At 41.7% G+C, this 52,866-nt stretch overlaps 4 protein-coding genes and 1 pseudogene across 4 annotated transcripts; 3 read left to right on the forward strand and 2 right to left on the reverse strand.

Moving 5' to 3' along the window:
- Nucleotides 1-782: 782 nt before the first annotated feature.
- On the forward strand, nucleotides 783-29,661 carry LOC134206301 (pre-mRNA-processing factor 39). Its single transcript, XM_062682004.1, is given in 9 exon segments — nucleotides 783-920; nucleotides 1,263-1,393; nucleotides 1,825-2,355; nucleotides 2,358-3,117; nucleotides 3,187-3,296; nucleotides 3,357-3,482; nucleotides 26,780-27,054; nucleotides 27,118-28,485; nucleotides 28,890-29,661. Coding segments are annotated over 9 exon segments (3,615 nt in total). The 5' UTR covers nucleotides 783-874; the 3' UTR covers nucleotides 29,158-29,661.
- On the reverse strand, nucleotides 29,633-30,587 carry LOC134206303 (26S proteasome non-ATPase regulatory subunit 9). Its single transcript, XM_062682005.1, has 2 exons — nucleotides 30,357-30,587; nucleotides 29,633-30,293 (listed from the first exon to the last, which is right to left on the reverse strand). The coding sequence occupies exons 1-2, from the start codon at nucleotides 30,459-30,461 to the stop codon at nucleotides 29,715-29,717; spliced, it is 684 nt and encodes a 227-aa protein (XP_062537989.1). The 5' UTR covers nucleotides 30,462-30,587; the 3' UTR covers nucleotides 29,633-29,714.
- Nucleotides 30,588-40,084: 9,497 nt separating this feature from the next.
- LOC134206308 (U3 small nucleolar RNA-associated protein 25 homolog) lies at nucleotides 40,085-42,569 on the forward strand. The gene has a single exon (XM_062682010.1). The coding sequence runs from the start codon at nucleotides 40,193-40,195 to the stop codon at nucleotides 42,503-42,505; it is 2,313 nt and encodes a 770-aa protein (XP_062537994.1). The 5' UTR covers nucleotides 40,085-40,192; the 3' UTR covers nucleotides 42,506-42,569.
- On the reverse strand, nucleotides 42,552-43,376 carry LOC134206309 (large ribosomal subunit protein mL40). The gene is made up of 2 exons (XM_062682011.1): nucleotides 43,224-43,376; nucleotides 42,552-43,162 (listed from the first exon to the last, which is right to left on the reverse strand). Exons 1-2 carry the CDS (start codon nucleotides 43,247-43,249, stop codon nucleotides 42,592-42,594), a joined length of 597 nt encoding a protein of 198 aa, XP_062537995.1. The 5' UTR covers nucleotides 43,250-43,376; the 3' UTR covers nucleotides 42,552-42,591.
- Nucleotides 43,377-46,507: 3,131 nt separating this feature from the next.
- LOC134218793 (uncharacterized) lies at nucleotides 46,508-49,458 on the forward strand (annotated as a pseudogene).
- Nucleotides 49,459-52,866: the final 3,408 nt, after the last annotated feature.

Consider the following 52,866-nt stretch of genomic DNA (forward strand, 5'->3'; position numbering starts at 1 on the left):
TTGCCATCAAAACAACAGAATTCGCTTTATTACCAAATCTAAAACGATTGAATCGAAAGTGTTTTACACTTCGAAGTCACTGTTTCTGACTAGTAGGGCGAATCTATGTGTATTCCACTTTAATGAAACAATCATCACACTTGATGTCGGTGAGTGACTGGTAATTGAGTTCTCAAGTGTTTTAACTCTTGAATTCAAAGGGTAGAACAGTTTAATCTGGAAAGATATTCCTTTTGAATCAAACAGTGGACCTACATTGACATCTATGTGTAAGAATTCTTTAATCGAACGTTTAGATTATTTTCAGTGTAGAACATGAACAGAGAGCGTAAATTTTCCGAGTCGACATAATATTGCGAGAAGATAGAAAAATTCGAACGAGGGTCCGACAGTCGACCGTCGGAAAGCTGTTCCGCAAACGTCAAATCACTTGATGCACGGAAAATAATGTTGGTTGATTTTTTCGGTGTGAATGATGATTATTGAAATCAAAGAAAATATGTAGCTTTAAACGAGTGTTACTTGCCGCTATATATTTTAAATAAGTTTTATGATACTTTCAACGCATTTCGGAACGTTCTTATGCGTTTTTGAAACATTTTAGACTTCTCGAATATTCTTTATATCAAGAAATATCAACACTTTTCGCACAGTGCATGTCATTTGAAGTTTCCGACACTCAGTCTTCTCCTTCTTCTTTGCTCCGCAAAATTAGAAGTTTTCTCTGTTCTCGCAATATTTGAATCGATATTTTTACCGTGTCATATTCAGCGATTCAGCGTACCCGTCAGCTGTCAAATAAAACAAAACGTCGCGTTTCTTCGATCAAGGGCGGCGAGCAACCGATTCAGCAGATCACAGACGAGAAAAAAAAATGGCTAGTGTGAGTGACGAAGAAGTCGCCGTTCCCGAGGAAACAGGTAATTTGGTTGTAAATTTGCTTTAAAACTCCCCAAAAATATCACCAATTTGTAAATTACTCTTCGGAGATTACGAATAGTGCAAAATTGACCCGTGAACGATGTTTTCTAATATGGAAAACATCCTTCGAAGTTCGCTTCCCAACATGGTGCGGATGGCGACGGCCCTTCCGCCATTAATTTTTGTCGCGTATGCTGTTTTTTTATCGCAACCCTCAGTTATGATTGTTGCTCTTGTTGCTGCGGTTACGGCAATCAGCTTTTGATCCAGTCGTTTCACAATGTTTGTCAACTGTTGTGCTGACTCGAATTAAAAATATTAATGCGTTGTGTTTGTTTCAGGCCGTAGAAGTACCCGTTCTAAGAGGGGAAAGACCCCTCAACCGGTCGCGCCGACGCCGACGCGATCATCCCGGCGAAATAAGAAACAGGTGGAACCTGAAGAAGTCGTGGAGAAGTCTGTTGCAGAAGAGGTAAGTTTCGTTTTCTCTAGTTCTGGAATTATGGTAATTACAAAATATGTTTTGGAAAAATATGCGTTAGGCTATTTGAAGGAAAATTGAGTATCAATTTCACTGGAGTTCATATCCAGCTAGATCCATTATGTTGATCGGGCATCTTGCCGTTGGATTTGCTTATGCAATACTCACGACATGATCATGCTCTCATTTGTAATGTGATGTGAAAAAATGCTTCGAATTATTATCTTAATGATGATAGAACATGCGTTTGATAGAGGGAGCGAGGCGTTGTTCCGCTTTCTCCCGAGAGATACTAATCGCCTTCTGGTGATTTGTGTTTTCAAGAAGACATCGCAGTGGCCAACTGACCTATATGTGGAACACTTTTTGACTATCATTTATTAATGGTTCAGTTCTAATGCAGTTTTTTTCTATCTTTGTAGGTTGCAGCTGATTCCGATGAACCGGACACCAAACAAGTCATGGAACAGCTGCAAGATTTGATTGTCCCGGTACTGGACGGTCAGAACAAGGCATCCGACGAAAATAGTTCGACCAATCTGTTTGAGGAGTTCCAAGTGGACACTAAATCGTCATCCGATAAAGATGACCCCGCTGTTCCGCCAGAAGAAAGTGTCTTCATTGCCAACTTGGCAGCCGAGGAAAACGCCAACAGTCTACCCTCGGTAGTTGATGAAAATTCCGCCTCCCGGCTCGCTGTCTCTTCGTCCGTGGATGATGATGTTGTACTGAATGCGCCGGAAGTTGTTCCGGCGGAACCTGAATCTGCTTTGGTAGATTTAAACGGTGACATCACAGACGAAGTGACCGGTAGTAGCGATAACGCACTGGCCGGGAATGTCGCCGAAGACTCCAAGAACATCGACTTGGACGCTGAAGCTATATTGGAAGACGAACTACCGCAACCGGTTAAAGAGCAGGTTCACGATGCAGTAGAAGTTTCCGATGATAAAATGGCATGGCGGGCCCAGACCGGGCCGAACTGCCACCCGAGCCGGAAGTCGTTTCCAAAGACGAGTTGCCCAAGCCCGTTCTGGAGCTGCCGACTGGTACGGATAACGTTTCGCCCGCGCCCGAAAAGGCAGAACTTCCGGAAGATGCTGACAATGTTTCGGACGACGAACTGCCAGCGGTCAAGAAAGCGGAACTCCCAGAGGACGCTGACAATGTTTCCGACGAGGAGCTACCAGCGCCAAAGAAAGCAGAAATTCCGGAAGACGCCGACAATGTGTCGGACGAAGAATTACCAGCGCCCAAGAAAGCAGAAATTCCGGAAGACGCTGACAATGTTTCGGACGAAGAGTTGCCAGCGCCCAAGAAAGCCGAACTCCCGGAAGATGCCGATAATGTATCGGACGAGGAATTGCCAGCGCCCAAGAAAGCAGAGCTCCCAGAGGATGCCGACAATGTTTCTGACGAAGAGTTACCGGTTCCAGCGAATGCAGAAGTGCCCGAGGAAGCGCAAAATGTGTCGGATTCGGAGCTATCGGCTGTGAAAAAAGCTGATGTTCCTGCCGAAACGGAGAAGAAACGAAAAGCTTCAGATGCTGGCGACGAGGGATCCAGTAAGAAAAAGTCATCTGGGGAGAAATCTTCTAAGGGTGACGGAAAGGAGAAGAAGGAATCGTCCAAACGGAAGTTGGAGAAGGACGAGGAAAAAACAGATAAAACCGGAGAAGCTCCGGAGAAAAAGACTAAGGTCGACGCTCCCGTCGGTAAGTTCAATGAACAGAGTCAGCCTTGTGGTAAAGAAATCCTAAAAAAACTTCAATTTTACCCCGCAGAGCCTGAAAAGAAAAAACTGCCTGATTTGGACAAATACTGGAAGGCGGTCAATGACGATTCTACAGATTTTACTGCCTGGACCTATCTTCTACAATACGTTGATCAAGAAGTAAGCAAAAAATCCAACCTTTCATGAATTCTCTCCCTGACACTGAATTGAACTTTACAGAACGACATAGAAGCGGCCCGCGAGGCGTACGACGCCTTCCTGGCCCACTATCCGTACTGCTATGGCTACTGGCGCAAGTACGCCGACTACGAGAAGCGCAAGGGCAGCAAGCGCAAATGCGAGGAGGTAAGTGGCGATCAATTCTTTCCGGTTTATTCATTTTTGTATTCTTTCCCCCCCTTGGTGATGAGGGCCCGAGCGCTATAAGAGAGAGGACACTGAGTTTTCCGTCATCAACAACACTTTTAAACATTAAGCTTCTCCAACTGCTTCCATCCAGTAAACACAGTTTCCATCGTCCTTTATTTATCATCTAATTACCTCATGATTGTGTTGGAAAATTTTCATTCGCACATTCACACACTTCCAAACCCATACATACACACAAGAGCGCCTGTGTCCACTCGTTTGCGCCACCGGAGTTGGCACCCGTACAAAAGCAACACTACTGGCCGCTTTGTGGTTCCGCACACGGGATGATATGCTGCACATCGAGTGCTGTCGAATATTGTGTTAATGTTTCTCTGTGATATCTTTTTATGTTGTTATTTTTATCAATGTGTTGTAAGAGTTGCCTCTCTATAGGTCGGGCGACTTATTTATTACAAAAGTATTGTGATTTATTGAACAAAAGGCGATTGCTGGTGAGAATATACACAAGTACCAAAAAGGAGAGTAGAGCATCATCCCGTAGATTCGAAAGAAACTTGTTTGTGCAAAGGGTGTCTTGGAGCAAGATGGGTCGCATAAATGAAATGCTTTTGATGTGCGTTTAACTGACTTTCTATTCCCATTTGGAATGTGCTTCCTGTAGTACTTTCCCTTCTTCAAATGCACTTCTTATTTTTTCTACTCTTCTCTGAATATTAGAATGGCGACAGATTCGATTCATGCTCTGCAGATAATGATTTCTTGATTCACGATTTAATTGATTGCGATTCATCTTGCTTTACCACCCTTTGACTAGTTGACGTTCGGTCGGCTAACAGAGTAGGGAATCATATTCATTTCCATTGTATGGGCGGAACATGCGTCGTTTATAAGTTTAAGTTCTTGACAGTTTTTAATTAGAAAATAAAATATCAATACACTGGGGCATTTTTTACGCGGGTTGTTTTTGGTCATTTTTGCCTTTTAAATTTAGCAAAACGTAGAATTATCGCTTAACTTTTCAAAAGGACCTAAGTAACATTTTTAACAGAACAACAAAAAAGCTTTTGGTTGCAGTACTCAAATTAATTCATGAAAAAAATGTTACTTAGGACCTTTTGAAAAGATAAGCGAGAATTATCCCCACTTAAAAATTCATAAAAAAAAACAAAGAAAATCAGGTAGTATTTAAAAAGATGTGGACCGAAACATTGATAAAATCTATTCGTGTATAAAGCGACCCCAGTGCCAGTGTAAGCATTCCATCTTTTTCATTTTTCTTAAACTTATGAACGACTAATGGTGTAACACTCACCTAGAATTAGACGGCGGTTGTCGATAAAATCAGATGAGGTAGGAACGCGGTCAAGATGTTAGGAAGTTATAACGCGTATTGTCAATTAGCTATTTTAGTCAGATAGGAAACCAATATATTTAAATTATCTTCCATATTGTTATTGGTGATTGTGGTGATTCGATTGTTATTAATTGTTGTACGGACAAAGTGACTTCCTTGCTTTGTCCATATTATGAAACAGTTTGTAAAACCAACTAAAAGATTCACGAAATAATTCTTATCTAATTACATAAAGTGTAAAATTGTTATTCGCTCACTGGTCCGGTTAAAAGTTGCTCTCGCATCGGTGGCAGTAAGTATGGAGAAATGATATGAATCTGATACTGTAATGAAATGTAAAATATGCACCCTAGTCGTAAGTCTAATGCTAATGCTAATGAACATTCTTCCCAAAATTCCCATAGGATTTAGGTCGCATCGACGGGGCCACTTTGGAATGATCGTCTTTGCTTTTGCTTCTGATTAGGGAGCATCCATAAATTACGTATCGCTTAGAGAGGGGAAAGGGGGCTGCCCAAAGTGACAATCCATACAAAAATGTCGGCTTCATACAGAAAGTGTGGCATAGGGGGGAGGTGAGGTTGAAAATGGCCAATTTTCGCGGTACGTTATTAATGGATCTTTTGCTGCATTGTAAAATCGGATCGCGCGTTGATCTCGCGTTGATTTTTTTTACCTTTATTTTATTGGGAAAGTAAAATCAACGGTTGGCTTTGTTTTGTTGTAGACTCATGGTGGACTTATTTTCTAACAGCATCGCAAAATCGGTGGTGCAGCCATATCTTACCTAAAAGCTCTACTACCTCTGTGTCATATGACTTTCTCATGGTCTTATTGAGGATAGAGGCAGACCATTTGTCTTTGATTATTCTAAAACAGGGTGTCTACTACCTGGAAAAACCTGGAAAACCTGGAATTATCAGGAATTTCTCCTCACCTGGAAAACCTGGAATTATCAGGGAATTCCTAACATAATCAAGGAAATTTCAATACCCGGTGATCATGAGTGAAATTCTCTCAAAAGATGAAAAAATCCTAACAAATATTTGAATTAATATGCCAATCAAATCTATTTAAAATGTAGTGAACATTAATGGATCGTTGTTCCGCAAAAAACGTTTTGCCGTCTTCAAAATTCTTTTGAGAATTTTCGAAGCTATTCTTGGTGAAATCTAAGATTTTTTTCGAGAAATCAATTAGGGATTGCTTTGTAAATCCTTTTGAGTATTCCCTCGGAAGTTCTTTAGGAATATATATAAAAAATACTAAATTAGTTGGGATTTTTCAAAGCAATTCCTGGAGGAACTTCGGAAGGAATCTCGGGATCAGTTTTTCAAGAAATATCCGGAGGAATTTTCAAAGAAATCACCTGAAAAGATTTTTGAAAAAAAAGTGTAAGTGATTTGTGAAGAATTTTTGCTAAAGGAATTCTTGAAATAATAGCCGAAGGAATCCCGAATGGATTTTTCAACGGAGTTTCTAAAGGTATTCTCGTCGAATTTCCAAAGAATTTGTAAAAAGCAAAATATCCGGAAAAACTCCTCCAGGTGTTTTCTAAAGTTTTCCTCAAGATACTTCTGCATGAGTTCCTAAAAAATCGCAAGGAATTTCAAAAGAATACCCGAAGCATTTTCCGAAGGTTTTTACAGTAAAGCCATAAGTAATAGAACGCTGGTGGCGCTTTGTAACCATTAAAATTTTTCTGCCAAAACCTACTTAATAACCTACTCAGATTACGATTAGATTATTTATCGTAACAAATATCGCGTTTAAGTGGAAAAACAGAATTGAATGTATGGGGATGGCATCAGGTTGTTGTTTATCATGATACTTATGATCATAAATGGCGTTATCTAAATAGGCTATAAATTGACCGGGACCGCTTGACACTTATAATACCGGTACCTTGGCTGCTAGGTCTAAATAAACTAGATGTTGGTCACAAACAAAAACAAACTAGATGTTGGTCACGCGAACAAGAGCCACAATAGTAATCTCGGGTATACCCCGTGTCAGGTATAAGGACGTTAGGCATAAAGGATGTTAAGCATAAATGCCCAAAAAACAGCCCACGACATAAAAAAGGTAGTATTACGCCTAACGTCCTTATGCCTAACGTCATGGACCCCACCCAATCTCATATTTTTGCATCAACACATTTACTGAAGGAGTTTTCGCAAGAAGTTCTGAAGGAATTCCTGAGGAAATTCCCAAACATATTTCCGGAACAATTCCTTAAGAGAATTTCTACCTAAGCATTTTCCGGAACCATTCCTTGAGATGTTTTCTAAAGTTTTTGCAAAGAAATATTCAAATGAAATCCTGTACGAAGTTCTAGGGGAAATTATGAAGCAATTCTTAATGTTCCCTCTTTGAAGAATTTCTGTAATCATTTCCGGAGGATTTTCCGATGGTATCTATGGAGAAATTTTCGAAGGAATCCTGGAGGAATTTCCTATGCGATTCCTGTAGGTATTTTTGATTGAATGGCTGAAGTAATTTCTGGGTGAATTTGCGAAGGAATTCCTGGAAGAATTTCTTAAATAATTTACAACATTGTTTTTGTAAGGCAACTAAATTTCGCAATATTCACTTGTTTAAATCGATTTTTTCGCTGCTAAAATCTATATATGGCAAGTTTGTTTTTACCTGGAAATTAATGTAAAACACCTGGAAAAAACCTGGAAAAATCAGGGAATTTTGTTTTTGCAGATGAGTAGACACCCTGTAAAAACAACAGCATGTTAATCATCCGCTCTGGTACACGAAGAATAGAAACGTGAAAGTCAATTAATTTAGTCGCTTTTCAACAATAACATACATATCTGATGATGGATTGATGTATTTTGCACGTGGCGTACAGCTGACCCTTGGTCTAGCGTTCGCTGATGAATGACTGGTACTTGTACTGTGTGATCGCAACAATCTAGCTTACTGCCCTTTTTGTAGATGGAATAAACGACTCCTTCTATCCACTCCCCCGGGCTTGATCCGAGCTGAACTCCTGGTAGACGACCGGGTGCGAGATGAGGTCGTTCATGTTGGTGATGAACAAGTCGATTGTCGAATGTATGCGGGCCCGACTCAGCCGAATGGGGGAATCCGGGCTCAGGATCGTGTAGTGGCCTTCCTCCATATCGTTGCCGTTTCGATTGCCGCGACTGTTGCCCCAGGCTTGCTGTTTGGCATTCGGGTCGCCGGCAATGATATACTGACCTTATCTTCGCGTTAGCTTGACGATGTCCCTCCGAAGGGCGGCCGATGATCCTTCGCCGGTTTTTGCTTGAGTTGGGCAATACGCCGCGATGAGCAGTATTGTGCCGACAGAGGTAATAATTTTGACACCGATGGCCTCGGTGATGCTCATCTGGAAGCTTGGCAGCAGGCGACAGTTGATGTTATATCGAAGTGCGATGGCCACTCCACCTCCCCATGGACGGCCGGTCGAGTCGCACGATGCAGAAGTCTGGGATGTGGATGCTCACACTCGGGTTTTAAGTGCGTTTCAGTGATGAACGCCACGTCGATCTCCTTCTCGGGGAAACCAGCCAAACCGATATCGCTCCCATTCAACGACGGTGTAATTGGTAATGTCCGTAATTGTAATTGACGGTGTGCTCCAGGTGGACCAGGTAAAGCTGGTCGCGATATCTCCTTGTCTTGTCGTGACGAGCGTTTTTGTGCACGGCCACTGGCTTCAGGCCGCAGCTCACGAGTTCTGCAGTTAGATCTTCTTCCTTCATGTCGTGGAACCCTCCTAGCAAAGCCTTGAGCGGCTTCGTGCCGGGGTGGTCATGAGTGTACTGCCGTGAATCGCATATTTTTCCCATATGAATAGGAAACCCAGCAAAGATGGGACAGATATGCGATTCACGGCAGTGTGGCCGACTCCTACTTGTGGCTCTCGAGAAACTCCACGACGAATTGATGATGGTCCTTGTTTGCCGACATCACTTTCAGGCCCTCGCTGCAGAGCCGAAAAGTACATGTTAGCCCCTTAGCGATCAGCTTCCGAATTTTCGGGTGCAAATCCAGCGAATCGCCTTTTACAAGCACTAGCGGGCATTTTTCCTTTCGCTCCTGTTGCACAACAATGCACAAACGTAAACAATGCCTTTTTTTTGCAAATTTCTATCAAATAGGACCGCTCCCAGCTAACAACCATTTGGAACTGGTGGCGTTCCGCGCCTTCTATCGAGCGGAAGTGGAATATACAATCAGAAGTCTCTAATCTTCCTGAAATCAGCAGAAGAAGTCAATGTTTACCTTTGCGACTTTCGCCCTTTTGAAACAACAATGTCGAATTGTCTAATGTTTTTCTAAGCTATTGTGCACACACATACACACACACAGCAGGGACTATGTCCAAGGGCTTGACGATCCCTCCCCAGGCCATCTGCGAGTTGTGGGGCTTGCCTAGGATGTGGTGGGGTTTGACAGTGGGCCCTGTTAAACCTCTATAAAAAGCTGCATGTATCCGCAAGTAGGCCCCGCCAAAGCGACCGTGTGCCGCTCAAAGCGCACAAGCCCAAGTCCTGGTGTCAGGTGGGACACAAAACAGACCTGACACGACGGCCCTCCGACGAGACAGGAGGTTTGCGCAGGCCCAATAAGCCGCCTTTAAAAACAACCATTACGAACGACATAGAAGATAATACGACTCGATACAATCGGCAACGACCTAGGCGACGAATAAAGGATCACGATTGAAAGCTTGGAACATGGAACTGCAAGTCGCTAGGCTTCGCAGGTTGCGACAGGATAATCTACGATGAATTACATCCCCGCAACTTCGACGTCGTAGCGCTGCAGGAAATCTGCTGGACAGGACAGAAAGTGTGGAAAAGCGGGCATCGAGCGGCTACCTTCTACCAAAGCTGTGGCACCACCAACAAGCTGGGAATCGGCTTCGTAGTGCTGGGTAAGATGCGCCAACGCGTGATTGGGTGGCAGCTAATCAACGCAAGAATGTGCAAGCTGAGGATTAAAGGCCGTTTCTTCAACTATAGCATCATCAACGTGCACTGCCCACACGAAGGGAGACCCGACGACGAGAAAGAAGCGTTCTATGCACAGCTGGAGCAGATATACGATGGATGCCCACTGCGGGACGTCAAAATCGTCATCGGTGACATGAACGCTCAGGTAGGAAGGGAGGAAATGTATAGACCGGTAATCGGACCGGATAGTCTGCATATCGTATCGAACGACAACGGCCAACGATGCATAAACTTTGCAGCCTCCTGCGGAATGGTAGTCCGAAACACTTTATTCCCCCGCAAGAATATCCACATGGAAATCACCTAATCGAGTAACGGAAAACCAAATCGACCACGTTCTAATCTCCGACATCACGAACGTACGCACTTACCGTAGTGCGAATATTGAATCCGTCCACTACCTCGTTGCAGTATGTCTGCGCTCAAAACTCTCGACGGTGTACAACACGCGTCGGAGTCGTCCGCCGCGGTTAAACATTGGGCGGCTTCAAGACGGTAGACTAGCCCAAGACTACACGCAGCAGCTGGAAGTGGCACTCCGAACGGAAGAGCAGCTAGGCGCAGCATCTCTCCATTGCAAGCACCGCAATCGCTGCACTAGGCACGGTGGTTCCGGATCAGAGAAACGGCTGGTATGACAGCGAATGTGAGCAGTTAGTTGAGGAGAAGAATGCAGCATGCGCGAGATTACTGCAACACCGCACGAGGGCGATCGAGGCACGATACAAACGGGCGCGGAACAGACAAAACTACATTTATCGGAGGAAAAAGCGCCAGCAGGAAGATCGAGATCGTAAAGAGACGGAGGAACTGTACCGCGCTAATAACGTACGAAAGTTCTATGAGAAGTTGAACCGTTCACGTAAGGGTCACGTGCCACAGCCCGGGACATAAACGGGAACAAATGAGTGTGAGGTGATCCAAAGGTGGCGGCAGCACTACGAAGAGCACCTGAATGGCGATATGGCAGACAACGGTGGCGGTATGGTAATTACCCTAGGAGCACAAGCGCAGGACATGCGACTTTCGGCTTCGAATCTCCAGGAAATCCAGGAGCAGATCGGTCGGCTGAAAACCACCAAAGCCCCTGGGGTTGACCCACTACCAGGAGAGCTATTTAAACACGGTGGTGAGACACTGGCTAGAGCGCTGCACTGGGTGATTACCAAGGTTTGGGAGGATGAGGTTCCACCGCAGGAGTGCATGGAAGGTGTCGTGTGTCCCATCTACAAAAGGGCGATAAGCTGGATTGTAGCAACTACCGCGCAATCACATTGCTGAACGCCGCCTACAAGGTACTCTCCCAAATTTTATGCCACCGACTAACACCAATTGCAAGAGAGTTCGTGGGACAGTACCAGGCGGGATTTATGGGTGAACGCTCTACCACAGACCAGGTGTTCGCCGTACGTCAGGTATTGCAGAAATGCCGCGAATACAACGTGCCCACACATCATCTATTTATCGACTTCAAAGCCGCATATGATACAATCGATCGGGACCAGCTATGGCAGCTAATGCACGAACACGGATTTCCGGATAAACTGATACGGTTGATCAAGGCGACGATGGATCGGATGATGTGCGTAGTTCGAGTTTCAGGGGCATTCTCGAGTCCCTTCGAAACGCGCAGAGGGTTACGGCAAGGTGATGGTCTTTCGTGTCTGCTATTCAACATCGCTTTGGAGGGAGTAATACGAAGGGCAGGGATTGACACGAGTGGTATTATTTTCACGAAGTCCGTCCAGTTATTTGGTTTCGCCGACGACATTGATATCATGGCACGTAACTTTGAGAGGATGGAGGAAGCCTACATCAGACTGAAAAGCGAAGCTAAACGAATCGGACTAGTAATCAACACGTCGAAGACGAAGTACATGATAGGAAGAGGCTCAAGAGAGGTCAATGTAAGCCACCCATCACGAGTTTCTGAGGTGTTTGTAAAAGCAGGCATTTGCCCAGATTCAGACAGTTGTGCGTTTGATCCCTTCTTTTGAAGTAGACGTTCCTCCAGTTTACGGCAATGGTGGATGTGATCTCTTTAGTGATCCCTCCTTTAAAAGTAAGCGTTCACCCGGAATAGGACATTATGGTCTCGCCGAGATTTCTCACCAACACGAACGCACGGCTCGTGGTTGCAAACAATCCCATTTGATTTTCCCGTGACAGCTGCTCGTGGTTGCAAACAAACTGAGTAAAAGTGTGATTAAAATGTGCGTGTACGTATGGTATCCGATCATGGCTTGAACTAGTGAAAAGCGTATCATGGTTTAAACTATTTTGAAATCAGTAGAAATAACCATCTCATTGGCAGGAAATGAACCTAAAACAGTATGGATGGCGTATTCAGGAATACTGGAAGTGATAGAGTTCATTTAAACTTTCGTGCATATTGTTTAAGTAATAAAATGGAGCGATTTAAAAACGTCCTGAATTTGCGCTAAATGATTAGTGATTAGTATTATATTCAAGAGCTGCTGCAGTAGTTCAAACCATGGTACGAATCAAAGTTATGTAATTATTAAGTTTTTTCAATGAAACTAAACATAAATATGTGCACCCAGATGTTTTTGCACACCCAGATGAAAGATAATGAACTAAGCTTCCATATAAACTAGAAATCGAAGATGTAACGTGTCACTTTAAATAAATAAATCAAATTTGTTTTGACGGCTCATCTGAAACCCGCCATTTGGTTCAAACCATGATTACTTTAACTGCCAATAATATGATAGAGTTATGCAGGTGGACCGAAATGAAACACGTCTTGTTTCAGTGAGTTAAGAACAGAGAATGAAAATTTTATTTATTTAACACAACAAGGTAACTATGTTACACCGCTCTACGGCAATGTTGCTATGTTGCTACGATGTACATTATGTTGCTCTTCAACACTCCTCCTCAACATTGACTAATCGTACACCAATTGCTTCTCTTAGTTGCTTTAGTTTGACTGCTCCTAAAGGTTTTGTTAGAAGATCTGCCTCCATTTTGTCCGTTGGGCAATATTGGATATTAACTATTTCCTTCTTCACAAGGTCCTTGACAAAGCAGTATTTTGTATCAATATGTTTTGATTTTCGTGTAATTCTGTCTGCAATAGTAAGAGCTATGCAGCTTTGGTTATCTTCATTTACACGCACGGGTAACTTCAACGGTTCGCCTAGATCTTCCATCAGCTGTCGCATCCATTGCAATTCCTGAAGACATTCTGCAAGTGCGATGTATTCCGCCTCAGTACTTGACAATGAAACACTTGTCTGTTTGCTACATTACGGTCTCCGACTTCTCCGGCCCAATCTGCGTCTACGTAACACTCCGTTTTTTATGATGGCCCTCCGCCTAAATACAGTTCGTGTTCTGCAGTGCCCTTGAGATATCGAAGTATTCTTTTTGCTTCATTCCAATCGGCTGTGGTTGGTTTAGATACTCGTCTTCCAAGAATAGATGTTGCGATTGCTACGTCAGGCCTAGTATTGACAGCGATATACAACAAACACCCAATCACGTTCTGGTACTCTTCTTGATTTTCAAGTATATTCTCCTCCTTTTGTTGTAGAAAGCCGGTTGTCATGGGAATTTTCGATGGCTTGCAATTCTCCATTCGGAAACGGGACAAAATTTTAGAAATATAGCCTTTTTGATTCAATGTGTATCTTCCTTCTCTCTTTTTAACCTGTATTCCAAGGAAAAGACGTAAATCTCCAAGCGCTGTTACTTTAAATTCTTCTTGAAATGCTGCTACCAAGGCTTGATACTCAGCTTCGCTTTGAACCACAATTACAATGTCATCTACGTATATGAGAAGGTACATCTTGGTAGTCTTCGTTCGTCTAACGTATAGGCAGGGATCCACAGTTGAGCTACGAAATCCCAATTTTTTGAAAAATCCATCAATCTTGTGGTTCCATACTCTTGCCGCTTGTTTGAGTCCATATATGCTGCGTCGTAGTTTGCACACCTTACTTGTATCATCAATCTTGAAACCTGGAGGTTGTTTCATGTAGATCTCCTCCTGCAACTCTCCATACAGGTATGCCGTTTTGATGTCTACATGACGCACCAGCATCCGATCCCTACTAGCCAGTGTTAAAACAGCCCGAAAAGTTGCTTGCTTTATTACAGGAGCGAATACAAGATCATAGTCCGTGCCAAATTTTTGAGAAAAACCTTGAGCTACCAGCCTGGCTTTATATCTTGCTATTTGACCAGTCTCGTCCAGCTTTCGCTTATATACCCATTTGCAACCTATGGCTTTGCGTCCTGGAGGTAGTTTGGTGATCTCCCACGTTCCGTTCTCTTGGTGTGATATCATCTCTTCTTTCATTGAAGCTTTCCACTCTTCTTGTTCAGAACAGGATACTGCTTCTGTAAAAGTTTTAGGTTCTGCCTGATGAACTGCTATGCTAATTGACTCCGTATATCTTCCAGGTGGTACTCCAATATTCATTCGAGTGGATCGGCGTACTGTAACAGGTTCAATACATTGTTCTTCATTTGCATGATGATCCACATTGCTCATTTCGTTAGGTTCATTTGTTACTTCTCCGCCTTTGGCCTCGTAAAATTGCACTGAATCATCCAATTCATCACGTATCTCATTACCTAGCTCGACATCTACTTCATCTAGCAATCGTACTTGAACTTCTCCATCAGTATTGATCGATTCGTCAGTGAATTCAGTAGGTCCCTTTATCGCTTCATCGTTATTTTCAAGGAACTTCACATCCCGGCTAATTGAAATTTCTCCTGAAGTAGTGTTGGGTAATCTATACGCCTTGCTTTCATTTTCATATGATGATAATGATAGTCCCGCAACATACCCTACAAAGGTTTGAGCTAGACGATTTATCTTTAAGATAATTAATTGAATGATATAATAACAATTTAATCAGATTTGCAAAAAACAAAAACGATCTGATTACCATCACAGATATGAATTACATAACTTTTCATTACTATCCAGCAAAAAATGTAAATTAAAAAAAAACTGTTGTTTTCATCTACAGATTCTCATAAGCATCGGTAGTGATACTTCGAGTTTATACTAAAATGCAAAACTTGTGATACCTCTCGCACAGATTTCAAAAGTTCCACCAAGAATCGCGTTTCATGTTTATACAAGACCACGTTTATCACTCGTAAGCATCAATAAAATTAATAATCTAAGTCGTCAACAAAACTAAAACTTGTGTTACCGCTCCGTCGATATCAAAAGTTTCGGTATCAGCCACGGGAACAAAACTCTACCAGATCGCCCATTACTAATCCGAAGAATCATTCAAACAGTTGAAAATGCGCAAGTCTGTACATAAATTTTAAAATCATCCATATCTGCTCTGCGCGCGCGAGCTTCAAACTTTTGTAGCCTACACAAAAAGGTCAGATTACAATTACGTCAATATATATAAAATCCATCATCATCATCGAGGCGAACAAAACAGTTTATCATGGCCTCAATAAATATAAAATACAATTGTCCAAACAAACAATCCGTAGGTCAAACTTCGTCAAGATACAAAATTTATTGAATTATAAAAGTCAACTAAGTAGCTGCTTAAAAGGCAGCTTTTACGTGTGAAACACAAAGTCTCTTAAACTGTGATAATGTCGTTGCACGTTTGATATGTGTAGGCATCGAATTGAAATAATTGATACCTTTAAAAACAAAGAATTTTGTGAAGCTCCATGCAAAAAGTATGGTGTTCTTATATCTTCCGCGTCTCTAGCGTTATATCTATGAATGTCACTTCCTCTTTCAATTCGATCACACAAATATCGAGGCAGCAATCCGTTAATTACTTTAAAAATGAACACCATTGTCAAATACACAATTCTTTGCTTCACCGAGAGCCACTGCAAAGCATCCAACAAAAAAGTTGAGGAAGTGAATCTGTTACATCTCAAAATCAAACGCATAATCTTATTCTGCAAACGCTGCAATCTCGATATTTGTGTCTGATTTGCTAAAAACAAAATGGAAGGACAAAAGTCCAAGTGAGGAGAGATGATTGATTTGTACAACTGTATTTTGCTAGCAATATTTAATTCAGTCGACAGAGGATTCCATACTTCTTGGCTATTTTCTTGATGACATTGTCAATATGTTTATCAAATTTCAATTTATCATCAATAATCACGCCAAGATATTTAATTTCCCGTACGCGATCAAGTGTCTCGTCATCAATTTTCACAGAGACATTATCAATTGAACGATTTCGCGAAATAATCATGTACTTTGTTTTACTAATATTCAATTTCAACTGTTTGTACTTCAACCATCTACTTAAAGAATGCAAATCTTCATTCAAGCGTTCAATCGCATCTTCTAAGTCTCTAGCTGCAATGAATAACACAGTATCATCTGCGAATAAGTTTATATCACAAAAACGTAAAACCCGTCGCATGTCATTTATATACATAATAAACAAAAGGGGCCCCAATACACTTCCCTGTGGCACTCCTAGGGTGTTCTCCATGGGACGAGATACAGAATCATTAAAAGCAGTCCGTTGAGTTCTGTCAGACAAATAGCTTTTAAACCAATTGTATGCAGAACCTGAAATTCCAATTCAACAATAAGGGCCTAGAAATTGTCTCAAAAGCGCGTTTAAGATCCAAGAACACAGCAACAATCGTATCTTTATGCTCTATGCTTTCTTTCCATTTAGCTAATACCAAGTTCAAAGCGGTTTCGCAGGAGTGACCCTCCCGGTATCCCGATTGTTCCGGTATTAACAAGTTATTACTATTTAAATACATAAGTAGCTGGCCTTTAACAACAAGTTCTAAAATTTTCTCTACTGTGTGCAACATGTTGATGGGACGAAACTCTTCGGCTTTAATCGTTCCAGCAACTTTTGTATAGGAATCACAAGAGATTCCTTCCAAACTTGTGGCACGTGCCCAGTTTGCAATGATTCATTTATCAGGTCCAGCAGGTTGTGTCCGATGACATGAAAGCAATCTTGTATAATTTTAGCATTAACATTATCAATACCAGCCGTTTTTCCTAGATTAAAACAAATCGTTTCAAGTTCTTGAAATGTAATGGGGTGAAAACCTTCGAATCTCAAGTTACTGTTAACTGGCTGTTTTATTTCGTCAGGTTCATCCACTAACTCGATAGATCGGTTAATGGTTGAAACGCTTTCAATAAAATAATCATTGAATTTAGAAGCGATTACTTCTTCCGACTCTTCTAATGTGCCATTAAAAGTTATGGATCGCGGTTTACAAGAACTAGGTTTTAACAATGATTTTAATATTTTCCATAACTCTTTGCTGTTGTTTTGATGCTGATAAATTTTCCTCTGAATATATTCGCATCGAGTATGCTTTAAACATTGCGAATATTTATTCCGCGCAACCTGGTACCAATTCCAATGATTTTCATTATTACTTTTACGACATTTTTGTACAACTTATCTCTTTTACGTTTAAGACGTAAAGATCTAGATTGTACCAGCTGTTTGAATTATTCAAAGTTACTAATTTCTGTTCAACTAACTGATTGGTACAGGATTTTAAGACGCTCGTGATAACAGCTGCTCTTTGATCTAAATTACCAGTATTTTCTCGAAAATCCACGTTTGTTTCGATAAGGCTCGTAATTGCTTGTTTCGAATATTTTCTCCAGCACTTAAGTTTTACCAAATCGTTATTATTACTACTGTCATCTGTAATGCTAATGACTAGTGTTTCATGATCGGTTACTTTTAAATCACAATTCGTAACACTAGTGACAGAATCAAAGTTAGAGTAAACATGATCAATCAAAGTTCTACTGTGCCGAGAAATACGCGTATACTCATTTACTTTTGTTTTAAATTAAAAAGTCAACTAATCGCTTCAAATGATTCGAATTTGAATCGTCACACCAATTGATATTAAAATCGCCAGCAATAACATTTAATTTACTAGGATCCATAAACGACTCTAACCAGTTTTCAAAAATTTCCAAAAATGCTGGTCATTAGCACTGGGAGAGTGATATAAAATACCGTAATTACCCAACTTCATGCCACGTACAACTGCAATGCCTAAGAACCAATTGCCATCGCAAACTTCGTTCAATTGAAGCTTGAACTGAACTGATTCTTTGACATAAATAGCAACTCCGCCGGTGTGTCTCGAATGTGATAGACAAGCAGCAACACTATATCCCGGAATACTATATTGATCAAATGCTTCTAAGTTAACAATATGAGTTTCAGATAGAAATACTAAAAGTGGACGTTTATCTTCTACAATCTTACGTAGTGCAACGTAGTTTGTAGACAAACCAGCAATATTCAAATACAAAATATCTAAATTATTCACATTTCTACTGGAACTTGGTTGCTATTCATTGAAACGTAAGCTGCTCTTTTTACGATCAAATAACCTTTTATAAACTTTACACTCAGTACTAAATGCTCCGTGGTTTACGTCCAGATTCATTTTACGTTCTTTATTCATTTTCAAACAATTGATACATTTCAAAGCAGTTGACGTGCAATCAGATGTTTTGTGACCTTCACTGCACTTAGAACACGCAATACTATTCTTGCATTCCGTACTCATGTGCCCAAATTCTCCACATTGGAAGCATCTTAGAACACTAATTTCGGGAACTACAAGGCACCGATCAAACCTTATATTCACTTTCTTCGCGGTCAGCAAGCAACTATGAGTATCCTTATCGACTTCAATCACAACGTTGTATTTGTTGTACTTGAAACGTGGATTTTCGTACGTCCTGATAACCTTTACTTCATTTATAGCGATGTCTTCATTTTGATTTTTAAAATCTCGATGAAGTCATCGGAGGATAATTATCGCACATGCCCATCACTTTAAGCCTTGGCACCGATGTGGGAACAACAGCATTGTAGCTTTCACCCAGATCGCTTTGAATGCCATCTTTCACAACATTTACATTGTATCCTGTTGCACACTCAGCAATAATAGAGCCGTCTTTCCCGTTCCTAAAGTTACTGATTTTGTGTGTTTTTGGATCTAATTTATCGTTCAAAAATTTCCGAGTAGCATCACTACTCTGGTTGGACTCTTTAGGTTTAATCACAATAACCGGGCGAGCCTTACGTTTACTTTTCGCTTCCTGCGTTACAGCAATTTTTTTCGTACTTTTAACTTTATTCCCAATTTTACTTTTCACAACATCCGCGAAACTAACGTTTTCTGTCAACAAATTTTCCGACGCATCGCTAACGTCATCAAGAACCTTACGCTTTTTAGGTCTGGGATTCTGACCAGGCTCCGAAGCCGTGCTAGATGTACCATGCATTATATTCATTGCAGCTAAGCTCTTATTCGAGTTAAATTGAAAAAATGAACTTTTCATATTTTCCAACTCTTGACCAACTGATTTTTGGAAGCCACTAATAGCCTCACCCAAAACGCAATTCAATTTACTTGCCAATTGTTCCATACCGAGCTTCAACGCGCTGTCTATCTGGGCAGTAATGTGATCTCGGATGCCACCAATCGATTCGGAGAGAGAAGAAATTTTCTTCATCTCTTCCTCAAAACGGGTAACGTCCGACACCTTTACATTCTGTCCGTCGCAAAACCGACTCGACAGACAGTCCGAACACTTGAATAGCACATTTACGTTCTCCGTTATCAGCCTCGCTGCTGCCTTATTCTCGATAGGAGAACAGCGGGCGTGAAAGTGCTTATCGCACTGACAACAACGCAGCGGGAAATCGTTGATAGCGATCCCCACTTTACACTTTTCACATTCCATATCGTCGCCACACCGCAGTGGATGCAAACCTGCAACGATACACTACACAGCACACAGAGACAAGCAAAAATAAAGGTGCAAAACGACAACGACAGCTTGCCGCACGAAACTATAGGTTGTACTATGGCTTCGCGGGATGCTGTGTTGAGTAATAAATTACGAAATTATATGAAAATGAGTCACAGAGATATTATATCTCCTACTTATCCTGATTAAAAAACACTATAGGCACACGTTAAATAGATTTTTCCCGTGGCACAAGCACAATTTCACACGAAATAATTAACTTTTTAATACCGCACAGAGGCAAACAAACTATCATGTCCACCATCACCACGTCGATCCAACAAACGTCAGCTTGATGGCTTTGGGTTCGAACTTCTTGCGCTTTTTTCGAGGCTTCCACATGTATGCCTGACATCCAAAAACTTTGAGATGACTGAAATCGGGTTTCCTGCCAAACCAGGTTTCAAAGGGTGTAACGTCAATTGCTTTCGTAGGCAGCCTATTTTGCAAATATGCAGCCGTATTCACAGCTTCCGCCCAAAACCTTCTCTGCAGCCCAGCGTCTAAAAGCATGCAAAGCCCCATATCGTTCAAGCTTCTATTTTTTGATCTGCCACACCATTTTGTTGAGGGGCATATCCAGCCGTGTATTCTGCCTTAATGCCTTCTTCAGCGTAGAATTGCCTAAGTTTCTGGCTTATATACTCGCCACCTCTATCCGATCGGATGATCTTCGGTTTTTTATGGAACTGATTCTCAACATATCGTACATATTCACGAATTCTGCTTTCAACTTCAGACTTTTCTTTCAGAAAATATACAATTGTGTAGCGGCTGTGGTCGTCGATCATGGTTAGATAGTATCTGCATCCACCTGAAGTTTTCGTCATTGGGCCACTCACATCAGTATGTACGATATCCAAAACATCCTTTGTAGTCTTCACAGCAACCGATGAAAACGCCGGCCTTGCCATCTTCCCTTCGATACATGATTCACATGGCATTCGTATTCCGCAATTTCTCACTTTCATACCAGATACCAAGTTTTTTCGATCGATTTCTGCAAGAACATCCGGATCTCTGTGTCCAAGTCGCCGGTGCCACAAATGTTGACAATCCTTATTATGCTGACGATTTCCTATCAACATGGATCGCGCTTCATCCACCGTGTTTAACCGGTACAAACCAATGATTCGACCTGCTGTCGCGATTTCTTCCCCTTTAAAAAACATACTGCACTTTTCAGCATCAAATACTGCACGTACACCTTTTTTCGGCAGTTTGGTCACAGAAATAAGATTTCCTTCAATTTCCGGGGCGTAGATAACTTTTGTCGGCGTGACTTTAATTACTTCACCACTGTTATTCATGCAATGAATCAAACAATCACCGATTCCGGCGGTACGAATCAGTTTTCCATCGGCAGAAGAAATCACAGGTCGTGCTGATCTATCCAATCGCTGAAATAGTTCTTCATCGCTTGCCAAGTGGGAAGTCGCACCCGAGTCCACTATCCAGGATTTCGTTGGATTACCACAGTTCCGGACCATAAAAGTAAAGGCTTTGCTGCGATCGTTTTCTCGAACCGGTTTTGCTTTTTCTTTCTGATACTTCTTATGTTTTGCCTTTCTCGTACAACTAAGTTGTACCGAAAGGCTATCATTTCACTCATAATTCGAACTTTTGATAGAAGTCCCGGAGACCCATAGTGTTATATACCATTCGACTCAGCTCGATGAGCTGAACAAATGTCTGTCTGTCCGTGTGTACGTGTGTGTGTGTATGTGTGTGCGTGTGTGTGTGCACAAAATGCCATAAAAAACATTAGCCAAATTTTCACATAGAAACTCTTAACCGATTTTCTTGCAACAAGTTGCATCCGACAGATACTAAAACGCTGTTGAGCACTATTGAATTTCATAATAATTGCAAATTGCAAAAAATAGATAATATTAAAATAGTGATGAGACATAGTCACATAGAACAATAATGTGTTATGAAAAATGCTTTGCATCTATGAATATTTTATCCGTGACTTCCCATTAAGAGTTTCATCGCACTATAAAGATGCTCGTGTTGCACGCATTTAGGCGTAAGTATGCTCTTCGTTAAGTTTCATAGTACTATGAAATTGTCCGAAAGTCAAAATTCGAACATAGGAAATTCGAGAAACTTTTGGCCGCGCCATCTGTCGTCTACTAGTGTAAATTTTCTATCATAACATTAGACGGTGTAACTGTTTTGCCTTTCTTGTAAATCATCGAGGTGTAAGCGTAAAGGCTACATTTATTACCTTTTGCGCGAGAAAGGTGCCATCATCGTTAGGTGGATTAATCTGGGTTTTCATTTGAATGTTGCTCCGCAAGAAACGCTTTGCATTCTTTCTTCCGGTGACCTTGCATTCCACAGAAGTAGCAGGATATTGATTTTAGCTGCTTACCTCTGCCCGCGAACTTCAAGGCTTGTTCTTCTACTCCTCCTCTCTGTTTCGACTGCTTTTCGGCTTCATCAATTAGTTTAATTTTCACCATTTCTAGTTTGAGATCGTCTTCGTTGTGAGCTTCTAAAGCTGTCGTCAGAGGATTGAATGAATCTGGAAGTCCTCGGAGAATTAAGGCGACCTTGAGACATTCTTGCATTTTGAATCCAGAGCTCTCCAATCGCGCGTAATTCTTCAGAATATCTTCTAAATACTTTTCCATGCTTTCTCCAACTCGATAGTTCTGATTCGTAATTTGCTTCAAGAGACTTTCCTTCTGTCCCAACGATGCTCTATTGTGGTGTTCCTTCAACGTAGTCCATGACGATTTTGCCGTCGTTTTATGTTGGATAATGCTGTACTGTCTTCCAAAGTTAAATGAATTGTTGCCAGTGGTTTTTCATCGCCATTTCCACGTCCACGTTTCGGTTACTTCAGCCGGTGCTGTCCCTGGGTCTACATATTTCCATAATTGTTCCCGTCTCAGCAGCGCTTGAACCGCAAACGACCAGCATCATTAGGACCTAAGTTGTCTGTTGATGAATCAAACAATAAAGAACATAAAGGACCACGACTGGTAGTTGGAACTGTTGAGTTTTGGAATTCTTCCCCACTCCATCACAATATAACAACTGCTTCGCTTTTAAAGATTCTCGCTTTCTATAATACTCCAGTATCCGCCTCACTACTCTGAGCCCATAACCTGATAGAGTTATGCAGGTGGACGGAAATGAAACACGTCTTGTTTCAGTGAGTTAAGAACAGAGAATGAAAATTTTATTTATTTAACACAACCAGGTAACTATGTTACACCGTTTTACGACAATGTTGCTATGTTGCTACGATGTACATTATGTTGCTCCTCAACATAATAATCGGAATTTCTAGTTTTAATTTATTTTGTGACATCATACTTGATACACAGTTTTTAATTAAATTGCTCCTAGAATTTTTGAGAAGAGTTTTAAAAAAACTTCCCATATGCTTAATTGTGCATTTTTTTTTCAAATATCATCCTTCAACTTCTTCTTCTTCATGCAACCTTTATTCGCCAATAGAATCCTGGTCATCTATTATTGCATTTCTACTGCACCACCCGAGCAGAAAGTGAAAACAAATTGAAAACTTGTTTTGATATTTTGATACTTTCATTTGCAATATCAAATTTTGGTGACCCTGTGGTCGAGTTAATAGTAATCACATCAAAAGTTGAGAACTAAATGTTGTATCCAAATAAACAAAATGATAACAATTTTTGATATCACGGAAAACAAAAAAAAACTTATTTTGATATTGGGCATATTTTCTACGGTTTACATAATGAGTTTTCATTATGATAATGACTATATCGAGCAAAAACAAAAAAAATATCTCAATTTGATATTATTTTGATTCATGGATCATATAGTGATATCAAAATTCTGATATCTTATTTAGTTACTCGTTTGATCGAACACATATTATGCGATATCAAGATTTACAAACTAGATTAGTTATCATTTAGTTATTTTCTTGATATCAGAAAAATATCTAATTCTGTTCCTGTTTTGTTTTAATTTATTTAAGATGATATCAAAATAAAAATGATGTTGAATCATTTTATTTCATTATTATTCAGTCTTATTCGATAACTGATAATAGAAAATAATTTTATCTCGATTTATTGCTTATCACGTAATGAATAAGCTTCTTGTAGTTCGAAGCCACTTTGATGGCTGCAGAATGATCGTCGTGCAGGAGATACCTTTGTTCAAGTAGTCGATCTGCAAATTATAAAAAAGTAACATGCGCACGAAACTTTGGAGCATTTTGGAATTCTTCTTTATTTCCTTATGAAAGTGCAAATGGTATGATCCTAAAATATAGAACGGGGAACAATCACCCAGTTGTACAAATATCCAAAAAATATATTATGAACGAACAGGTTTTGTCATTTTAGGCAATAATACCAGAATCATCAATAGTTCTAAATTGGCATTCGCGGATTTGGTACCTAAAAAAAGCAGTAAAGTTAAAATATGACGAACGATTAAAATTTACAATTTCCACCTCCACAAAAACAGGTGAGCTGAATATTTCAAAATTAGAATTTAGTTATCATGACAGGTTTAAATTTAACCATGTACAATATCGAACAAATGAATCTTGTAAACTCTTACGGTATGACGACTCATACATCAGAATAGATGATCAATTTTTACTAATAGAGACAGTATTAGCTGACATGGACAAAACTGTTTACTTTGTTGGACGAGAATTGGAAATCAATCAAATTTATGAAAATATGTTTATGTAGGTATAAAGTAGGTCATTTGTTAAGTTTAAAAATGATTGATAATAACATTCGACATTGCGTTAGTATTACTATGGAATTAGAACACAAAGTGAGCAATTTTATATCAGTTTGTAAGTTCAACACTCATATGGATTAAAATAAATAAATTTTAATCGACAAAAATTAAAAGACTTTATGCATTGACTTTATAATTTATCTTTTCAATCCGAAAGAAAAATCTTCATATACCGTTGAACGGAAAATAATTTCTATTCATAGATATAGAAGATAGGGATCGTACTTTTATTATGTACTAGTCGACCCGGCAGACGTTGTCCTGCATAGTAGGCGAAAATGCGCGTTGGAAACTACCTATGTGAACTTTCCATACGAATCTTAATTTTAGTTTTTCACCATTTACTCAACTTCACTTATGATTTTCGCATAAGGAAATATCATATAAACCCGTCGGAAATGATAACGAACATATCAGCTGAAGGGATGAGGAAAATTCATCCAGCCGTTTTCGAGTTATGCGGATACGAACACACCCCATTTCATTTTTATTATATAGATGATATTTTTCTGGATTTTCAACCGCCCTTTCCCAATGTTAGATTTTCTTCAATAACTTTTTTGAAAATAACTTTTCATTCATAGGAACGTAAAAATGACAGACTCCTCCTCCCTCTTTATTATTTTCAGTTATCAAAATAATATCAAAATATGATATTTGCTAGAATACTCTGCAGTTCTATATCAACATATGTTATAGTTATGATATCAAAAATTCAATTTGTTATCGATCTGATAATACTTTGATAGCGGACTCTGCTCGGCCAACCATTCGCGGTACAGCTTCCTCGCGCGAGATTTGGCCACCGTATTCTGTTTATCTGTTTGGTTTTGCATTGAAGACATGAAATTCGGCCCATTTTCGCCTCTGGGCCGTCTGCCCTGTCTCCTAGAGTGATTTTACTACAAGGTGGAATTGTTGATTCCCAATTGTTTCGCGATCCACCTGTGGGACTGACCTGGACCTCAAGTGATAATTGCACCTCTTGTGTACCCTTCGCAAACCAGCTCTCCCTAATCAACGGAGCGATTATTATTAGCGCTACATATTTTTATACAACAAGTTCGATAGTACATCGTTCTGCTTAAATCTAGGAATCCTATATTAAGAGATGGGGGAATACTTTTCCTGACGACTGGCTGGAAGCAAGTGGAGATATATCAGCTTCCACACTGATACTCTTCCCTCCCCATTTATACGGGAGTTGGGCAGAAGAAAGGTCGTGAGATTTATACCATATTGCCCTTCGCTCGGCTTCAAACCCATTTCTACAGAACATTCTTCATGTCTGCCGTATCCTAACGGAACTATCAAATCTAGACTTTCGCCTCTAATTCTATCATGAACATGTGCGTCTAAGTTTAGAAGATGGTATTAGCATTTTCCATATCATCATAATTCAACATTATTTAGCAGATTCGTTTGAATGCTGCCTTCCCGGAATTTATCGACGATTTGCTCAGGGTTATCATTTGATTCGTCGTTTATCGGCCCTCGAAAAAAACCGGCTTGGTTTTCGTTGACGAAGAACTTTTTCGAGCAGTCTCAGTCTATTGAACACAATACGGAACGAATTCCAGTCTGTGTCATTTCTTAAAGGGGAGCGAGAGTCCATCCAACAACTTTTTTCCCTCCCGTAATTTTGACATAATATGGTGCAGAACTTCATAACTATTAACTACCCACTACCATGTTTGAAAAACTTAGCCGGCTTTAAATTGATTGTGGCGGTTAAGGAACATTGCATATCGAAAACGTAACAATTCCCATCACAGGTTCTCGCATCGTAAGCAAGACGAAGGAGCACGGTTTGTATAACACTCAATAAAATATATGTCCACATTCGTGGTGAAAACTGTTTCCACTTTTACTAGGATGATCATCAAACCGGACTGCGGCGCGTTACTACGAGTGAGAGAAAACGCCAAAAGCCGAGTAGAAACAGAGAGATTCAACGCAAGACCAGAGAGCAAATAACGGCATATTTCACTAGTGTAGGGCCCCTAGGTTTAGATTACACTCATGAAATCATATATCAAATGAAATGTAAATTATTCACATTATATATGTTGTTATTCGGATAGCTGTTAGGGAATCTGCAACGACCAAGTTCTCTCTGTGTCTGTACAAAAGAGCCGCCTTCACCAATCCAAATTACGACCTCTTTAGAACTCGTAACGTATTACTCAGAAAGGGCCGCTTAGGTCAAACTCATCTAATGTAAGTGCACGTGAAGTACATTCTATATTTACCACGGAAATTCGTTTTCCGCCATTCGGGTTCTTTCTTCTCGTTTTTCTCTCCATGCGCCGCCCTGTCGCTGACGTAGGTCTTCGAACGAGGACTGAAGGCGATCCCCCTGTCGGTGGATCTGTGGATCCACTATCTGGCGCACGTACGGGCCAACAATACGGACGACGAAACGTTGATTCGGTCCCAGTTTGAGCGAGCGCTGGCTGCATGCGGTTTGGAATTCCGCTCGGATAAGCTGTGGGAGGCCAATATCAAGTGGGAAAGCGAAGGCAAACGCATTGACCGCGTTGTGGCGCTGTACGATCGGCTGCTGTCGACACCGACTCAGGGTTATGCAAATCACTTCGACCAGTAAGTTTAGTCACATAAGTGGCGGTAAGGGAACGTAACTAATTTGTCTCTGTTTCGTTACAGCTTCAAAGAAGTGGCCAATAACAACCCAGTGCATAGCTTAGTGAGTACGGAAGAGTTCCTGGAGTTGCGAGCATACGTGCGTGAATCCGCACGGAAGCGTAAGGAAGAGAAGGATAAGAAACGGGCTGGATCGCAAGACAAAGTCAAAGAAAAAGAGAAAGAAAAGGACAAACAAGATGACAATAAGTCGTCCAAAACATCCAAGGACAAGTCGGACAAACGTGACAAAAGTCAGGAGCCAGATTCGAAGGAATCCAAAGAAGAAAAGGATAAACCAGAAGCAATGGAAACGGATGAGCCGCCGAAGGTGACAACCGGTGAGGACGTTAACGAAGAGAAAGAGAACAAGGAACCACCGGCCGAGGAGGAGAAAACAGAAGAGAAAATGGAAGCTGAGCCGGAGGAGGAAAAAGAAGCCGATGATCACGTAAACAGCCCTGAGGAGGCCGATGCCATTAAAGATAAAATTATTTCACGGCGCAAGAAGCTACATAAGGCAACCGTCGCTGCCGTCACCGCTCGGTGGACCTACGAAGAAGGCATCAAGCGTCCATATTTCCACGTGAAACCACTGGAACGGTGCCAGCTCAAGAACTGGAAAGAATATCTTGATTTCGAGATCGAACAAGGCGACGAAAAGCGTATTCTGGTGCTTTTCGAGCGTTGCTTGATCGCTTGTGCTTTGTACGACGACTTTTGGCTCAAGTTGATCCGCTATTTGGATTCTCGGGCCGAAGAACCGGAGGTGGTTCCCCGCATTAGGGACGCGTACGAACGAGCATGCACGATCCACCATCCGGACAAACCGAGCCTGCACCTGATGTGGTCCGCTTTCGAGGAGTCTCAGAACAACGTTAACAAGGCGGCCGACATTCTTGCAAATTTGGAGAAGGTCAGCCCGAATCTGATGCAGGTGGCCTACCGGAGGATAAATCTTGAACGACGTCGGGGTGATTTGGATAAGTGCGGCCAGCTGTATCAGACGTATCTTACGACAGCGAAGAGCAAAACCATTGCTGGTAATGTGGTCATCAAGTACGCCAGGTTCCTCAACAAAATCAAGAAGGACCACGAGCAGGCCCATTTGGTACTGAAAAACTACCTGGAGAAGGATCCCTGCAACACGAGAGTGGCCCTGCAATTGATAGATCTATCACTGCAGCGGGAAATTGTCGACGAGAAAGAGGTGTTGGAAATCATGGATCATTTCATGGGCCGCGATGGACTGGAACCGGACCAGAAGGTACTTTTTGCTCAACGCAAAGTGGAGTTTTTGGAGGATTTCGGCAGTACTGCCAAGGGCTTGCAGGAGGCCCAGAAGGCATTGCAGACGATCATGACCAAAGCGAACGAGGCCAAGAAGAAGAAGTGAGTATATTACATTGTATAATTTTTATTATATGGCAATCAATCTGAACTAAACTTTGGTTAAAGCATGTTGCCTCGCAAACTTGCATCGAATCACATAACATATAGTCATCTTTGCTGTGGAATGTGGTCCTTCCATGATTTTGGAATGCTAGCGAACCTAGCGGTGGAAGTCAAGCTTTACTAAACAACGCGCATAAGACACAGCAGCATCACATGCTTTGCTTTTTCAATTTTCGCCTTGAATATACGGGAGTGCCGTTCGTCGATTGTTGCTACACGAAAAGCCTACTTTGAAATTTGCAGTTTGTTCTATGATACCTATCTGTTTTGTGATCGAATGCTATCTTGTTGATCCTCCGAACTCTAGAATTCCAACAATATTAAAATGCTTTCTCTTCTAGGGAACAAACACCACCGAAGAAAACATCCAAGGAAAGTTCCTCCAGCAGCGTTGCTGTTAGTGCGGCTACATCTGCTAACTATGCCAGCGGAGGAGGAGGAAGTTACGGCTACAGTGCCAGTTCAGCTCCCTCGTACTATGGCGCTGCGTCCAGTCAGTACCAATACGGAGATAGTTCATCGTATGGATACAGCACCTGGAACCAGCAATATTCTCAATCTGGCTACGGGAGTTACGGTCAGTGGAGTGGTTACGGAAGCTACTACTAAGGGCGTCAAACACACTTCGAGTGCTAGGGATCAAAAGCATGGAGTGAGCAAACAGCGAACATTGGTTTTTAAGAAGCACTGTGGTCCTTTCCTTAAGTTTTACATTCATAAACTATATAACTTTGTTTTATAGTGCAGTAGGGTTAGCGAGCACACTTTCCTTTTGTATGCCTGGAATCTTATCTGGACGACAGTCAGAGGTACATCATATGCTATATAGGAACTGTAGAATATTTGTTTCTCTCCAAATTTCCGCCGCAGAGACGGAATTGGACTAAAACTTAATATAACTCAACAAAAAGACGATAACATTTGTGTTTAATGAGTGGTGTGGCCGCACGGAATTCGAGTGGAGCACGCAGATGCGCAGAAATAAAACCATACTTTTGTTTTTAAGAATTCAACACGTGACAGTTTTTCCGATGTTTCTCTGGTATTTGCGATATCATTCAAAATGGTTCATTAAACACAAAAATAAAGCTAACGATTATATCGTGAACTCAAGCTTGTGTGTTTCCAATTTCATATAAAATAAAAATAAACAACCGAACGCTTCCTTAACGTTGAGCGGAATCGATCGGTACGATATTGCAACCGAGCAAGCCCCGTCCGCTCCAACTCTTGGGCGTGAGCGACAGCTCTATCAGCTTCCCATCGCGGCGAACCTTAACCGGAACAATCCTGTTTTCGCAACTTCGTACCACGGCCCCAATCTGCGACAAATCTCGGAAATTGCCTGCATTGATCGTTCCAAACTCCACGATTTCGTCTCGCAGTGCGATGCCAGCGTCCTCTGCCGGGGACCCTTCGCTAACCACATTGACCTTGGCGATCGGTTTCACCGGCTGAGATCGAATCGCTCGCATCGAATGCCGCAGTCCCGACGCCGAACCGTTTTCGCCATCTTCTTCGAGCTCTAACGCCTGCAGTTTGGTCGAGGTAAGATGCTCCTGCCGTTGAGAGGACGTCTGGGCGTGAACCGTGTGCAGTCCCTGCTCGATCCGTTTCATCAGTGCCTTCAGATCATTCTGGAGACAAATTATCTTATGCCGAGCCTGTCGCACCTGGTAAACGTCGATGTCGTTTCGCGGAAAACCAGAATCATCCACCAGTGGGTCGGTCATTCCCACTCGATTCTGAAAAACAGTAGTTCCTCAATTAGAATGACAAAGCGCAATTGAAAATTGAGAGGAACGTACCACTTCGAGAATTTTACCCTGTTCTGCGATTTTTTGTTCGATGGCATTCTTCTGCGTCATCAATTCCAGGACCGCGTCCCGGGATGTTTCCAACGGAACAACCATAATGAGGATTTGGATGCAGGATTGAAAATCACCAAAATTAAACGCTAGCGTAAAATTTGTGAAATTTTGTTTTGTTGATGTAAAAACAAATTGACAGCTTACTGTAGCCTGTAGCAGTAGCAGAGAAGGTTGCTTTGTTGCACGCAGATACTTTTGCGACATGATCGATGTATCATATCGCAAACTGAAAAAAAAATCTGATTTAAATATTTATTGATACTTATTTTTCGGTTTTGCTTAAAAAAATATGGGTTCTTTGGGAAAGTTGACCTTAAGAGCATCATTATCGGTCGCGAGCATTTTAATCACCCGCGCAGCGCTGTCATTTTAGTTTCGTCACTCGTTTCCTTATCGGTCACTATTTTCTGCTCTCAATCTGATGGTTTATTGCTTACGTTTGACAGTTTATCAAATTTGATTAAGAGCAAGATTACCGATGGTGAGTTTAAGCCGTTTAGCAGCGCAGTATCATTACTTGACACTTAACCGGTCGGTACTAAACGTGCTGCTATAACAGTAGCACGACTGACAGGTGACCAAATTTGATAGCGCGATAAGAGCGCTGCTAATCGATGAACTCTCAGCTGTCAAACGTCACCGGTAAGGAATACAGCAACCAAATTGAGAGCCGAAAATAGTGACCGATACGGAAACGAGTGATGAAACTTAAATGAAAGCGCTGCCAGGAACTAATAACCGGGACGTGAGTGTCCCGAAGAACCGATTAAAAATTCATGCAACCCAGAAGAGCTGACGAGACCAGCACCGCCAGAGGCGCTAGTGTATTTTACTCACATTTCGGTAAATTTATTTGAAAGTGTTTTGGGAAGTGTAGACTTTTTTGCTGTAAGTTTTGACAGATTTTTAACCTCATCCTTGAGGTTTTATTTATTTACGTTTTTTGTTTTTCCTCATAAACAATCGCAAAACATTAAATCCGTGCTATGATGCATACTGGCGCTGGCGGAATTATTCAAACCGGAATTTCTGGCGCGCGAACAAGACCACTGCTACATGGCATGAACCATCTACTGTACCAGCTACGCCAAGGATCGTTCCGATTTGAATTTCGGAAGTGTGAAGCGCTAGCCACCGAGCTGTCGATAATGAGGGATCAACATTTAAACCATGACGAATGAAATGAAGAAGTTACTGTAGGCCTCGCTGCAGGCGTGCTACCAGGGAAGGTGAGTCATATTTTTTTAGTTTGGATTTGGCCATCTTCTAGACCGAGGAAGCCGAGGTTTTTAGCCTAGAAAATATTTCGAGGCTGCTTTTGAAATAGTCGCGAATCATGAGTATAAAGTTTATGATTTTAATAATCCCCCACACTCGTGCAGATTTTGGATTACCACATACTAATGCTGTCCAATGAGCAGCTCGAAGTTATTCCCATCGCTCTCATGTCCATTTGTTGACAAAAAAGAAACAGTAGGACGGGAACAGCTTAGAGCTGCGCATTGGACTATTGTAATTGTAATTTTATCGAATACGATATCCTGTTGGTTTAAATTTTATATTAAGGCAAGGAAGCGCTAGTGTATTTTACTTATCATTACTATTAACTACATCCACAACCCATCTAACATACACTTTATTTTTTTTTTTTGCAGCTTTACCGTCAACCAGCAATCCACCCTAGAGGAATTCAGCTCTAATCTGATAAATCATTCGTGCAACCAATCAATTTGGACGCAACCCGACTTTCTGAATACAATCATCGTTGGAGTGGATCAACACTTATCAGAAATTCAAAAGCCCTCATAAAGGCTGGTTTACAGTTCGGAAAACGTGTCCGCGGGATTTTGCTCCGGGTTTTGTCAGGGAAAATTTTCCGCCGATAAGTCTCCACTGTCAAAACATTTTCCGTGATTGGGTTTACACTTCAGGATTTTGCTTCGGGATTCGAGAATCTGCGTACCCTCGCCCGTGCTTGAGTTTACACTTCGGGGTTTTGGTTCGGATTTCTTTATACAAGAGGTGGAAAGATAACGAGAAGAGGGAGATATAGCGAGAGAAAGGGAGAGAATGAGTGAGAGAGAGCGATTGAGTGGGAGATGAGTGAGCGAGTGAGTGAAAATGAGTAAGTGAGAGTGGGTGAGTAAGTCAAAGTGAGTGAGTCAGTGAACGAGTGATTGAGTGAAAGTGAGTTGGGCTTATTCTACGAGTGGAGTGACGTGAGATTGCTCGAATGACGTGAGAAGAGTCGTATAGCCCCATTTGAATAACATGGTCACCTCACGTGAGAATTGCTAAAATCGACTCACCTCACGTCACTCGACTCGTAGAATAAGCCCAAGTGAGTGAGAATTCGTGAGTAAGTGAGAATTCGAGAGTAAGTGAGAATGCGTGTGTGAGGTTGAGTGAGTGAGAATGAGTGTATGAAAGTACGTGAATGAGAGAGAGTGAGTGAGTGAGAAAGAGTTAGTGAGTGATTAAGTGAGAGTGAATAAGTGAGTGAGCCAGAGTTAGTGAATGTGAGTGAGTGAGTGAGATTGAGCGAGTGAGTGAGAATGTGTGTGTATGAGTGAGATTGAGTGAGTGAATGAGAGAGTGAATGAGTGAGAGAAAGTGAGTGAGAATGAGTTAGAGCGAGTGAGTGAGAATGAGTTAGAGCGAGTCTCACTATGCACTATTTCTCAATTATCACTGCTCACTTTTCACTTCTCACTTCTTAGTACTCATTTCTCACTTTACTCTTTTTACTTCTCATTCTCAATTCCCATTCTCTCACTACTCATTTCACTTCTCACAACTAATTTTTTCACTTATCATTCTTCAGTTCTCACTTCTCATTAGTCACTTTTCTTTTCTTTTCTCACTCTTCATAACTTCACTTCTCGCGCCTCATTCTCACTACTCATTTCTCACTACTCAACTCTCACTTCTAATTGTACACTTCTTACTTCTTATTCTCACTGCTCATTGCTCATTGCTTACTTACTCATTTTTTCATTTCTCGCTTATCATTCCTTAGTTTTCCCTTCACACTCCTCACACTTCTCACATTTATCACTTTTCACTATCCACTTCACTAAATTCTTCCCATAATAAATTTTCGTCATAGATTACACATTTCCCGTGCGGAATCAATTCAAACGGAATTGTTTCCCCGCGGGATTTGCATCTCTACACATGGGATTTTTAACCGTACACTTTTCCCGCGATTGGGTTTACACTTCAGGAAAATATTTTTTCGTGTAGACTTCTGCTCCTGTCACGGGAAACGCAAATCCCGCTCCCATTTAAATTACATGGGAGACCAAATCCCGGGACACGTTTTCCGAACTGTAAACCAGCCTTAAGCTATGAGATTGAAGACGCGTTCCTTGTGTACAGGCAATATTGCTATTATTTTCCTTTGTCTTCAAGTCCCTGCAGAGTTTTGGAAGAATTCCCTGCAGAATCTCGGAAAAATAGGCTGCAAAATCTCGGAAGGATGGGATGAAAAATCTCGGAAGGATTTCCTGCCGAATCTCAGAATGATTCACTGCAGAATCCCGGAAAGATGCCCTGCAGAGTTTTGGAAGAATTCCCATCAGAATCTCGGACGGATAGGCTGCAAAATCTTGGAAGGATTCCCTGCAGAAACCCAGAAGGATTCCCTGCAGATTGCGGCAGAATTTGCGGCAGGATCTCGGAAGAATTCCCTGGATAAGCCAGGAAAGATAGATAGGCAAGATAGGAAATATTCCCCGCAGAATCTCTGGAGGATTCCCTGCAGAATCTCGGAAGGATTTTCAGCAGAATCTCGGAAGGTTTCCATGCAGAGTTTTGGAAGGATTCCCTGAGAATCCCGGAAGGATACCCTGCAGAATCTCGGAAGGATTCCCTGCGGAATCCCCTGTGGAATATCGGAAGGACTCCCTGCGGAATCCCTGAATGATTCGCGGAATCTCAGTAAGGCTCCCTGCGGAATTCCAGACGGATTTGCTGCGTGATTCCGGAATAATTCGCTGCGGGACCCCAGAAGGATTCCCTTCCGATTTCGAAAATAATTCCCGAAAGCATTCTCTTCGGAATCCCGAATAGAAATTGAAAATTAAAAAGAAATAAGTCAGTTCAATTCTATAGACCAAATCAAATTGATTTCTACTTATATATAAATATTTATATGGTCATTCATACCTAGTATACTTTAGTCAGGAACTAATAACTAACTAATAATCCCATGGGAATCAAGAAAGGTTTGCCGTTAGAATCTCGAAGGGTTTGCCGTCGGAATCCCGGAATGATTCCCATCGGAATCTCGAAAGAATTCCTCAAAAGTATTCCCGTACGAATCCCAAAAGTATTCCCGTCGGAATCCCTAAAGGATTCCCCTTGGAATTCCGGAAGGATTCCCGTTGGAATCCAGAAAGGATTCCTGTCGAAATCTCGAAAAGATTACCGTCGGAGTCCCGAAAGGATTCTCAAAAGAATTCCCGTCGGAATCTCGAAAAGATTCCCGTCGGAATCTCGAAAGGATTCTCAAAAGAATTCCCGTCGGAATTCCGAAAGTGTTCTCAAAAGGATTCCCGTTGAAATTCCGAAAGGATTTCTGTCAGAATCCCAAAACTGTTCTCAAAAGGATTCCCGTTGGAATCCAGAATGTTTTCTCAAAAGGATTCCCGCCGGAACCCACAAAGGATATCCGTGTAAATCTCGAAAGGATTCCCGTCGGAATCCCGTAAGTGTTCTCAAAACTATTCCCATTGAAATCCCGAAAGGATTTCCGTCGGAATCCCAAAAGTGTTCTCAAAAGGATTCCCGTTAGAATCCAGAAAGTTTTCTTAAAAGGATTCCCGCCGGAGCCCATAAAGGGTTTCCGTCTAAATCTCGAAAGTATTACCGTCGGAATCCCGAAAGGACTCTCAAAAGAATTCCCGTCGAAGTCCCGAATGGATTCCCGTCGGAATCTCAAAGGGATTCCCGTTGGAATCTCGAAGGGATTCCCATCGGAATCCCGAAAGAATTCCTGTCGGAATTCCAAAAGAATTCCCGTTGGCTTTCCGTTGGAATCCCGAAAGAATTCTCGTCAGAATCCCGAAAGGATTTCTGTCGGAACCCCGGAAGGATTTATGTCGGAACCCCGGAAGGATTTCTGTCGGAATCCCGGAAGGATTTCCGTCGGAATCCCGAAAGTGTTCTCAATAGGATTCCCGTTGGAATCCCTAGTGTTCTCGAAAGGATTCCCGTCGGAATCCTGAAAGTATTCCCGTTGGAATTCCGAAAGGATTCTCAAAAGAATTCCCGTCGGAATCTCGAAAAGATTCCCGTCGGAATCTCGAAAAGATTCCCGTCGGAATCCCGAAAGGATTCGCAAAAGAATTCCCCTTGGAGTCCCGAAAGAATTCCCTTCGTAATCTCGAAGGGATTCCCATCGGAATCCCGAAATATTCCCGTCGGAATCCCGACAGTATTCCCGTCAGAATTCCGAAAGTATTCCCGTCAGAATCCCGAAAGAATTCCCGTCGGAATCCTTAAAGCATTCCTGTCGGAATCCCGGAAGGATTCTCATCGATTTCCCGGAAAGATTACCGTCGGAATCCCGAAAGGATTCCTGTTGGAATCTCGCAAATATTCCCATCAGAATCTCGAAAATATTCCCGTCGGAATCCCGAAAGGACTCTCAAAAGAATTTCCATCGGAATTCCAAAAGAATTTCCGTCGGAATCCCGAAAGAATTCCCGTCAGAATCCCGAAAAGATTTCTGTCGGAATCCCGGAAGGATTTCTGTCGGAATCCCGGAAGGATTTCCGTCGGAGTCCCAAAAGTGTTCTCAAAAGGATTCCCGTAGGAGCCAATAAAGGATTCCCGTCGGAATCCAGAAAGAATTCCCGTCGGAATCCCGAAAGAATTCCCGTCGGAATTCCGAAAGGATTCTCAAAAGAATTCCCGTCGGAATCTCGAAAAGGTTCCCGTCGGAATCCCGAAAGGATTCTCAAAAGAATTCCCGTTGGAGTCCCGAAAGGATTCCCATGGGAATCTCGAAGGGATCCTCATCGAAATCCCGTCGAAAAGTTTTCCGACAATATGGCAGAAGGAATGGTTTCCATTTCATCGGAGATCACTTGAGCGGAAGGAGGTTGATCCGGTGTTTCCACCGGCAATGAATGAAATTCAAGGTTATTGCTTTTAACAACTTGTTCATCAACCTCAGTTGCTTCAGAGGGTTCAGTTGATTTGGGTTCGATTGCTTCGATAGCGGGTTGTGATCCGTAAATCGTTTGGTTCTATTCTAAGAAATTATCCAATATGGCTGTTGTATTATCCTCCATAGCCGCCGACACAGTGCTAAAAACGGAAACTGCACTCGAAGCGGAAGGATCATCCGCTTTCGCTGGCGGATTCAGGTTCACAAGATTGGAACAATTCCATTGAAGGAAAAACTGACACCACATCAGATTCTAAGAGCTCTTCGGTTGTAGCCCCAACTACGGCTTGAACCTACTCAATTGTCGTATCCTCCTTAGCTAATTCCTCTGGTAGTGGTTGCGGAGGCACAATATCGGTATCTGGTAGTTCTTTGTGTGAATGTTTAGGCATCTTAGCTTCGGCTCTTTGTCATCAGCTGAATCGATTTTAGTTTTTGTTTGGAGAACTTCAGCCGACGATGGAGGTTTGTCGGTATCAAGAGATTCCTGAATTGGTTCATTTTCAGTAGTAGAGGTTCGTCCAGCTTCCTTTGCTCGTTATCTACAACAGAATCGACTGCAGTGGGTGAAGGCTCTTCAGCAGGGGCATCAAGAGAAGTAGTATCGTCGGAATTAGGCTGTACTTCGGTTGAAAAGAAATGTTTTTCAATAGGAACTGTAGCACCGTCTGTTGTCCCAGAGTCGTCTTCACCACTCCCGTTCATTTCTGCTGGTGCTGTTTCTTCCGATTCTAAATTATTGATATCGTTATCGATTGGTGCCAATTTGGGCTCATCATCGGACACTTGTTTCTCCGTATCTTGTTCTTCCTTCGCTTCCATCGTCGGAGCTATTTCTTCTGCGTGGGCCGGATTTGTTATATTCACTGCGGGTCCGACGGTTGCAGTGCCGGCATGAGCTGCCATCTCGTTTGATTCGATTCCAAACGCCTCGTTATCTATTTCGATGCCCTCATGAACTTCCAAGCCGTTGACAATAGAATCAAGCGAATCGCCATTTTCGCTGTCTGACCTTCTTCGTACGGGTTCCTCAGTGCTAACCACTGTAAATAAAAGTAAATTTAAACCAAATGTTATGCCTTGCAGGTGTCTCCAACGGAACTAAGAAATCTAATCCTAGAACTGTCAGAGATCTCCGACGTAGCCGTTGCCGGAATCCCGGACGAAATGGCAAAACTTTCGAGGGCTTACCGTCATTCTAAAGCAAGGACAATCGCTTACTGACACGAAGATTATGGACCACGTGAAGGATAACCTGTAACCCGTAGCCTTCCGTTATGACAATAAATAAATTACAAATTGCAAAGAACAATATCAGTTAATAACTAATAGAATTAAAATCACTTTTACGACATTCAAAGCAAAAGAGAAACAATTGTTAACTTTGTTGTACGAGAAACGCAAAAATAATATGGAAAATATTTCAGCTTCTACTTTGACAGATCTCGTAAAAACAAAAACATCAATGCTGTCAGTCGTGCACGGTGAGAAAAATATGCAAAAAACATGACAACTGACAGCGTTGTATAGTGTCTTTTCAACTGTATACCTAGAACTCTACACACCGATGGAGACTTCAAGCGCAACGCGAAAAAAAAAACAAGTGCCGCGTCCCGGTTAATTAAATAGTTCCTGGCGCTGCGCGGGTGATTACCCAGGTAACCTTTAGCACTTTATTTCGCCTTTTCGGCTATATAGGGCTATTATAGAGCCAGTATGAAGTTTGTTAGCTCTGTGGTAGCCTTATAGTCACACGTATGGCTTATTTTAATGCTTATGGTTACCTGGGTATTATCAATTCAGTGCAAATCCGAATTATAGCCGCTAACAAAGTTGGATTTTTCTCACAATTCGTACGTTAAACTTAACTTCGGAAGTGGTGCGCTGTTTTCATTTGGTGATGTGCTATACAGCGCACTACTTCCGAAATTAGGTTTAACGTATGGATTGTGAGAAAAATCCAATTTCAATAGCGGCTATAATTCGATTTTCTACTGAATTTATAATAAAATGCTCGCGACCGATAATGATGCTCTAAAACCACAAAAATAAGCCGATTACTATTCAATTCAACTGAAAAAGAAAATTCTTTTTGGGGCAAAATGAAAGGTCAATTTCCGAATGAAAATATACGAATGAATGAATGAAAACATACGAAAATATACTCCCGCATAATCATGGACCATACGTAGACCGCATCTGTTATAATTGAAGAGAATAAGTGGTATTGTAGCGAAGGTCTAACTAATAGTAGTCAACTATAAATGGACAGTCTCTTATACTATTTCAACAGTAGCTCAGATGGTAAACGGCCAAACTACTATATGAGTAATGGGCGGTTAAGTATAATAACCATTTAAATCTGGTCGTTTTTTCGAACAAAATTTTCGATGTACCATACATCAGTTTGTAGATGTACAATTAGAGAACTATATAATTACTCATCGACAGCATGTTATGTATTAACGGTAAGTGTTGATGTAGGCTTGGTATGGTGAATCAAGCTTAAAATAGTATGCTAACAATGAAGTGAATAGTGACAATATATCTTATAACACATATGTAATTTTGACTGCATGGCATGTCGTTTTTCATTATGCGGGCTGTTATAGCAGCGCGTTTAGTAGCGACCGGTAAAGTGTCAAGTAATGATACTGCGCTGCCAAACGGCTTAAACTCACCACCGGTAATCTTGCTCTTAGAGCATCATTATCGGTCGCGAGCATTTTAATCACCCGCGCAGCGCTTTCATTTTAGTTTCGTCACTCGTTTCCGTATCGGTCACTATTTTCGGCTCTCAATTTGGTTGCTGTATTCCGTACCGGTGACGTTTGACAGTTGACAGTTCATCAAATAGCAGCGCTCTTATCGCGCTACCAAATTTGGTCACCTGTCAGTCGCGCTACTGTTATAGCAGCGCGTTCAGTAGACGTATACTTCAGTATACGCTATAGCGACCGGTAAAGTGTCAAGTAATGATACTGCGCTGCCAAACGGCTTAAACTCACCAACGGTATAATCTTGCTCTTATTTCATTATTTGAAGCCTGAGATTAACTCTTAAAACTACTGCCAAGGCAAAGTCGTCCGGGCCACTTGTCGGCCCGCGCATCTAAGAATATTGATACAGCCGTTTCCTCCAATCATTTTGCAGAAATATTCAAATGATTGGCATGCCTAAAAAAAATATTCCCAAAGCGAGTAAAATTCACCCATTCAGAGTTCTGAATCATTCTCGTAAATGGGTTAAAAAAGTCCCATTTTTTGACACATATTGCGTTAACTCATTAAAGAGTAAACAATGTTTTACTCATTTTATGAGTAGATCCACTTATTCTTCGAAAAGAGTGAAATTTTACTCATTAATGAGTTTCTGAGATTGTCCGTGTACGGATGTTTGAGGTTGAGTGAATTAAACTCACTATTTGGGTAGTTTATTTCTTCCGTGCACCAATGACGTTTTTGCACGAAATGTGCGTTTGTTTACAATTTGCTGAGACAAAAAAAACAGTGTGCATATCAGTTTTCGCAAAAGTAGTGCGGTTTACCGTGGTTTTCATTCTGGTTTTTAGTTTAGCTACCTTTGCACCACAACGATGGCGAACAAGCCGCGCAAACAGCAGCACCAGAACCGCGGAAATAAAGGCCGCCGTGGACAACCGTTTTCTGCGGCTATGAAAAAACAACGCCGTCGGGAGCAGGCCCAAAGGGCACCGGTCTCACGCTTTAAGAAAAACCTGCGCCACATGGAACGCAGCAAAGAGGCGATGGAAGCGCTCAAGCGGCAACAGGAAGCAGAACGGAAGTACAAACAAAAGATGAACGCATCGGTGGACGAACGAGAACCGCTAGCGAGTGGGAGTGATGACGATGGAGAGGAACGGGAAGATGATTTCGAAACGCTGGTGAAGACGTTGGTCACCGGTAAAAAGGGAGCGGGCAAGCGAGAGGAGGCGATCGAGAGCGATGAAAGTGAGAGCGAAGATGAGCAGGATGATGAAGATGACGGTAGTTCAGTTGACGAAGAAGATAACGCGATGGTAGTCAATTCTGCGGAAAGTTCGGAGGAATCGGAACAAGAGGTTGATGAAGGTGGTTCTGGAAACGAATCAGAAGAAGAGGATGGCATCGAAGGGGATCCGTATATGGCTCACATAAGCCACAACATAAGTTCCCAGTTGTTGGAATCGATTTCCGCAAGCCCACCTGTAGTGCAGAAGGTTACAACAAAGTACAAAAAATTAGGGCAGTTGATGATCGAAATTCCCAAGGATCGAAGCAAAAACAATAATAAGACAACTCTGCTAGAGGATGAGGAGACTTACGCTTCAGAAGGTACCATCCCAAAGGCTTTGGATATAGATGGACTAGATCCTAAGAGTCTCTTTCTCAAAGAGAGAATCCAAAGACATTTGGGAGAACCAATGTTTACGGAATTGCAGGCCGAGTGTTTCTCAATTTTGAACAACTATCAGGATCTGTACTATTCGTCAAGAACTTTAAACAATGGGGATTCTCTCCGGTTCGTATACTGCCTGCATGCGTTGAATCATATCATTAAGTCCACGTCAAAGATTATGCATCATAATCTAAAATTGGCAGAGGCCGCCAACACTAAAAAGCAGAAGAAAAAATCGAAACCAGCAATTATTTCTGTCCCAGAATATCGCGATCAAGGACTAGTACGTCCGAAGGTTCTTATTGTGGCGCCCTTTCGAAGCTCTGCCATGAAGATCGTTGAAACGCTTAAGAAGCAATTTGCTGGCGATGATACCAAGGTCGTTACTAACTACAACCGCTTCCAAACTGAATACGGAGGAGATACGCTTTACTTCCCAAAGCATAACCCAAAGCCAGAGGATTACGAGCGGAACTTCTCCGGCAACACGGACGATAATTTCCGTATCGGTATCTCGTTCAGCAAAAGCTCCATGAAGCTTTACACTAAGTACTACAACTCGGACATGATTCTGGCTTCTCCGCTAGGTCTCCGAATGACTATCGGAGCCGAAGGCGAAGCTCAGCGCGATTACGATTTTTTATCGTCCATCGAAATGCTTATCATGGACCAGGCGGAAATCTGTCTGGCTCAAAACTGGGATCACGTTATTCATCTGATGGACCACCTTCATCTCCAGCCTCAAAGTACCGAACACACGGATTTCTCGCGGGTTCGCTACTGGTGTCTGAACGGTTGGTCTCGTTTCTACCGCCAAACGATTATTCTGGCCTCTCACGATCTTCCGGAATTTCGATCTATCTTCAACAATAAGTGCACGAACTACCGAGGTAAGATCAGGACCTCAAATCCCATCAAATCTGGTTCCATCCGGCACGTAGTTGTACCGGTCTCGCAAACTTTTCACCGTATCGAAGTGAGCTCCCTGGACCAATCGTTTGATTGCAAGTTCCAACATTTCACCTCGGTTCTGCTGCCCCAACTACGATCCATCACCATGGCTCGCTGCCTAATCTACATACCTTCCTATTTCGATTACGTCCGACTCCGGAATTATTTCAAAAAGGAAGAACTCAGTTTCGTTCAGATTTGCGAGTACTCCAAGGATGCCAAAATCGCGCGAGCACGGGACATGTTCTTCCACGGCAGCAGTCACTTTCTACTTTATTCGGAACGGTCACACTTCTTCCGACGACCCCGCATCAAAGGTATCCGCCACCTGGTATTCTATCAGCCTCCAACTTACCCACAGTTTTACGCCGAGATGATCAATCTGATGGCCAACGAGTACCAAAACCGCAAGGATGGCGTCGATGCCAGTGCCATGACCGTCACAGTGCTCTACACCAAGTACGACCTGCTACGATTGGCGGCCATCATAGGTTCGGAACAGGCTTCCAAAATTTCCGCCAGCCCGAAAGCGGCTCATACTTTTACAACGCAAAAATAAATTAAAGATGGTATTAGGTATGTGATAACAATAAAGTTAACTCAACTTTTGTGTTGCAACTGAATCTTGTTGCTGATGTTTGTTTCCTATTCGAACTTTTTCGACACATCCAGATATTCGCCGTCGGGCATATCGTAACCCTCGACCGGCGGAGTGACCACCGGGCCTACCGTCTTGAAGGGGACTAGCCCCTCGTCGACCTGCACTGCCTTCTGGTACAACTCCTCCGATTCTAGCCGCAACTCGTTAAGCGCTTTGGTCTGTGCCGCCAGCACCCGATCGATGAGCTGATAATCAGCCAGCTTCTGCTCCATCTTGTATTTGGCCCATTGCTTCTCCAGCAGGACCCGGCTCTCGAGCACCTCCGGACTTACCTTGACTCCGATTCGTTTGCGTTGCTTTTGCTCGTCAATCAGCTCCACTGGGACTTCCAGCTCTTCGACGGGTTTCAGCTGCCGGGAGTTCTTCTCCAACCGGCGAATTTGCTTCTCCAAACGTTTGCGCTTTCGTTCCTCTCTTTGTTTGAGGACTTGCGGATCAATTTTCTTCTTTTTCTTCAGTGGCTCCGCGCAGAGAATCGGCGTGAAACGGAAGTTGACCACTGGAGTGGTGTGGAACGAGCGCAAAGCAGAGATGGTTCTCGCATTCAGAGCGGATCTAGGAAAAGATAAAGGGGGTTTCAAATGCGTGCACTTTACATTTATTCTTCGTATTATACCTCAAGACTGCTTCAATAAACGACATTGTAGTTGAAGGTTTTATCTCAAATAAAAGGAAACTATTATTAAAATTTCATCGCTCTTTCATAATCAACTGCACATCAGGTCAGATTACCGAAACATTCGATCAAAACATCAAAATGTCAAACAATCGAGCAGATGCTCGAAAAAGGTACTGGCCGGTAGGACGACTCACGTGAAGAAAAGCTTTATATAAGAGCATCATTATCGGTAGCGAGCATTTTAATAATCAACCGCGCAGCGCTTTCATTTTAGTTTCGTCACTCATTTCCGTATCGGTCACTATTGCGCAGTTTCCGCCTTATTAGACCCCTGCGCGCAAATTATTTGCGTGAATATTTTCCCCGTGTCACACACACAAATTAATTAACTTTGTTTGCTGTTTGTTTGAGTAAACAAAAACACGTGTGTCCGATGAATAACAACAAAAAAAAAACAATTACGAAGATAGTTTGCGTGTATTGTTGTGCACGCTAAAAATTAAAAAGTTGCGCCAGAGTCTAAAAATTGATGCAACGAGCAATATTTTCGGCTCTCAATTTGGTTGCTGTATTCCGTACCGGTGACGTTTGACAGTTGACAGTTCATCAAATAGCAGCGCTCTTATCGCGCTACCAAATTTTACCATTTGTCAGTCGCGCTACTGCTATAGCAGTGCGTTTAGTAGCGACCGGTAAAGTGTCAAGTAATGATACTGCGCTGCCAAACGGCTTAGGTGTCCGCCAGAGTAAACGCGACGAGCGATGCGACGCGACGCGACTCACGTAAAAGAATAACAATCATTATCAACAGGCTGTCAAATTGCACTGTCGCGTCGCGTCGCATCGCACGTCGCGTTTACTCTGGCTTCACCCTTAAACTCATCACCGGTAAAGGTGGCCTCACACCTCGGGAATTTGGTCCACGGATTTTTTCCTCATGCATTTTGCATATGCGATGTTTAGGGATTTGGGCACGGAAAATCGAAATCCCGGCCCCATTTGAAGAGCACGGAGACCAAAATCCGGAGGAAAATTTTCCCGAGGTGTAAGGCAGCCTTAATCTTGCTCTTATTTACACCTCAGGAAAATTTTCTGCTGGATTTTGATGCCTGCACGGACAGATAAATCAACCCAAACTTTGAGTTCAATATACGCACTATTGAGAATATCGCAGAAAAAATTTACCCAAATTTGGGTAGTTTTCCCTTTCTTTCCCATGATTGCTATCAAAACTAGAGCAAGATGCAAACACCTCACCGAGGTTGCTCAGCCCAATAACCCAAATTTGAGTAAATTCAATATTCTCTATTTTGGGTTGATTAAGGTCCGCTTTGGATAAATTAAACTCAGCTTTGGGTAAATTGTTTACATGGGATTAAAGGCAAACTACCTAGTGCCAGAAAAGTCATTTTACTCAAATTTGGGTTATTGGCCCAAACCACGGTTTTGAGTGCAAACAACCCACTTTTAGGTAGTTTTGGTTTTCAGTGTGTAGGGTCGAACACGTGAGTTGAGCACAGGGATAAATTGGAAGAAAGAAAGATAGTAGGCGTTGGGAAGAGAGTCAGTTAGTTTCAGGCGTGACTACCGGCAAGTGACAATAAAATAAGTGTATCTTATTAAGTGTATCTTATTATACAGTTCCGAATATCTCAGCATTCAACAATTGGCGACGAGGATGGGATTCGAATCCACGCGTGCAAAGCGTTGATTAAAGTTGATTTATCGCACTATCGACCCCAGAAATCTACACTGCCAGAAAAAACATTTTGATTTTCATAAACGTTGCCTTATGAAACCTTATGAATTCATTTTATTTTTATTTCATAAGGTACCACTGAAATTCATCAGTCCGCCTTATGAAATTAGTAGCTTTTTCTTATGTAAAATAATCATAAGGTAATCTTATGAACAATCTTTGTTCATTTTAATGTTCATCCTGACAGTTGTCAAATATAAGTGTCTCGCATCCTCGCTCGCACCAGTCCGATTATTAATGCAAATGGATACTTTTCCGAAAAACTGAAATAACACCGTGAAACCGCTTCCAGCCATCCAAAACACTCTGGTCCACTTCAGAAGTTTCAGGGATCAACCTATGCTTCGTCAAAGAATACATCATGCGTGATGTGTTCCTGACCAGAACAATGTTTTCAAACGTCATCAGTAGTGTAAGTTTGCTTTGATAAAATCATGGCAATTCAAAATTGATTTTCCCCATTATTCCAGAAAAGCAAGATCATCTGCACAGGGGAATCACTACTCGGAGAAGTTCTTCAAATCGCAAAATGAAAGCGGCTTCCTTTACGTCGTGATTCCGGTTATCGAATCAACCACTGCATTCACCGAAAGCGAACTCAGGAACAAAACCATTACGTAGTTTCTGCGGTTACCTTTTCTCATGGTGCATACTCAAGTTTGTCCATATACGATCCAAGTCTCAAGACGGCCTACTACTTGACCACATTGAATATTCTGTGGAATGATATCTAGACCAATATTTGAGAAGGGCGTAACAGCCAAAATTTATTCCTTCGGATTCCTTATCTACATACATAGCTATATACATAGACAAAATACTGGAGAGATCAAATTTTTGGCTGTTACGCCCTTTTCAAATGTTGGTCTAGATATAGTTCTGTAACAAACTAGTCGAAAAAGCTAAGAATTATCTACTTCGGGCTGCTGACCCTCTAAATTGGGAAAAAGTGGTTTCTATCAGGTTTTAGAGAAATCTGCTGAGGCAGATTAAATAAAATCCAAAGCGATGATTAGGAAAGTGGTAAGATACTGTGAAGTGTTCAAGGCAAATAGCAAATTTTAACTTTCTAATTTCTAGGACCGGAAAATGATCAAATCGGAGAAGAAGATTATACCTGCAATGTATCATTCGGCACAGCGGATGCAGAAAACCTCAAGCAAAATACTTGTAGTCGTCAAACAAAGTGTCAACAAATAACAGCGACTGTAACTTGGACGTTAAAATCGGGAGGTCAAGAGAGAAACTTCAGTCAGTAGTTGAACATAATATTATAGTTAAGTGACTGTATATCTGAAAATCTGTGTCAACGTCTTTTCCTTATCCATTGCAGTAAGGTTACATGGAAAATCCAGAACTGCCGAGGTAACTTGACCTGACGCAGGTCGACACGGAACTGAGAATGTCGCCTGGAAGATGGTAACGTTCGTTAGCCATTATCCAGAGAAACTGTGCCAGGGGTGCCCATCAACAAAGGAAAACACTATTCAGTTGTTTGGCGTATCTGGAGGATCCCGAAAGGATGAATCAATTGCGGCAACAGATGTTTCACGCTGAGGAGATGATTCGAGGATATGCAATCGATTTCCATGTATGCACCCTGTGCAGTCCGGACGATACTGACAATAGTAAAATCTGGAAATTCTGCAACATATCCTGAGGCTGTATGTTCGATACGAGCACCCAATTGATTCACTTGATTACCGACCTGTGGCAGTTGGAGTTCTTCGACGACTGGGATATAGTGTTCAAGTTGTTGGACGAGGAATCTGCCCGCAAGGACAATCTCTTCATGATATATTCGGTGGTGCATGTGATCAATCAATATTTCGCCTTGTTGATGAAGGATCTGGAACAAAAATCCGCATCTCACTCGCGGCTACTGGGTTTGCTTAAGAGTTTCACGCAGGGATATCCTTCGTGCCTCCTGAAATGCGTTAACTATGAACACGCATATACGATTCTTCTTCAATCGGCGGATGCCTCGTTTCACGCCCAGTTTAAGAAGTATAGTATGAACATTGATCAGTACTACTGTGAACTGTTTGCGGTACTGGAAGATGTGGCCCATACTGGACGTAATTTCTACATGCTTCACAAAAATCTGGCCGTCATTCGTGGCTACTGGAACATCATTATGGACATCGAGCAAATATGGTCCGATTTGCTGCAGGAGTATGCTGACAAATTGTTGGAAACCAGGATGAAGATTAATAGCCGCAATATAGGTAAAAGCAACGAATTATCCGAGCAGTACGCTGAGTGCGTCACAAGGTTAACGGCTTTCCTGGAGCTGGACCACGATGTCAAGACACATCTACCCCACTTGAAGCACGTGTTATACACCGATTTCCGCCTGTTGGAAAAAATGCAACTGACCGGGGAGCAAATGAGCATCTTCTATCGGCTGTACAAGTGCCTCTTCCACGTCATAGTACAAGCTAGACAGGCTGAAACCGCCAAGGAGCATTCGCTGAAGGAGCCCATCACCCATTTGCAGCAAACCGGGAACAGCCTGAAGAAGCGCGTGATGGAACTGATACGCGTATTGATCAATCAGCTGCAAAAGTACGACGAATCGCTCGACACCAGCGTGCACATGTTCATCAGCCTGTGCGATATGTTGCTCGTGACGCAGAACGCTGTTGGCGATCTCGGCATTGCCGAACTGGAGGCCATCGTTTATCCCGTCCAACCGGCACTGCTGCAGAAGATGGCGAAATTTTTGCTGTACTATCTCTTCTCCAAGAAGGACGATTGGCACGACGCACCGGTCATAAAGCAGAAGCAGATGCTCATGAAGTATGTACGATCTGCACAAGTCGCTTCCCGGCATCACCGACACGCACTTTATAGTGGCCAACTTCGCCATCGACACAGTATTCGACAAACAACTGAGGGACCTGATGAAGGTGTTGCACCGGGCCGATCCATACCAGTTCTGTGAAGTTATTGCCCAGGCCGCATTCCAACTGCTGCAAGGTTACAAATCGGAATCCAATGTGAAGAATTTCTTCGCAAAATTCCAATCGTTTGCGCTGGGGAAATTGACCGCCGAGAACAAGGAGGACTATCACACGGTGATGGCCAAAGTGATGGAGAAAATTCTGAACAATTTGATGCACATCCTGTCCGATCCGGGACCATCAACCGCCGAGTCGAAGCGTATGTTCAAACTGATCGTACCACTTCTGCCGGAAGTCCCCATCGAGGATCGCCTGACGATGGAACATCTGCTTATGCGGCATCCGGAATACGACAAGTTGAGCGACTCAGACCGCAGAGCGGTTAATCGATTCGTCAAGCATTTGAATCCGCAGGATTAGGACAAACGTCTCGGCAAGGAAAAGAACGGATTGCTAAATCTACTGCTGCTGGACGTCAAATTGAATAAACGTTTTTTGGTGTCTAGTATGTACTGATAACCACCAAAGCGCGCATCAGAGCAGATACAGTTTAACTCGCACCAACAACAAAGCAGCCGTTTGATCCATTAACGAACCTGGAAATAAGTACCGATTGAAATCATCCGGATCTGGTTTAGATACTGTTGAGAATGTTGTTGAACAGTTGGGAATTGCGCAGTCTTAGATGGTAAGTTTTTTTTATCTTTATTTATGTGGTTTTTTAACATTAGATGGTAAGTGATATAGAGATTCGGATGCTAAGTTTAGATTAGACAATTCTTGCTTAAACCACCATTTCTGCTATAATGTTGTATTACATAGGCATGCATAATCTGGTTATTTATTATTATTTTTTTTCTAACTTGGAATCTATTTTTTTCATTTATTTTTAGTCGTCATAATAAAATAATTAAAAACAAAAATTATCATTTTCAGGATAACAGGAACCGTTGTGATGACCATGAAGCATTTACTGTTACTACGTAGCTGTTATTCCGCAATATTGTATAATGCACGAAGGGATTCCTGATTCAGTGAATAGTCAAAGTAAAAACGAAGCTATCTCTATTATGTAAGTACATAGTTCATTTCAGATACTGAATTTGAGAATAATCTTACATGCTTGCCATTAGACTACATGGCTTTAGGACATTTCCTTAAATGACGTTTGGTCGAAGGACATTTCATCGACAGGACGTTTAGACGACATTTCGTCAAAAGTTATTTGCAGCATAGATTTTCTTTTTTTTTCATGGGTACTAATTCTTTTACTTAAGTTTGATATAAAATTCTGTTCAAGTTGATTCGTCAACCGAAAACTTAATTTAATGTCGACGTAATGTTCTTTCAACTGAACGTCTTTGGACCAAATAGTATAGATTCGCTTAATACCACTATTTCATTATTTAGTATTCACCTCTTAGTAACTTTTCAGATACGTCCTTCGACACGAAGGCGGATTTCAGTGTCTCGTACTTGACTTGAAGCACCAAAAACTTGAAACTTTTTAATTTATTTAAATAAATACGACGACGACGACGATTTTAACTAACAACCGGGAAGCAACACATACTTGGAATCAGAATCACATCATTGCAATCGACTTAGGTATTCGGAGTTTCGGCGATTCACTTTCCGGAAGTGATAAAGTGACTCCTTCCGCCCAGTAACGAATTCTATGGCCGTTTTGCGCAAAAAATACAGTAAATGTAATCGATTCTATTAAAGTGATTCAAATAAAAATATGTATCCAATTCAAATCAATAATATAATATCTATATAATTTTTTTAATGATAAATTGCAAGAAAATAAGAATTAATATCATACCGCGATTAGATGTATTTCATTAGACTGCCTTATGAAATTTCATAAGGTTTCTTAATGGTATTCATACGTCATCATTGGGAGAAACATAAACATTCACTATGGCTCTAGTTCATCTGAAGTTCATCCTGCGTCATAAGGTTGCCTTATGATTTTCAAACCGATTCCTTGTGGCTAATTTTCATAAGGTAAAATAATGATCTTCGGAAGGTTTTTTTCGGCAGTGTATGACGCAACGGACGGTGTTCCACGCGGGTCACCACAAGGTACACACGGTAAACGGAATGAGCAGTTGACTTGCTATTCATGTGGTAAACAAGGGCACAGTTCAAGATCATTGAGTTGGCCAGCAAAAGGACGTACTTGTCGGCGTTGTCGGGGTCTAGATCACTTTGAAGCAATGTGCAGAAAACGCCAACATGTTCCGGATGCTGCGCACAAGTCGAATAGAGTATTCAACGTAGATAACAGAGGAGCAAAACGATGGCTTGGAAATGCCAGAAAAGGTGTACTATGCGTTCTACGGGGGTAATGAAAGTAACACTCTGGATTGCACAATAGGAGGATTCTCTCTGAATGTATTGATTGACTCCGGAGCAGACGCTAACCTGATTCGGCACGAGACATGGGAAATGATGAAAAATGCGAAGATTCGCGCGCTGAGGTCGACGAAAGGATGTACACGAGTTTTAAGAGGTTATGGCAGCAATGTACCACTTTCCGTTATTGGCACGTTCGAAGCGGAAGTTTCAATCGGGCGGAAGTCTACTGTTGCCGAGTTCTTTGTCGTCAAAGGTGGACAAAAGGATCTCCTATGAGATTTGACGACTAAGATGCTGGGAGTGTTTAAAGTGGGTATTGAAGTCAATGAGGTTGACTCTGAAACGAAACCTTTTAGTAAAATAAAGGGTCCCAAGCAACCAGAAGTTCATATTTTACTTAAATTTACTCTTAACCGAACTAATTGGTTCACTATGGTTCACATCAAGTTCCAAGCATCCTTAACGGAACTTTAAAGTTCACTTTTACGCTCCCACCATACAGAAAATTACTTAAAATGAGAGCTGATTAAGCCAAAATAGCCCTTCTTATCCGAACTTCGGGTTGCTTGGGGTGTTCAGGCTCATATCAGGATTACTCCAGACGCTCGGCCAATATTTCAACCTCTCCGCCGAGTACCCATACCTATTAGACCTCTTCATGTTTTCAAAAAGTATCAAACATTCAATCGGTCAGCCCAGAATCACAATTCTTATGCTAAAATAAGTCTCCTGTCAAATTTTCAGCTAATTCGGATAAAATTTCGAGGTGGCTCAAGTCGATTTAGTGTTTTTGGGCTATTTTCAATTTTGGAAAAAATCTAACTAGAGATATAAACGTCGAAAACTATCGCAACAACCTCTACACTGAGATAATTCTCCATCTAGAATTTATGTGCACTGCACATATATTTTTGCAATCAAGCTTTGCATATGTACTATATTAGTCTTGCACATAGAATGAGAAACTCTGCTACTCTTATATTTTCCCGCATAATTACAAACTGTACATGGATATTTTCCCGTACGGTCGACAACAGTATCCTTTACTGTTGACAACTGTAAATGAACAATCTCATATAAAGTTTTAACAGTTTGTGGTACGGTTATTTGACAAATAACAATATGTTGAATGGGTTGTTAAGTTATGTCACCATAAAAAATCGTCTGTTTTCGCGTGCAAAATTTTCGCTCAACAGTATGATAAAATGTTGACATATAATGCAGGAAATAAAGAACATTTTAGAGACAGCATGGTATATGTTGACATTTAGTGATGATGTCGAGCAGTTATGGTTGAATCGATCGAAAAGTATTCGATAACCGCAACGTAAACTGTGAAGCTATATCTTACATCGTAATAATGATTCTGACCATATAACATGTTGTTTTTTATTATGCGGGTTATGTGCACGTACTAACAGAATTCAAATGCAATTAGAATATTTATTATAGCATTAGATTAATATGTTTTATGTGCAGTAATAATAATAATCATGTGAGTTGTTTTCAAATCCAATCCGATCTAATTATGGGTTATTGTAAATAATTTGTGAAAAAACAAGAAATACAAAGAAATATTTATTTTTACTTCGGACATTTACAAGAACTTCTGCGTAGTAAATAAAATATTACGATCCAATCGTGTACTTAGACGCAAGTTTGGAGTGCCGCTCCGTGGTGAATGTTGGGGACGGAAACGAAGGTGCTGCCAAAATGGATCTTCTTAATTAACGAAAACCACCCGCGGCAGTCGGTACTATATATTTATCGGCCCAAATCCACACCGATTTGCGCCAATCCGTTCAAAACGACCACCATCGTGAAAGTGATTTTCCCCGGAGTATTCCAAAAGATTTATCCGATGGTCTCGCCAATCAAAGCTCTTCGCCGTGCTGCAAATTGTGATAATACCGCCTTCGCGCTATTGCACCAGTAAATCCATTACTGCGTAACACTTTGCGTATGTTTTGCCGGAATAAATAGCATCCGCTCGGTGGTGTTTTTTTCTGTAAATGATGTAAAGATTATTAATATAAATGTTCATTTCTTTGTCATATTCACTTACCTCCATTGATGTGAGCCAAGATTTTGGATGTTGGGAATGTTGTTTTTCTTCATTTCTCCACTCGAATGCTGAGTGGGTTCACCGTATTTTGGTAGCGGTGGCATAACCGCGACATCCATGATCTTTTCTGGTGGAGCCATGTTTCACACTGCCTATTTCACCCAACAGAGTTATCCGATGCCAAACTGCAAATCGTAATGCCGCGCAAGAGTTCGTGTCGTTCCTGCATCAGAAACCCCATCATCGTGTAGCACTTTTCGTGTAATTTGCCGAAATAGAACATCTCGATGGTGGTTTTTCCTGTAAAGGTCTGCAGTTTGTTTATAGAATAAGGTCCATTTTTTGTCCTCTTCACTTACCTCCATCAATATGGGGCCAAAATTCCGATGTTGGAGATCTTTTTCTGCTCCAACTTGGTTATACGCTGAGTGGGTCCGTCGTATTTTGGAGGCAAATTCTGGTTTGCTTCTCCGCCATGTTGATGGTTTTCAAACAATAAATATTAATTTCAACGCTAATGTATTTCATGTGCGTGTATTGATA

This window comes from Armigeres subalbatus, chromosome 1 (assembly GCF_024139115.2).
Source record: "Armigeres subalbatus isolate Guangzhou_Male chromosome 1, GZ_Asu_2, whole genome shotgun sequence".
In the NCBI taxonomy this organism is placed as follows: Eukaryota; Metazoa; Arthropoda; class Insecta; order Diptera; family Culicidae; genus Armigeres; species Armigeres subalbatus.

Bases quoted from the DNA above. Each gene is read 5' to 3' on its own strand.
- LOC134206303 (XM_062682005.1), bottom strand. From the start codon at position 30,461: ATGGTTGTTCCGTTGGAAACATCCCGGGACGCGGTCCTGGAATTGATG. The intron at 30,294-30,356 runs GTACGTTCCTCT...ACTGTTTTTCAG, and splicing joins AGGGTAAAATTCTCGAAGTG to AATCGAGTGGGAATGACCGA.
- LOC134206308 (XM_062682010.1), top strand. From the start codon at position 40,193: ATGGCGAACAAGCCGCGCAAACAGCAGCACCAGAACCGCGGAAATAAA.
- LOC134206309 (XM_062682011.1), bottom strand. From the start codon at position 43,249: ATGTCGTTTATTGAAGCAGTCTTGAG. The intron at 43,163-43,223 runs GTATAATACGAA...ATCTTTTCCTAG, and splicing joins TTTATTGAAGCAGTCTTGAG to ATCCGCTCTGAATGCGAGAA.